The sequence below is a fragment of the Apodemus sylvaticus genome, chromosome 2 (assembly GCF_947179515.1).
Source record: "Apodemus sylvaticus chromosome 2, mApoSyl1.1, whole genome shotgun sequence".
In the NCBI taxonomy this organism is placed as follows: Eukaryota; Metazoa; Chordata; class Mammalia; order Rodentia; family Muridae; genus Apodemus; species Apodemus sylvaticus.
In genome coordinates, this window is record NC_067473.1 from 153,493,800 (window position 1) to 153,565,888 (window position 72,089).

General features: G+C 41.2%; 1 protein-coding gene across 1 annotated transcript; it reads left to right on the plus strand.

The window, feature by feature from the left end:
* Positions 1-9,672: 9,672 nt before the first annotated feature.
* LOC127679148 (alpha-2-macroglobulin-P) lies at positions 9,673-60,277 on the plus strand. The gene is made up of 36 exons (XM_052174768.1): positions 9,673-10,075; positions 11,975-12,158; positions 12,903-13,059; positions 13,207-13,259; positions 14,515-14,535; positions 14,796-14,964; positions 15,495-15,579; positions 17,401-17,521; positions 18,168-18,282; positions 18,426-18,535; positions 20,210-20,371; positions 22,900-23,127; positions 23,577-23,640; positions 24,791-24,933; positions 25,550-25,699; positions 26,945-27,112; positions 27,482-27,557; positions 28,805-28,934; positions 33,442-33,670; positions 34,782-34,908; positions 35,341-35,462; positions 36,103-36,154; positions 40,957-41,040; positions 41,714-41,890; positions 42,217-42,304; positions 43,081-43,237; positions 43,502-43,576; positions 44,384-44,564; positions 45,897-46,120; positions 49,015-49,230; positions 49,390-49,517; positions 56,174-56,264; positions 57,077-57,145; positions 59,227-59,329; positions 59,762-59,803; positions 60,147-60,277. The coding sequence occupies exons 1-36, from the start codon at positions 9,951-9,953 to the stop codon at positions 60,161-60,163; spliced, it is 4,443 nt and encodes a 1,480-aa protein (XP_052030728.1). The 5' UTR covers positions 9,673-9,950; the 3' UTR covers positions 60,164-60,277.
* Positions 60,278-72,089: the final 11,812 nt, after the last annotated feature.

The window sequence follows — 72,089 nt, forward strand, 5'->3', positions numbered from 1 at the left end:
AATCTGGGGGAATCAGTATCCCTGACCTCAAGCAATACTACAGAGCAATAGTGCTAAAAACTGCATGGTATTGGTACAGTGACAGGCAGGAGGATCAATGGAACAGGATTGAAGATCCAGAAATGAACCCACACACCTATGGCCACTTGATCCTCGACAAAGAGGCTGAAAACATCCAATGGAAAAAAGATAGCCTTTTCAACAAATGGTGCTGGTTCAACTGGAGGTCAGCATGCAGAAGAATGCGAATTGATCCATCCTTGTCTCCTTGTACTAAGCTCAAATCCAAATGGATCAAGGACCTCCACATAAAGCCAGACACTCTGAAGCTAATAGAAAAAAAACTGGGGAAGACCCTTGAGGACATCGGTACAGGGAGAAAGTTTCTGAACAGAACACCAATAGCGTATGCTCTAAGAGCAAGAATTGACAAATGGGACCTCATAAAATTACAAAGTTTCTGTAAGGCAAAGGACACCATCAAGAGGACAAATCGGCAACCAACAAATTGGGAAAAGATCTTCACCAATCCTACATCAGACAGAGGGCTAATATCCAATATATATAAAGAACTCAAGAAGTTAGACTCCAGAAAACCAAACAACCCTATTAAAAAATGGGGTACAGAGTTAAACAAAGAATTCTCACCTGAAGAACTTCGGATGGCAGAGAAGCATCTTAAAAAATGCTCAACTTCATTAGTCATTAGGGAAATGCAAATCAAAACAACCCTAAGATTTCATCTTACACCAGTCAGAATGGCTAAGATTAAAAATTCAGGAGACAGCAGGTGTTGGAGAGGGTGTGGAGAAAGAGGAACACTCCTCCACTGCTGGTGGGGTTGCAAATTGGTACAACCACTCTGGAAATCAGTCTGGCGGTTCCTCCGAAAACTGGGCACCTTACTTCCAGAAGATCCTGCTATACCACTCCTGGGCATATACCCAGAAGACTCCCCACCATGTAATAAGGATATATGTTCTACTATGTTCATAGCAGCCCTATTTGTAATTGCCAGATGCTGGAAAGAACCCAGGTATCCCTCAACAGAAGAGTGGATGCAAAAAATGTGGTATATCTACACAATGGAGTACTATTCATCCATTAGAAACAATGAATTCATGAAATTCTTAGGCAAATGGATGGAGCTAGAGAATATCATACTAAGTGAGGTAACCCAGACTCAAAAGGTGAATCATGGTATGCACTCACTAATAAGAGGATATTAACCTAGAAAACTGGAATACCCAAAACATAATCCACACATCAAATGAGGTACAAGAAGAAAGGAGGAGTGGCCCCTGGTTCTGGAAAGACTCAGTGAAACAGTATTCAGCAAAACCAGAACGGGGAAGTGGGAAGGGGTGGGTGGGAGGACAGGGGAAGAGAAGGGGGCTTTCGGGACTTTCGGGGAGTGGGGGGGCTAGAAGAGGGGAAATCATTTGAAATGTAAATAAATTATATCGAATAATAAAAAAAAAATTAAAAAAAAATCTGATTCACAACCATGTAAATATATGTAACACCACTAAGCCCTGTATTTAAAATCTATATGAATAAGAGAGAGAGAGAGAGAGAGAGAGAGAGAGAGAGAGAGAGAAAGGGAGAGAGGAAGGGAGAGAGGAGGGGAGAGAGAGGGAGAGATGGAGGGAGAGAAGGAGAGAGAGGATTTGGTGAGATACAGGTGTTCAGAGATAGGCAATACTTGAGGTAACTCATATCATACCACTCTCTGTATATTAGCTTAAGAATGACTTAGTTTTCTAATAAATATTTTAAAACTAAAAATGCATTCCTCTTGTCTCATCGCCATTCTTAGTAGAATTAGCCAGACACTTTCTAACAATTTTTTGCAAAGATGGCATGAATGAAAATGAGTAGCATATTCTATGAGGAAGGTAGTAGATGAGAAGAAGGGGCTGAGGGCAGGAGCTTACTGTGCCCACGGTGGCGTCCTGACAGTGCCCAGAGCTTACTGTGCCCATGGTGGTGTCCTGACAGTGCCCAGAGCTTTCTGTGCCCATGGTGGTGTCCTGACAGTGCCCAGAGCTTTCTGTGCCCGCAGAGGCTCCCTGACAGTGCCCAGAGCTTTCTGTGCCCGCAGAGGCTCCCTGACAGTGCCCAGAGCTTACTGTGCCCACAGAGGCTCCATGACAGTGCCCAGAGCTGCCATCCATGGCCACTGTTTTTACTCCAGAGCCTGCAGCTCTACTTGAACTGGTATGTTTTCCCAAATTACTTATTCTGATCTTTCAAACATCTGATGCCCTTGTCCAGCATGACATGGGGATGACTGGGAATGACTGTGCGAATGATCAGAGTAAATTAGCTCCACCTTGGAGCAGAAGCCAAACCACCCATGCAGACAGGTTTCAAGGATCTACCAGTTAATAGACAAAGTATAGGGCTGCATTGTATTCTGGGTTGGAGACATGAAGGTGGAGGGCGCTGGTACTGATGGGGAATCCCACATTTGAGACACTGGCGACTTTAACAGCCACCATTCCTTTGAATCAGGCTTTATGTGGGAGCTACCTTTAGGGATCTGAATTGCCATGTGGGATAAATCCATGCTTGGAAATCAGATGGCTAGGGGTAAGTTACACATTCGTCTGCAAAAATTAAGAAGCCTGTGCCAGGGCTACCACTTTGTTCAAAAAGTAGGAGCAATGGAGGAACCAGAAGAGAGACTTGAATGTCCTTCTCGGAATGTCCTGTCCCATGGGGCTGCTCCACAGGTTACATTCTCTCTTAAATGTCAAATCTAAAGTTGTTACTGCCCCACAAATAAAGCCTTAGGAGAACATCACAGTTTACATAACACTTAAAATATAGCAAGCACTTAAGTAGTCTGAACTTAAAGCACTCATGAAGTAAGATAATAGTCTCCATTCTTGAAACCGAAGCCAGTGGAATATTAGGAATGCGTGATTGTGTCAAAGAGCATCTCAACACTACTTACTTACACTAAACTCCCAGCCTCTCTCTAAACTATTGTGCTTGTTCCTAACTCGTATACCAACCGTATCGTTATAACTTTCAACTATGTTGGTAATGAAGGAACTGATAAAATGCAACCATGACAAAAGATATCTCTATATAAAAACAAAGTCAAAAGTCTTAGAAAGACTCAATAGAAAAGTTGCCCCTGAAAATACTCCTGGGGCCAGGGCCAGTGAAATGGCTCGGAGAGTAAAGGCTCTTCCACTGCATCTGATTCCCGCACCCACATGGTGGTAGAAGAGAACTGACTGCCACAACTTGTTCCTTAACCTCTACATGTGCACTGGCATATCACATGCGTATATACACAAGCACACACATATACACACACACACAGTGAAAATGTCATTTAAAATATTGAAGACATTTTACATTGTATACACATTTTTGAGTGATGTTTTAGACATACGTGTGTATATATATATAATGTCTGTTAAAAATAATTAAGACATTTTCAGTTAAAATACATTAAGGTGGTCTGGAGAGAGAGAGGTGGCTTAGTAGTTAGAGTTTCATGAGTTTAAACATACTGAATGCATCCAAGTGCACTGCATTTCTTCTTGCTGTTACGGTTTCAGTGTTCCATCTTTCCCTGATGTAAACCTCCAAAACTGTCAGTGCTGTCACATTGACACAATCCTAGTAACATTGGCAGCACACTCTGGCATCATCCCTTGGCGGCATCCTATAGAAGTATCCTCCAGCAGCATCCTTTAGCAGGATCCTCCAGCAGCATGCTATAGAAGTATCCTCCAGCAGCATCCTTTCAGAGCCCCCCCCCCCCCCGCAGCATCATCCTTTTGCAGCACCCATTCACAGCATCCTATAGAAGTACCCTCCAGCAGCATCCTTTAGAAGCTTTCCTTTGCATCATCCATTGGCAGTGCCATTTATCAATGTCCTTTAGCAACATCCTTTTTATTTGGTAGAGTGTGAGGTCCATCTTGCAGATCTTAAAAAAAAAAGATGCCATTGAATTACACCTAGAAGAACTAGTTACATATTTTAAGTGTAAAATATCTATGAAGAGCCTTCACTCCATTCTTCAGAAATAAGAAAAACTCAAGATCTAGAAAATGTCATTGTACTGAGCATATGCTTTATGGAAGAAAATGCTATACCAAACTAAATAAGAAAGTTTATAACCCTGTTATAAAGTTATAGGACATGCCAATGAGAAATATCTAAATTATTTCCCCAGAGGGAAATGAACATGTTTGCGCTTTGTAACAAAAATTAAAACATATTAATCTGGGAAAAGACATTATAATTCTTAACCAATGATAGAATTGTTATTCCAGTCAAAATATTCAGAGTATGATACATGACATATGCCTCATGTTTCTTCACTTTATAAATAACTTGTAATTTGCCTCCAAATGGCATCTTGCTATTTCGGGTTTTATGAGCATACTTAATTATAACTTTCCTTGAAAATACGTGAATGATATGGATTATCCCTTTTATTATTGGCAGCCTCATCTTAACACTTCCCTCTTCTCCTCTTCCTTCTCCCTGTTCCATTAAACCACATCCCCAGCCCTTCCTATCCTTAAAACCTCACTCCTGTCTTGGACTCCCTGTTAAATGCACTACTGACACCATGAACATCAGAGCTGCTGTGAACAAACCGTATATGTGTAACTGAGCCTGAAACAGCCTGTGAACAGCACTGCACACACAGGTGCCCATGGATGCACACAGGTGTGATGCACATTTTTCTTGTTTGACAAAAGAAAATTAACCTCAAAGATGTCCACCACATGGTTTAATGGTTAGGGGAGGTGATGAGATCGCAGCAACAAGAAACAGCTAGTCCCGACAGCCTCACTGTGGACATGCACAGACCCTCATTCCTGTAGTCCTGAGAGTCTCACTGTGGACATGCACAGACCCCCATTCCTGTAGTCCTGAGAGCCTCACTGTGGACATGCACAGACCCCCATTCCTGTAGTCCTGAGAGTCTCACTGTGGACATGCACAGACCCTCATTCCTGTAGTCCTGAGAGCCTCACTGTGGACATGCACAGACCCCCATTCCTGTAGTCCTGAGAGTCTCACTGTGGACATGCACAGACCCTCATTCCTGTAGTCCTGAGAGTCTCACTGTGGACACATGCTCCCTGCATTAACAAGACAAGGTTAGTCCCGAGAGCCACACTGCGCCCATTAGCTGACTCTCATTCCTGGCTCCAGGCCTGCAACTCTCTGACTTGGTGGGTGTGCCTATGTCGACAACTTACCTTTCTCATTTCGAAGGTGGTTAATATGTAAACAGCTGAAATGTCCTTATCATCACGAGGGACAGAAGATGTGTTTTCCCATGTTCTCTTGGCTTAGGCAACGTGAGCTAGTGCATACCAAGTACAGGCACAGAACTTTCTATTTCCTGTTTAAGTACTTTTGCAATGTGAGGGGGAAATGTTTTCTTCATACTAATTTTGATTAAGGCCTATCTGTCTCCTAATCTTTTTTTTCTCATCTCCCAAATATACCCCCTCTATTCTCATCGCCATATGCCCCTTCTGTGTTCTGCACCCGTACTGTCTGTTCTGTGAACTCCTTTCTTATCTTCTTATTTTCAGTTACCCTACCTCATGCTTATAACTGTAACTTTTGCTAAGCTCTTCAAAGCTGTATAAAGCCCATCCACGTCGCGTGCCTCCTTTCCCAAGAGGGGTGGCCTGTTCAGGTGAGGAAGTTCATGTTTTCTTTTCCTGGCAGTATTTTTGGACATGGTTCCTTTGGCAAAACCCACAGAAGAAAGCCGGGTGGTGGCGGCCCACGCCTTTAATCCCAGCACTTGGGTGGCAGAGGCAGGCGGATTTCTGAGTTTGAGGCCAGCCTGGTCTACAAAGTGAGTTCCAGGACAGCCAGGGTTACACAGAGAAACCCTGTCTCCGGGGAAAAAAAAAACCACAGAAGATACAAATAATAATCTCCAATCATTGATGTACAATATAAAGATTTATGTTCTCTAGTGTGATAAGGTTTATAGGTTAAAGGTCACTGCTGCAGCATCTGGCCCACGTTAACTCCACGAAGCCGATAGCGTAGATGTCAGACTAAAGACTTGTTAGCAGGACAGCTGAGGCCTGGAGCAGGTAGCTCAGCTGGGCAGGACCACATGGTCCAGTCAGAACTGAGGCTCTGGTGACCCAGCAACTGACTGTCCCACCCATTTATCAATTGTTTCTTCTCAAACTCCCCCATCTCAAGTGAAATAGGTTTGAAAAACTTTTTCTCCTTATGGCTATGTGGGGAATGGGATACATGAGGAGAGAGTGTCCCTCCACCGGGGGACGTTAATTAACCACTCCATATATAACATGATGATGATGATGATGTATTAAGCATTATTATTTCCACTCATGCACACAGTGTATGCAGATCAATTCCAACCTTCCTTTTTTTTCCCAGTTTCCCAGGCTCAAGTCATCATGATTATACTTTCAACTGACTTGTATTACTTTCCGCCTATGAAACAAAAGCTGAAGTAATTGCCTTTCTGTGTCTGGCTTGTTTCACTTAACACCGTGTTCTGCAGTTCCGCCATTTGTTGCATCTGACAGAATGTAACTGAATAACACTCCATCTCAATACGCATCTTAACAGGTCCGCTCATCATGTCCTCAGAGCCTCCCTCTGAAATGATTCCTCCACACCCGTTTTAAAGTCTTATCTGTGGCTCTGATAACATTCGGACGAGAGCAACATAAAGGCTCAAGGTTTAGGGTACATCATGCTGGGAAAGTCAACGCCACAGGACCATGAAGCACATGGATACATCACACCCACAGCCGCAAGAGACTGTGAGTGTGAACTTAGCATTCAGGCCAGTGTTCAGGTTACTACCTGCATTTCCACACTGTGTAAGGAATGGTCCCACCCAAGACAGATGGGTCTTCCAACATCAGAACCTCAGCGATGGTAGCCAAGATACCCGCAGCGATGTGCAGAGGCCCCCATCTCCTAGGTTAGTCTAGACTTTGCCAAGTTGACAGCTCACTGTAGACATCATGACAGTTCAGCCTTCCCCCTTACATTGGTTGTTCCTACACCCTAATAGTGGGTGCTATCCCCACTTTGGCTGCTCCCCCCTTACATTGGCTTGGCTGCTCCTCCCTTACATTGACTTCTCCCCCTTTATATTAGCTGCTCCCCCTTTCATTGGCTGCTCCTAACTCCTTATATTGGGTGCTTCTCCCCCCTTAAATGGCTGTTTCCTCCTTACATTCACTCCTACTACTCAGCGTTAATAGATGAAATATTTTATTTACGTGTGTTCTAGACTCTCTTGTGCTTTAGAAAACTTTCATTCATTCTGCATCTCTGGCAGATACACACTCCCATTTTCTCCTTTTCAGATCAACTAGAAAACTCTCTCCTGGTTGTCATGTTCCCCTGTGACCCGACGAAGCTTCTGTTCCGCGCAGACGGATGGATGCCAGTGCTCTGGTTCCTCATCTAGACGAATAGTTGCCATTCTATAACTGAATTTCACAGTGGCATTGGATGGAAACAGCCAGAAATCCGGAAGTGATGGTCTTCACTGTTCATCTTCCCAATTTATGATGAGGGAGCAAGTAAATTTTATTAAGTTTTATTCATCCTGTTTAAGAGATCATCCCTGAAAAATGCTTGCTTTTAGCTTGTAAAAGGAAAAAGAAACTAAAATTCTGTTACAGTTTGAACCAAGATGTTATAAAGTAAGTCCTTTGTATTTTTTTTTTCATTTTTAATACTACTGTTACTGATGTCTTGTCATGAGTTCACAATCACACTGATCTAGTAGAAAGGCCTTCTTGTTGGCCTGGTCCTTTTCTTGGGACTCAGAGACCCCCTGCACTCTCCTGGGCTTCCTCCATCCTGACTTCTGCTCTATCTGATTGCCTCTTCCTATCACAGTTGTTCCCCATGCCCTTGCCCTTAGTGTTTGTTGTTGTTGTTTTTTTCATCAACATCTTGTGAGTACCACCATTCTTTTCCCCAGCCTGTGCAAGCAGGCGAATCTAGGGACCTCACATATCCAGGCACCGTAACTTTAACCTACAAGAAATTGTGCATGTTTTCAAGATTCTGTCCACAAAGAAACAAGATAATCTCAATTTCTGAGTTATGACCCAGGACATTGATAGTCGAACTTGGCCACGACTCACAGAAGCGATGGCACACACAGTTAGGATACAGACTTCACTCCTAGAACAAGCAGACCAGGAACAGCATACTTGGATCGATCACAAGCACTTTCTAAAACTATGCGTTCTCTCTGCCCAGCCCTCTGACCTTGTCTCTGTTCCTGCCTGTCTGTTTCTTGGCTTACTCATGTGAATGGCAGCACAATTCACTTACTAACCAGCTGGGAAATGAAAACAAACAAGTTTTTACGCACTACCATCTTCTCTCTCAAAGCTGCTGCCACTCTGTAGCCGCCTTCCATTTCCATTGTAAATGTCCAGGAACTACCCACTCACCATCCATTCCTTCTCCTATCCTCTGGATGGTTTCCTTTGTCACCCTCTATATTTCAGCAAGACTGATCTCCTCAGGGACCAAATGTGACCTTTAATATGGCCAAAGTTCTTTTCTCATTTAAAGCCAATTCTTTTACTGTCCTCCTAAGTAGTTAGGCATTTCCTTTCAGGACAAAGAAATTTTATTTCATTAAGAGTATCATCAATAACTCCTGAATATGTATGTCATTCTAAAGCTTAGAATGCTCCTCGCCCTTCTCCTTCTCTGGCTAACCCCACTCGGACGGAATTCACAGCTTGCTTTAGATTTCTGCTTCTTTCCACGTTGTTTCTGGGAGCCCACAAACAGGCTGTGTCCCTCGCATCTGCCCTCGGGGACACTTCAACTTCTTGAGGATGATGGTTGGCTAGTGTACTGGTCTCGCTTGTAAAATCTGCCCTATCCCCTGCTCCGTATCTTAGAACTTCTATGGATTCTTACTTCCACTTATCTGACATTCTATCGCTAGGTTCTAGCCAAGGAGGATCAATAAATGGTTTGAAGTAACCAAGAAGCTGCAAGAACGAGCAGATGGATGCATGGATCAATGAAATTGTCTCCAGGACCTAGAGATTAGAGAGGGTTGCACACAACTGTTTGTAGAGTGGATGGCAAAGGCGGCTGGGATCTTTGCTAGGCACAGTAAAGTGGGGTTATCTGACAGTCTTTATTATTCACCTTCTTAGAACAGAAGTGCGTGTATGTGAAGGTTAAGGCCAATGCTTTGTTGTACTGGGATTTGGAAATTCACTGTTTAGTCTCAACTGGCTGGCCAGCAAGCCCAGGACACTCGTCTCCTGTCCTCCAGCACCTGAATTATAGCTAAGCACTAGGAAACTTTAAAAAGAATCATTATTCTCGGCCCTGACACTTCATTTCCAATCTAATGTATAATAATATCTCTAAAGTCAATACCTACTTCCTCGTTGGGTTCGAGATTCTTTCCATGGAAGGGTGCTGAACATGGGCCTCGTGTTAAGGACAGCCAGGCCTTATGTGGCCCAGAACTTGCTGGCTCGCTCCCTGGGAGTGAGCTATTCAAGCCACCCCAGTGCTGCTTGAGCTGCCGCCTCCTTGCCAACTCTCCAGACAGGAGCCCAGAGCATCACTCAGAGGCTGTGGGGGGAGGAGAAGCCGATTATCAACTTTATTGTACAAAAGAGAAAGAGTGAGCAGTAACTGGAAAAAGTGCTTAATCCTTCTGGGAATTCTGGCTAACCGTTCAGGAATTAACCTTGGCAGGAATTAGGCCATCAATGACCCTTTCACAGAATGTTCGAAAACTTTAGCTTTGTTTGGAGAACTCGTGTGGGTGGAACCTGCTGTTTGCACAAAGAACAGCATAAAGCCTAGAGGCTCCTCAGCACGTTCAGGACCAGATCTCTGGCGGGGAGCAGGGGAGCAGGGGAGCTCTCTCCAGTCCTTTCTGCAGCATGGGGAAGCACATTCTGGGGAGCCTGGCCCTGCTGCCCCTGCCGCCACCGCTGCTGCTGCTGCTGCTGCTGCTGCTGCCTCCGCTGCTGCCGCTGTCCACAGATGCCTCAGCCCCACAAAAACCGTGAGTCTACCGAACGCCAGAAGCTCGAATTCAGGGCTTGTGTTTACTCGCTTCTTTCCTATAAAACCATGAACTTCTTTCTCGTCTTCGAGGTTCTTTACAGTGCTGAGATTTTTCCATATCCTCCTCACTCAGCTGTAATCATTTCTCTTTAGCTCTCTAGATTTCAGAATATTCAAACTCCCCCGTGACACGCAGGACCTTCCAATTACATATAATAAGCATAGGTACCCGTGTCTTCAGAACCGCTTGTGGCTCTGTTGAGACTTCGCCCTTGTCTCCTTTACATTCCTCAGTCCTTTTGAAAAAAGAAAGACACGCCTCTCCACAGTGGTGCTTTGTCCCGGGGTTTAAAAATCCTTAGGAATGATTTCAAATGTTAATGTTGATGCTGAAAATGTAAACGATTTGCTGAGAAAAACCATTGTGTAAATCAGCTAGTGATGAATTCTGTGTTTCAAAAAAAACTAAAACCAGAAAACAAACACAAAATAACCCCAAACAAACCAAGAGGCGTAGACAGACAGACGGCTAGAACCATATTTGGGAGCACTACTGGCTCTGGGTGATTTAGAATAATAGGCCATACAAAATGATGTCTAAGAAACGGTGACAAATACATAGTTATTAGTGACTTTTTTAAGGCTTGTGTTTACACAAAAGACAAATGTTACTTGTTTTAATGAGGAATATTAGCTAAAATAAAGGTCAGCAATGTTAACAGTGGAAGAGGAACAGACACAATTCTCTGAGATGGGGGATGGGGGTGGGGGATAGAGATGTGCTTTGAAAGTATCTTAATTTTACATCTAATATGTATGAATCATGAATATATTTTTATTAAGTTATATACTGAAAATAATCCAATCATAAGAAAATATTTAACATTTACAAGTTTACGGTTACACATATAAAAGAAGAGTTACTGTGAAATGAATATACCCACAGGTAATATTTCATGTATACTTACATATACCTGTTAATGAAAAATGAGAATTGTTCATGAGATATTTTGAAGCATAAGGAAATCATAGCATAAACTTCTGGATAGTAAGTGGCACAGAGACTAGAATTTTTGAGCATTAAAATTGTATTTCTTTTTATTTTGTTGTTTTTGTTAATTTGTTTGTTTTGAGACAAGATTTTGCTAAGTATGCCTGATAGCATCAAACTTATGGAAATCCCCTTGTCTCAGCCTCCCAGGTCATGAGCCACATCTCTCAATATCTATTGTTAAGTAGGTGATACGACCTATAATATTTAAAATGCTATGGACAAGCTAAAATCTAACTTAAGTGAAATTAAGCCTTATTTTAGGGCATCAAAGGAATTTACTGTTTAAAATTGTAATAAAAGAAGAAGTTAGCTTGAGAGTATATAAGAGTTGGGTGGCATTTAAAGACATTCTTGAGAGTCGTTGTTTGACACTGGAGTGCTGGTCTTTAGTCATACATGATTGATAAACTATCTGCCCTGTTCCTGAGTTACCAGAGGATGGATTACTCTTGAGCTTTTCTGGCATTTGGAAAGGCAAATCCATATGATGCAAACATCTAGGTTGGGTAACCCACAGAGACATAGCTATCTGCAACTGCAATTGAGACTCTCAGTTACTGACTCTCTTTGAGGCTCAGCTTCCTTATTTGTAAAACAGAAGCAAATTCTTGATGGGCAAGTTTTACAGGCTTGCTGAAAACACACTTTATTTCCCCCTCCCCCACCAAAGATGTTCACTACGATGGCCTGGAGGGGGGAGGGTATTCCTAGGCCACCCTCAGCTGTGTCTTTCTTCTCCTTCTGAATAACTAAGGATGATGATGGTGGCACTGTGATGGGACATAGAGATGCTCATAGCAACAACCCCTTCCCACTCCTCTAACTGCCTTCCTCCTTCCTCAGAATCTACATGGTGATGGTTCCTTCTCTGCTCCACGCAGGCACCCCTGAGAAGGGCTGCCTCCTGCTCAGCCACCTAAATGAGACAGTGACAGTGAGAGTTTCCGTGGAGTCTGTCCGGGGGAACCAAAGCCTCTTGACCGACCTTGTGGTTGACAAGGACTTATTCCACTGTGTCTCTTTCACTGTGAGTTAGGGGTGGGGGCTTGGGAGATTGGGGGTTGTAGGGGTGTCAATAAAAAATGTAACAAGGCCAACCAAACATAGGGATTAAGGATCAACCCCCTTGTTTCCAACTACATATTATAAGCATATTGAGAATAAATCAAATAACCAAAGACAAGTTCTATTTGTCAAAACAACAACAGCATACAGCAGAGAAGGGGAGAAATGTGACTTTAAACATTAAAATTCATTTTTAAAATTCATAAAGAAAACTAGTTCAAGGTTAGCCATGAGCCACCACTGGTGATGGACAGGTAGGTATACCTCATACTCTCTTTCAAGAGTAAAAATTGTCAAAATCGCCCCAAGCATGAGTCCAATACATCTTTAGAGCTGGATGCATGGAGAGTACTTGCAAGCTAAAACTACCAAAATGCTTCCTTTTCCCGTAGCCTTAAGCCCCTGTAGCTCTGCTACCACAGTGTCCTGCTAGTGTCAAATACAGTGTGTAACCGAGTCAAGACTGCCCTGTGTTTTCTATACAAATCAAGATGAGATTTTAGTCACAGCTCTTCTTATTAATGTATTTCCTCACCTTATACTTGGGTCTTCCAATTCATAAAATATAAGAATATGAATTCCCCAGAAGAGAATGGAGGGGTGAAATCAAGAAAAAGAATGAGATCTCCATAGAGATGCAGCACAGGGAGAGGAAAAAGAGGCTACAGAGACTCTCTGGGTTTTCAGACTCTCTTCTGTAATTTAGGTCCCACAGTCTTTATCCGAGGAAGTGATGTTTTTCACTGTCCAAGTAAAAGGACCAACTCATGAGTTCCGGAGGCGGAGCCCGGTGCTGGTTAAGATCAAAGAGAGCCTGGTCTTTGTTCAGACTGACAAGCCCATCTACAAACCAGGGCAGACAGGTATGGTGAAGTTCACAATCAGGACAGCACATCAAAAAGGAAGCTCTTCCCTCCCTGCCTGTCCCTCCCAGTCCCTGGGATCCTGGTTCCTTAACATTGACTGGACCGGTCAAGGGCTAGGGCTCATCAAAAATATTTCTGTTTTAGTGAGATTTCGCGTTGTCTCGTTGGACGAAAATTTCCGCCCCCTTAACGAATTGGTAAGTCTCCTATTATTTACATAATATAATTGTTATTTGTATAAACTGGCCGGAACCCTGCCTGGATTGTAGAGGGAGGAGGGGCTGGAGAGTGGAGGAGTGATTTCTCACACTGCCATAGCCCAGGGTCTTCATTTAGAACATTCTCCCAGGTCAGACAGTAGGGAACACATGCTGTGAGATCTGGCACTCAGCTGCCTGTCATACATGCAAACTTACCCTCCAGTTTCTAACTAGGAAAAGTAAGAAAACAAACAGCTGTTTATTTCTTTGTGAGGATTCACAGATTTTCCTGCTACCGGGTGGGCGAGAGACCAACTCTCCATTCTCAGCTGAGGTTTCCACCACACCTTCCCATCTTACAAAGACTGGTCTTCTTTTAACTCCAAAGGCAAGAGGTAGTGCTGTGCCCTTGGCTTCTCTGTCTCTCACTCACACATCTACTCACACAAAATCATGTTGGCTTGGAAAAACAGCATTTCTTACTCCCTATATTGTTACTCCTTGCTCAACATCTGTAAACAAGACCATGGATATTTTCTCTCAGCTTTTGCTTATACTCTACCTGAAATCAAATATAATATTCACCATTCTATTAGATTAACATGTATGTGTAATATTAAGTCACACACACACACACACACACACACACCCCAAACCCTATATGTGATGCCAAACATATCATTACAGGTATTTTTTCTTTTTTTGTCCATCCTTTTAGAATGAGGACAGACAGACACATTGTTCTTTTCTATTGTTCTTTGTTTCTGTACTGCTCTGTTCTCAGCATCTAGAATGGCACACAAAATACAGCTAGATATGTAGTCAATATTAGGTTTATAAATGGACAAACTTTGGCAGTAGAGATGCTATTCTCATCCCTTCTCATTCTTAGAAGCACCCAGTAATACATAATCATGACTGAGTCCATGGCTAGTTACGTGCAGATCCGTGTGTTTATTTTTCAGTCTGTGAAGTTGCACAGCAAGGGAATGTGCTTGTCAGGATGCTACAAGCCCTCAGATGATATTAGCAAACCCTATTCCTGACAATAGTATACAATAAGGATCTATTACCCATGGCCTACTAAGTTCTTAACATGACCTATTCATTGTTTGAGATAAGTTAATTAAAACAAGTTAAAAAAAATCAATTTGTAGAATACATAGATAGATAGATGTAGAAATGTAGATATTCTATAGATGTTGAATTAGTCCATGTAAACTAGAATTGAGAATTCTTTCTTTTCTTTCAGATTCCTCTACTATACATTCAGGTGAGTAACACCAATAGTCCACAATTAGACAAAAAATGGTCATTTCAGAGGAAACCTTCTTTGAGGACTTCTTACAATATACCAGAGACTTTAGGGAAGGGAGCAGCTCCCGGCCTACTCAGGAATGGATGGCTGGAACTTACCTGCCCTCTGAGCCCTTCTCAATTACCCTCTTTATGGATAACATGGAAGTCCCCATAGATTTCTTTCATAATCTCTGATGTTCTTTTCACTTTTATGAGTTATGGTTATTATTACAGGACCCCCAAAAAAATCGCATTGCACAATGGCAGAATTTCAACTTAGAGGGTGGCCTCAAACAGCTGTCCTTCCCCCTCTCCTCAGAGCCCACTCAGGGCTCCTACAAGGTGGTGCTACGCACAGAATCGGGCAGGACCATCGAGCACCCCTTCTCTGTGGAGGAATTTGGTATGGATCATGGGAACATCATTTTTCATAACTGAGACCTCTAGAGCTCAGAGTTGGTGGTTGTTTAGATTCATTTGGTTTCCTGTGGATGATTTTGAGCTCAGAGTAGAACAAATTATATTAAAGTCCAGTGAGGCATGAATAATTTGTGAATAAATTTCATTTAGTTTGGTTGTTTGCAGCAATGCTGAATGACCAAAAGAAAAAATATGCTGTTTCAGTAGTGAGAAGGGGAAGGGAAGGGAAAGGAAATGAGAGTGGGGCAGGGGATAGAGAGAGAGGGGGAGGGGGAAGGGAGGGGAAAGGAGAGAAGGGGTATAGGAAGAGGGAGGGGGAGGTTATAATGAACTGTCATGGTTCCTTAATCAAAATGTTTACTTGAGACTGAAGTGAGCATGGATAAGTTGGAGAGTGGAGTTACCTTTACAAGACTCCAGAATATCATTAGAGAGCTGTTACAAAGCACGAGGAAATACTAAAGCCTTCAGATCTGAAGAGCAGCCACTAATCCCCTTTACTGTGGCCCACAGTGCTTCCCAAGTTTGAGGTGAGAGTTACAGTTCCAGAGACCATCACCATCCTGGACGAAGAGATGAATGTGTCCGTGTGTGGCATGTGAGTTGACAAGAACGGAAACAACTTTTTGAAGCAGATCCAGCATTTGAGATAGTTTGGTTGATTTCCCAGGAGCAGGGGCCACATGAGAACCTTGAGTGTTCCCAGCTACAGGCCATTCTTCTCCTGTTCCATTCTTGGGTTTCCTTCTTATTTTCTTTTATATCCTTATCAACATTTCTATAACTGTCAGTGAGGTGGGGACCATTTACAGGAAAGCCACGTGGCTTGGATTGACTTTACAAGTAAGTTACACACACATGCATACATAGACATACATGCACACATATACACATGTGTGCATACATGTGCATATGCATGCGTACATGCACAAACATACACACAAAGAGAGACTTTCACATATACACACATGCACACATGTACACACATGCATATATGTGTGCACCCCCCCACATACACATAAAAATGCACATGTACACACACTCACACAAGTGCACTGAAGGATGCTAGCTTTTCCTTAGCCATAAGTGACAGCAATACTCTAAGGAGGAGGATAAGGAATGCATGATTCTAGAGGAATTTCAGTCAGAAACAGGTCATGGATTTAACCTTGCAATCAGAGGGTAAAAAGGGCAGATTTGGAGTCTAAATCATACTTTAGTCTGCAGGCTGCTGCAGGCCTGTCACCTCCCTTTCTGCACACCATTTTCATTGAGAGGCTGAACGTGCTCTTTTGGGTTGATCCCTTTGAACTCAGAAGTGTCTGTAGGATCTTAGGGCCCCCATTCTTAGAGACCTGTAATGGCAGTAACAGGACAGGATGAAAAAAATACTAGTTCTGCCTTGACATCATACATGTGACACACATGTTATCAGCTGTTTCAGAGTCATGACCACCAAGTCCCCTGCACGTGTTAATCAGTTTTCTTGCAAACTGACACAGAAGATACTTCAAATAGGGAAGAAAGCAAAGTCTCTTGGAAACAAAGCAGTGACATGAGACATTTACCCCACAATAGTATTCGCTTCATAAAAAGTTGCAAAGCATACATAGAGATTTGTACTGGGGATACATCAAGCAGTAGTTTGAATTTTTAAAGTAGTTTTGAAAACATCTGTAGTTTCTACTAGGTTTCTTTTTGTGTGTATGTTACTTTTCTCTTAAGAATGGGAAATCATGCATTGTCTCCCACGTATGGATCCTAGCTTTTAATGCTCATACGAGTGCATGTAAGTGAGGAGAGTATCTGCATAGCTATGAGGCTAGGACCCTGTGAGAAGGCAAAGGAAAGAGAACATGTGGCAAGAAAGTGAAAGGGGGCTTTAAGGGGAGGGGATACAGAGAGGAAGGGAATCAATGAGAAGAGTTGGGGGAGAATCCAAAGATGCTGTTTAAAAATTTGATGACACCGCATGTGTGTCATAATTTAAAAATTTTAAATAAAAAACTTATCTAACCTTTGTAACAAAAAAACCCACCATTATTTACATTATACTGAAAACTTAAATGCAAGAACTGAATATGGTGGTATATGCGTAATCTCAACACAATGGAAGCTGAGGCAGGAAGATGATGAGTTCAAGGCTCCTCTAGGCTATAGAACTGTCCCCAAATAAATTCAATTATAATTTTAAAAAAATTTAAAAATACCAGACAATAGGAGAGTGCCGTGAGCTCCAGCATGTGGTGTGGAGGTTTTCTGAGTCCAAGTCTGCCTCTGGTGTGTAATTCGTGGCCCCCGCACAGGGCAGAACAGAACCCTGAGAACGGATGTGCTGTAGCTGAAGAGGACTTACAGAAGGAAGAGACAGGCATGCCCGGTGCTTGCTTTGAGTCATTTGGCAATATTCTAATGACAGATACACCTATGGGAAACCTGTTCCAGGACATGTGACTGTGAACATTTGCAGAAAGTACAGTAATCCTTCTGACTGCTTCGGTGAAGAATCCCTGGCTTTCTGTGAGAAACTCAGTCAACAGGTAGGCTTGTAGATAGCCATGTTGTGCTAAGGCAGGAGGAGAATTTTATAAATCTCTAGGAAATTAAAAATAAATAAATGACTTAGCTGAGAAATCATTACTGGCCTTTTTGATCACCCAATGTATGTGTTCCAGAATAATAGAGCTTGACCCATGCATAGCTTTCCTGGGTATCTTCTGTAAAAGGAGGAAAGTCAAAGGCCATGGATCTTTCAAATCACCTTGACCCTGAAGAGTGTCAGCTCTATTCTATTTCTATAATCAAGAACCTATTACAGTTCCCCATCTAGATGCCAAGGAGATGGCCCAGGGAAGGTCATCAGACAGGTGACCAATCACCAGCTGTCTGCTGTGAGAGGTAACCCAGCATTTGGTGAAATGTTAGTTCTCAGTTGCAGTAAGATTACCCAAAACCATTAGTGTATTTCTCAATCAAGCAATGTCAGGCAGTGAGAAATTATATCTGTCCATTATTCATAAGATACTGTTATACAATTATCCATAATTAGTCCCTAGGCAGTGCACATTATGCCCTAATATAATAGAAAGCACCTGGATTATTTTATCATTGCCCCTAAATTCTACAAGATTAACCAACGACTGATCTATACGGTTTAATACACACCATTATTTTCTCCCTTATTAGCTAAATGGCCGTGGCTGCTTCTCACAGCTGGTGAAAACCAAGTCTTTCCAGCTAAAGAGGCAGGAGTATGAGATGCAGCTTGATGTCAATGCCAAGATCCAAGAAGAAGGAACAGGTTGTGTGCTGCAGGAGTGTGGGGGAAGAATGTGATATTGATTGTGCTTGGCCTAAATTATGGAATGTAAAGAAGAAGATAATGATTTAAGAAATTCGCTGATATCAGCCTTCAACAAAAGAACATCTTACCTTCTGTTTTAGGTGTGGAAGAAATGGGAAACGGGTTCACTAAGATCACAAGAATCATAACGAAACTATCGTTTGTGAACGTGGATACACATTTCAGACAAGGAATTCCTTTCGTTGGACAGGTGGAGTATCTTTCAATTCATCAAGCCATGTGCTATCAAAACTCAGATCACAGGTACAAGGTCTGCTAAAATTATACCTGGTTAGCCAAAGGAAAAAATTGTGTGTGTGTGTGTGTGTGTAACCTCACTAGCTATTCCAAGACTATCTCAGCAGAAGACAAAAAATTGGAGTTGTGTATCCATTCTTGGGTTTGCCTGTGCAGCTGACATCTTCTTGATAGATTTTATTAATATTTAAGAATGCTCATCTATATCAGCCTGTCCTCCCTCTCTCTCTCTCTCTCTCTCTCTCTCCCTCTCTCTCTCTCTCTCTCTCTCTCATTATATATACATAACCAAATGTCTATGATCTAACCAAAAGTTAAAGTTAACAAAAAAATGAATGCATTTGGCTTAAAGTTGTATATGAAGTCTATAAAATCACTTGAAAGATGTATCAAGTTGAGGTTTCTAGCCTTTGCAATGACCTTTCTCACAGACCTGTGACAACATTCTATTGTGATTTCTTTTTTTATTGTTAGAGATGTTCAAATGAGCTTTGTGACTCTACAAGTCAGGTGAGGACTGTATCTATGCCAGTGTGTAATTGCTGTGCATCACGGTTTCTAATGTAAAGGTTGCTTCACTGTGGAGGCTGTAGTAGACAGCCCTAGACATAAAAGAAACAGTGCATTGTGGATGGCTCAGTTACATGGCAGGGCATATTCAGAAACTAAAATTCTAAAATTTCCTAAAATCAAAGTGTAGTACATTTAAAAATTCTCAGAAGTCTTTATAACTTAACACTGCGAAATAAATTCACTACCTACTCCAAGACTGTCTCAGCAGAAGACAAAAAAATGGAGTTGTGTACCCATTTTGGGGTTTGCATGTGCAGCTGACATCTTGACAGATTTCAATGATATTTAATAATGCTCATCTATATCAGCCTGTTTTTTCCTCCTACTAAATATATGAGAGAGATTCACCTCATCATTATACATATTTGCATATTATTGAAATTGCACATCCAACTTTATAAGTATGTATTATGTGTTAGTTAAAAAATTTTCAAAGTAGCATATGGTAAAAAAGTCACCAACTTCACAATATGTACTGGGTTATTTCGATTTTGTTTGTTTGACTGAATTCATTATTAACAACAGTTTGGTTTAAAACCTGATATAATGCTGACTGTGCCTCCTCAATTTTACCCTTGTTATATGGGAAGCACATCATAAAATCTGACTACTCTCCAGAAGACTGACCATCTAGGATGAGAAACATCAATCGGAGAAGCAAATGGCACCTGTATCAGAACTCTGCTTGCATACAGAATGCTGTGCCATAATATTAAGCCATAGGAAATTATCTTGTCTACCACAAGTTAAGTGTTTGAATCTCTAATCAATTTGACTACTGAATTACATTTTCTATCATTATATAATTGTTATATAACTGTGAGTCTTTGCAAACTACCACAATGCAACTGTTAGGTCACTCCTATGTATTCTTGTTGCTTTATATGTCTTCAAACTCATTTCTCTGCCTAGGGCTGGCTGCTGCTCACCAAGTTTATATATTTAGTTAGCATCTGTACACTTTTACCACACTGTAGACTCCTGATGATATCCACAATGCCTGGGACTGTGTGCGTGCAAAGCCCAGGGATAGACCTTTGCTTTTATTCTTCAGGTGCTCTTGGAAGATGGGAGAGGCACCCCTATTCCATATGAGATGATCCTCATTGGAGCTGAAGAAGCAAACCAGTACATAAATACCACCACTGATAAGAATGGACTGGCACGGTTCTCTATCAACACTGACAATGTCATGGCCACATCCCTAACTGTCAGGGTGAGTGTAGAGAGAGACCACCTGAAGAGATGAAATCTCCAAATTGTGTTTAGTCCTACGGAGATAAAACAGCCCCATAATCTAGAAACAATTTAAGGTCAACTTCTAATAGTTTTAGTAAGAAAGTAATGTTATGACTAAATATAAGTGTTCTGTTATATAAGATGGTACACACACTGTGGAAAATACTGTACCAATGCAACTACCCACAGTTACATCAAATGGATTAACTGGAAGGGAAGCTGGGGATGTATGGGAAGGTAGCAGAAAGAGATGAAGACCAAGACAACATTACTGCTCAAGGTCTCAAAGTTTAATGAAGCACTCCAAATATATAGGCAGGGGAAAACCCTTTCCCCAAAGGCTGGAATCTTCTCAGCAGAGCAGTTCAGTTGCTCCACAGGTGGCTAGTGTTTCTCAGGAAACCACAGGTGCTTGAAGAACAATAGGCTTCACCTTGGTCTGAGCACTCCACCCTAGGTGGAGGGGATTATGGCACAGGAGTTCCGGCTCAAAGGCTGGGAGAGGAACTTCATATTGGTCAATGTCAAGTTTCTACCAGGTGGCATGGCATCTCAATAAGGCTCTCTACATCTCCTCCCTTTTTACTAGTTTTAAGATGAGAAGGTAACAGCCAAGTGGACAGTCATCTGTCAAAGGACAGTGGGCATTAACCGGGGACGGGGAGTTTGGGGGGAGCAGCATTGACCTGGTCCTCCTAAATACTTTATGGTGTCTTTTTATGGAGGAGAGGGTTTAGGCTTCCTTGTCATTTGCAGTGCTTTGCCTCGCATCTTCCACTGGTGCCCATGTCTGCTCGTAAGCAGACATACATAGATCTGGGTTCTATGTAGCTCTCGTAAGAGAGCTATTTGTATAGGTTTTGATGTCAGGGAGTTGATTTATTGCCAAACACCCTGCAAGTGTCTTTAACAGACATGCCAGTTTTCAATCCAGGTGAGTGGAAATAATCAAGAGTTGGAAGCAAAACAGAATTAACTTGCAAATTAGCAACCTTCAGACAGAAAGTCTAAGGTGTGCTAGGAGGCCAATCCTCACCATAATATTTGGCAGCTCCTTCGTCTGAATGAGCTTTCTCCTCTAATGTTAGCTCATCAGTTGTATATCTATATCTTTCTAATTTAGGGTTGAGAGGAACCTTTTTTGAGAAAGTCCTCTCTGGCAGGCTTCCTTCTTGAGATTCCTCAAGTTCTCCCTGTGTGCTTGCTGTCTGATGCCTGTGAGTTCTTTTCATCAATAACATCTTTTATAAGTGTCCAGCGGCAGAGGGTAATATTATCTGCCTTGGTGGCTCTTAACACTTTTCCAAGTTTTTCCCAGGTTCTCTTATCTAAAGTTCTTCTTTTCTTGGAACCATGGGCAACAAGAATCTATCTGATTTAAAAAACCTTCTAACCATTGATTTTCAAACCCTTCTCCTTTTGCCTGAATCAGCTCTTGAAGGCTGCGGACAAACACCTATTTAGAAGTTCCTGTGCCATTTTCCACTGTCAACCCCTAAGCGAGTTCAACACTGGGTCAACGCTGTCCCACATAGCCCATATCCTTCTGCACCTAGAGCAACAGCTTAAAAAGATGAAATTTTAGACTAGCGGTAGTATTTAACTCCTGTAGTTGCTCACTGTGCAAGATACCAGCTGGAGTTGGCACAGCTTGGCACACTACTAACTTCTGCATTTTTTGCGAAGCTTCACCAAGACAGGGTCCCCTCAGGAGACCTTCCCATGTCTAGCCACACGTTTGGGTGCCTATCTGTAACTGCCCACAGTTATATACCAATTTCCCAAAAAGCTAAAAACAACTAATGTTTCTATAAAATTTAGCAGCCTTACTCATATGTAAATATTGTTCACCCTAATGCCCAGTTGCAAGAGCCTAGCTAATGGTAATGTATATTTCAAAAGAGCTAGAAAGAGTATTTTTAAATGTTACCATAAAATAATAAATGTTTATCTTAGTAAATAGTATGCTTAGTCTGATTAAAATATTATGAAATTCAGAATTACAGAAATCATTCACTCACACACCTAAGAGAGGCCTAAAAAGGACATTAGGTAATTCTCCCACTTGGCTCTCGCCAGTGCTTTTTTGCAACCATTTTCTCAAGTCAATGAGGTTATACTGCTTCATCATTCATAAAAGAAGGCCAGTGGGAACTAATCACCAGTTGCAGTCTTTGCTCTCCCTGCCAAAGTTCCATAGCCCCAGTGTCTATGTGCACTGGCAAAGGAGCAGAGACATCTTCAAACCAACTAGCTAGCGAGACACATGGCTCAAGTCATTCTCTTCTGATCCACAAATACCAAACTCAGGATGTTAGGTGGGGAAAAGCCACGAACCAAGCCTATATTTAAGACAGAGAAACAGAATATGGCCCTCTCTTAGTGTTGACGAAAAGACTTGTAACTACTAGTGAGGGAGAAGGAGGAAGAAATCCGTAGAACTTTGTGAGGACAGGGGTTCCTCACACATGATCTAGTAGAATAACAGTTTTTCTAATTCCTTAGGCCAAATACAAGGACAGCGATGTCTGCTATGGGTTCAGGTGGTTAACAGGAGAGCATGCAGAGGCATGGCACACTGCCAACGCCGTTTTCTCACCGAGCAGAAGCTTTGTGTACCTGGAATCCTTGCCCGACAAACTACACTGTGACAAAACCCTGGAGGTCCAGGCACATTATATTCTAAATGAAGAGGTTGTGCTGGAGCTGAAGGAGCTGGTCTTCTATTACGTGGTGAGAAGGGCGGTCACCCCAGTACTGCCTACACACAAAGCTCTCTGGGGGTAAGGGGTGAAGAAACTATGCACATCACCACTTTGACCTCCTTCCAAACTTACTCTTTTTACGTAGTACGTGTGTGTGTGTGCGCGCGTGTGCGCGCGCGCGCGTGTGTACGTGTGCGTGTGCGTGTGTGTGTGTGTGTGTGTGTGTGTGTGAATGTTTGCCATGCATGTGAGAGCCCAAGGAGGCCAGCTGGAGTTCCAGATGACTGTGAGCTGCCCAGCACGGGTGCTGGGAACTGAATTTAGTCCTTTGGAAGAACAGTTTCACTCTTGTTTGTTTCTAGAGCTCAGCTTCTCCTGGGGCTAATCATTTCCAGCAGTGGCTCAAAAAGCCAAGCATGTAGAATGGAAGACAGTAGAAGATGTCTGCTGGAAATCTTTTAATTTCCTGTTTTGCAGATGATGGCAAAGGGAGGCATTGCACGGGCGGGGACTCATGTTCTGCCTGTAAAGCAGGGACACAGTGAGTATGGTGTTATCTCCAGAGTTCTGCTCCATGCGGACCACCTGACCTCAGTGCCTGTCAGGATGCTTCCACAAGGGCTCTTCTGCATCTCGTCACAATGAAGAGGGAGCGGGGAGAGATGCATGCTTCTTTTGTCATCCGTTATCAAATAGTTTCTTTTTTTATTATATTTTAGTTAGGTTATCTCAAATATTGATAGGGTCACGAGGATACTGTAGCTATTTCACATTTTCCAGCTAGAAATATTTGTGTACTCTCTTCTCAACATGAAAGACATTTTAGAATTGTGTAAATGGAGAGGGGGAAAACCTTGGGTGCTTTCTACTTACCAGGTTCTGTGATAACGTCTCTCTCTCTCTGTCTCTCTGTCTGTGTGTGTGTGTGTGTGTGTGTGTGTCTGTGCTCTGTGTGTGTCTGTGTGTGTCTGTGCTCTATGTGTGTCTGTGCTCTGTGTGTTTGTGTTTGTGTGTTTCTCTTTTTAAGTTAATGATTTACAAAGGTTCTGCCTGCTATTTCTACCATGGAATGGGACTCTGCCCTTGATTAACAGGATAATAAACATCTAAAGGTTTCCCCCATTCTAAAAACTGACTTACTAAGAAAGGTATGAATGGGCACTCCTTTTTCTCTTGGTGCCGCAGACTCAAGAATGGTTAAAGAAAACACTACAGTGTCTACAGGCATCAAGGCTGGCTTCCATGGGGGTGTGGATCTCTTCCAGAGAAAAGGATAGGGCCATGTTCACAGAGGGTAAACTGGACAGAAGCGTAAATGCAGTATGGTAACCACCACAGTCAGGCCTCACAGCTTCCTCTCCTCCTAATGTGAGGATTAGGAATGATTGACAGTGAAGTCAACACCTCCACTCCCTTAGCTTTTGAGGCTAGTGTCAGCCAGAGAAAGCTTAAAAGGGATGAGAAAACATATATATGATTTATATAGGAGATAGGATTTTGTGTAACTGTCTTTCCCAGAGCCAGAATTCTGCAAGGTAGACAAGCATCTGTTGTGTGCATTATGTCCACTAACAGCACAGCGATTGGCTTGGCTAGGTGCCCAGCTTGGCTCTGTGTCATAAAGTAACTCTCATTTTTCACTCTGAGTGTGTCTAACCTATGGTTGCTGTCTCTCCTTCTCCCTGCTCCAGTGAAAGGTCACTTCTCCATCTATATCTCCATGGAGACAGACCTGGCCCCCATGGCTCGACTGGTCCTTTATACCATTCTGCCCAATGGAGAAGTGATTGGAGATACTGTTAAATATGAGATAGAAAACTGCCTGGCCAACAAGGTGGGTCCTTCAAAGAGTAAAAATCCAGCACTTATAGTGAGTAGTCCCTGTTGTTACCTATTCCCTGATACGTGTGTGGATTGAAGGAATAAATGTCTGTCCTGGGAAAGGTCTGCAAGGCCACTGCAGACTTGCATCAAGGAGTTATTGCCTCAGTTTCAAAATCCTCTGTGCACCATTGACTCTTATCATGTAACACCACTCCCAATGCCTTCTCCTTCTCCTAATGTGGTGGAGCATTAGGAAGGTACACACCAAGTTGAAAGCCCACACGAAGCCCAAACAGAAGTGCTTAGACCTTTGTTTGCATTCCTTAAATCCAGAGTTTAACGAGCACACTGTATATGTATATCAGAGGTAAAAGACTGAAACTTCCCAATGGCCAGTTTAGAAACATCTTTTGAGCCCACGACAGACAATTGTCTGACAGAATCTTGAGACTAGGAGCAAAGTTCAAGAGGGGAAAAGGCCTCCTCACTCAAGTAGCACAACACCAGCCACTGTGAGAGCTACCAACGTTGTTCTGTGTGGACAGTGAGAAATACCTGGGAATTATAAGAGACGCACGACGGGATTCAGAAGTTGAGTTTTCTGGCCTTTCTCTTCTATCCATCAGGTGGATTTGGTCTTCCGCCCAAGTAGCGGTCTTCCTGCCACACGTGCCCTCCTCAGCATTATAGCTTCTCCTCAGTCCCTCTGTGGCCTTCGAGCTGTGGACAAAAGCGTGCTACTCGCAAAGCCTGAGGCTGAGCTCTCCGCATCCCTGGTAAGTTCCTGTCCGCCTTGGAGATGACAAGCATGGGAGGGCCTTGAAGCAAGGAGAAATGCTTGAGTAATGCAAGACCTGGGGATCGAACTCAGGTCCTCAGGCTTGTATGGCAGACATAACTGCTGAACCACCTCCTCGGTTTGTGGTGCTTGCTCTTTTCAAGCGCTATTTTAATAGAAATGTCAAAATATGTATTTAAAGGACATGTTAAGAACATTTATAATAGCTTAATAAGGAGAAAAACTTCAATAAGGAGAAAATAGTGTTGTTGTTTTGTGTATGCATAATGTGATTCTTTTTTGTACTTGTCAGAGCTTTAGATTGATGCCAACTCTAATGGACATGGAGTAGACAGTCTAGTAATTCTGTAGTGGTAAAGGAGGGCATCCGGGCATTGTAACAGTACATGAATCCCTCTCCATTCTTTGTTAGTATTTTACTAATAAAGCCACTTTGCCTGGCAGTGTGAGTCATTCACCAAACTTGAACTTAACACCCACTGTGTTCTCGGGGCTGTACTAAGTGCTGGGCAGCTGGTTATGAGCTATGGAAAGTCAGATGTCAGATGTTAGTGTCTTGTAAGATTTACACTTTTGTAATTGAAACGGATGATATATGTTTTAGAGAAAGACAAAGCAGGGGAGGGAGGTTGTGGGGGAGGAGCTAAGGAGGAGTCTCTTGTGGATCATTACAGGCTCCAAGTCCTGTCTATTCAGGCCACAGTCACTCTCCTGTGTGTCAGTACCCGTCTGCTTTACTTCTTCCCCAAAATGGGCTTGAATGCTTCATCTCCAGTATTTCAGAGTTCAGCCCTTAGGAACTGAATGACAGCCTGGAGCATGTTGTTTCTGTGAATAAAACCTTAGAAGTGCTGTTTCCTCCCACTAGGAGGGTGTTTGCAGTTCTTGTTCTCTCTGGGGCACAGGTCCTTCTTTCTTTGCAGAGTTAGTGGTCAACTCCAAGGTGGCGACAGAATTACCCTTTCATTCTCTCTCCCCAAAACATCAAATCCCCCATGGCACAGCTCACTTTCTCAATTATTAAGGTCTTTTTTCATTTTAATGTTGAGTAGATCATGTCTGCAACCAAATAGTGTAAACAAGAATCAAGACCCTCAATTAATTAAATGGGAAGTACATTAGGCTTTAGTTCTGTTGTTCTTGTTTTTTATTTTTTTTTCTCCTAGTTACTTAATAAAAAGCCACAGAGAGGTTAGCTCTTATGCGCTTTGTGTTCCTGCAGGTTTACGATCTGCTACCAGTGAAAGACCTCACTGGCTTCCCTATGGGAGTGAATCAACAGGAAGAAGACACTAATGGCTGCATTAAGCATAATGATACATACATTAATGGAATCCTGTACTCCCCAGTACAGAATACAAATGAAGAGGATATGTATGGCTTCCTAAAGGTAAACATCTTATCTTAGAGACAGGTCTAAAGGTTCTTAAAGTACCCTGTGTGGAAAAAGCTATGTTTCAAATGCCTTCTTAACACGGTTGAAACTAACAGAATAAAGGAAAGAAGTGACTTCTCCAGGTCACCAGCCCGAAGAGATCTGCCTAACATAGCAGAATCAGGACTAGAAGTTTTAATGACTAATGAAGTTTTCTTTTTATGGAAAGTCATTGCTTTGTGGTATTTATAAGTAGTGTGTATAAAATTATCACAGTCAGGTGAGTTTAAGGGACAATGTGGCATAACGCCCCTGTTTCATATGCAAACATGGAAAGTTTAATTCAGATGGGTCGCACTAATCAGACGGTCATTTCCTTTGTAGGATATGGGCTTAAAGGTATTAACCAATGTGAACATCCATAAACCCAAAGTCTGTGAACACCTCGGAGTCAACAGAAGTGAGTGTCTAAAACACTAACCTGAATAATTTTATTTAAAAATGAAATGTGGTCAAAATTAACCCAAACCTTGATTCAGATATAATAGGGCTGTGACATAATGTTCTTAACACTCAAAGCTCAAATCTGATACTGGCACCCCTCCACCAAATGTAAGCCTGTGGAGCACAGAAGACGGGTTGTGGCCTACAAGAAATGCAGAGCCAACAACACAGACACAGTAAAGAAAGGATGGACTCTGAGTGGTCAGAACTTCAGCCATCAAGAACATATATCTGCCGACAGACATGGGGCTGGAAGGAAAGGGAGGTTCCCAGGAGTCTATGAAAACCGAGTTAGAAACGCTCACAACACAGGGCTGCATTCTCTCAGGCGGGGAAAGATCTCCCACAATGGCCCTAAACTGAAGTAAACATGCTTCACTGTTTTCAGTGATGGAAGCTGCTTCTTTGCCAAATCATAGTAGGCAGTGTGGGTTTATTATTATATTGTTGACTAGTGATTGGATGTGTCGAATGTGGGGAAAAGGAAACACCTAGGAAAAGGTTCCATGACAATATATATTCTATTGAAATTTGCTACAGAGAATCAGATCTTTTCATTTATAAATTACATAATTTAATCCTTTATTACCAGGATTTATAGGAAAGTTATTTATCATTTGCCCATGTAGCTACTGTCTGTCCATGTTTCTGTTGCTGTACATTTCCCTAGTAGGTGGCTGCCAAAAGTTTACCGAACTTTGCAAATAGAAAGTGACAGTATGGGACAGCTGACTGACTGACTCTCACTCAGCATGGAATACATAGTTTTTCCATTCTCGATTCCTCTATTGCTGTAAACTGTTTCTTAAAACCACTACCATTTTTTCTATGCTACCATAGATGAACATGCATTGGCAGGCTAGCCTACTGCCCTCCTCCCTACCCAACACCCTAGGTCTCTCCATTTGGCACAATGGGCAGTAGCTTCCTGGGACTCCACAAAGTCATCTCTTCTGCATACAGTCCAAGGCTTTCTGCCACGTGTCTGCCAGTCTGTGCTTGGCATTTTCTTCCCCTGGCTCAGCTGATTCCAATACCTCAGAATTCAGTTGCAATGTCACGTCCTCAGAGAAGCCTTCCTGGTTGCCTCTCCTTTCCTGGTTCCCATATCACAGCCCCAAGCTTTCTGTGGTCATTCTTGGCAGCAGAACGGCCCCTGAGCTCTGTCTTTGTGCTCATTGCCCTGTCTTCTCTTGCCTACAGTAGTACCAGCTGCATACCACATCGTAGGCCAAAGCCACATGGATGCCTTTCTAGAGTCTTCAGAATCTTCCACAGAGACTACACGAAGCTACTTCCCTGAGACATGGATCTGGGACTTGGTGATCGTGGAGTAAGTAGCTTATTTTTATATAAGATGCAGAAATATAGATCTATCACAAGTTTGAACTTCTGCAAGTTTCCATTTTTTAGTGTATATATTTAGAATACCTGAGCACAGCGTTTCTCTGTCACTGGGAAAGTATTACTAAGGTTGAGCAACGTGGAAGCCCCCTAAGTTAAGTTGGCTTCTAAGTATCTATTCCATCATAAATGGGATTGTTGTCTTTATTGCTGTTTCAGATAGCAGATTTTCATTTTTGCATCTAACAGCATCACTGAGTTCATTTATTCATTCAATCAGTCTTTTAAAGTAACTTTTGGGATTTTCTTCATTTGGGATCAGATAATCTGTAAACAGGGATAATCTTAGTCCTTTCCAATTTGGATACTCTTTTCTTTTATTTTGACAGTATTTCTAGTATTATTTTGAATAAGCCTGAGGATGTGATCTTTACCTTGTGCTGGCAAAGCTTTTGGGTCTTCTCCATTGGTTAGAATTTTAGGGGTTCTTGTGAGCAGTTTCTATTGTATAGATAATATAATATATTACATAATATATAATACAGATGCAGACATATAGATCATTCAAAGTTTTTTAATTTCAGTGAGTTATAGAGAAAATTTCCCTCTATACCTACTTTATTGAGAGTTCATATCATGAAAAGATGGCTTTTTTTGTCCTGTATCAGAATATCTATTAAGATAATCAATGAACAAACTGGGCAGTGGTGGCACATGCCTTTAATCCCAGCACTTGGGAGGTAGAGACAGGCAGATTTCTAAGTTCGAGGCCAGCCTGGTCTACAGAGTGAGTTCCAGGACAGCCAGGGCTGTTCAGAGAAACCCTGTCTTGAAAAACCAAAAAAAAAAAAAAAAAAAAAAAAAAAAAAAAAAGAAAAAAGAAAAAAGAAAAAAGAAAAAAAGAAAAAAAGAAAAAAAAAGATAATCAATGAACTTTACCTTCCGGATGGGTCATGTGGTATGTTTGATTGAACTGTTTTGCATTCAATGGTCCCTGTTTAATCTTTTGAATGTTCTGTTGGACTCAGTAGCTATTGTTCTATTAAGAAATGTGGCTCTCTATTGATTTAAGATATTGGTTTATAGTTTGATTTTCTTTTGAGCTTCTCATCTGACTTTGATATCTCAGTGAGGTTGGTCTCTCCTTCCATTTTTGGATGTCTTTGAAAGGCTGATGTTTAATTCTTCCTTAAATTAGGGCAATTGATCAATCAAGCAATCTAGCCAGAAGAGATACACAAAATAATTTTGTGCCTTCTAAAGCTGTTGAGACTTGTCTCTTGACCCAACATTGAATCTAATCTGGAGAGTACCCCATTTGTGCCTAAGGCTGGAGAGTACCCCATTTGTGCCTGAGGCTGGAGAGTTCCCCACTTGTGCCTAGTCTGCTGTTTTCTCTCAAGGTTCCGTTAGCATCTGTTTGGTTGATTTTTTAGTTTATTATTTATTAATGGGATTTGTATGCACATTGTGTTCATGGTTGAACATAAGCTATTGATACCTTTTAGTATTTGAAAGACACTTCACCAACCAGCCATAACAGAGAGATTCTAGATCAATGATTCTCAGCCTTCCAAATAAAGTGACCCTTTAATACAGTTCTTCATGTTGTGGTGACCCCCAACCATAAAATTATTTTCATTGCCAATTCATAAGTGTAATTTTGCTACTGTTATGAATTGTAATGCAAATATCTGTGTTTTCTGATAGTCTTAGGCAACAACTGTGAACGAGTCATTCAACCCCCAAAGGGAGCATCACCCACAAGTTGAGAACCTCTACTGAGATGCTTCTCTGGTCTTTGCGCTGGTTTGAATACCCTGTTTGTCATTGTGGCCACCAGGAGCTTGGCATTTACCAGGCCCTGTCAGTGCTTTGAGACAGACGAGATGGAGACTGATCCGCTGAGACAGGGCTGCAAGCGTTTGCATTTAAAGTGTTCCAGGCCCTTCCTTTCTCCCAGAGAGCCCAGGAACTGGGTTCACATTGTGCAAAGCCAAGGAGTTTGGCTGTGGCATTGTTTCTGCTCTTCTTCACACTGTACATATTCCCCTTTCTTTCAGCCCCCTATCCCCAGGAGCCAAGCAAATATCTTGTCCTTTTGCTTGCAGAGACAGGCTGTCTGTCTGGACAATATGCCGATCTGACTCTGAGTTATCAGTAGAAGGAGCATGCAGGATGAAAGGCTCATGCAGCTCTTCAGGTTCCCAGAGAACAATGAACTCATTTAAGGCCTGGTCCTCTGGGGAAACCACTGTCCCTGAGTGTTGTTGCAGGAATGGTTAAAAAAGAGTGCAGGCACATTCCTGCCCAACCAGCAAGTCCACAGAGCCCACAGGGCCCTTGCCTGCTGTGCCTCACTCAGCAGTCCCTCTGCCCTCTGGTGGGGGACCCCCCCTCCCCCGAGTTCCTCTCGCTACCATGCAATGCCCCACACACCCCACGATCTGCCACCTCATCACCTAATTACCAGGTAGAATCAAGACTCTTAACGCTTAATTAACTAATCAGATTTATGTATAAATAATATCACAATTTACAAGATGTCAATACAATAATTTTAGAGCCAGTTGATAGTGACAAAAGTGTTATCCCCACATTTCTAACCTTATAAAATCATAGCTTCTTGTGGCTGGTAAATGCCACACAGATACATGTCTGAAGCCATCTCTGTTCTTGCTCCCCTCTGCTTCTCTCTCTCTCTCTCTCTCTCTCTCTCTCTCTCTCTCTCTCTCTCTCTCTCTCTCTCTCTCTCTCTCTCTCCTCTCCTGCTGCTACTCTTCGCTCCACCCCCTTTTCCTTGTCCAATTACAGACCTTCTCTACACTAATGTAATTGGTCAGGGAAAATCCTGGGACATATTACCCTTTCTGTTTAATAAAATAAAAAAAAACTTTCTCTCAAAATAAAAATTGAGCAGAACTATTACCATTTTTTTAAATCATATAAGATAGAGCTAACGCCCAGTCCAACATTTTTGCCAATAAAATTGAACATTGTCCTCTATCCTAACTTAAAAGACTGTAGTTCTGCACCTGGCTATGTCTTGGCTTTAGATTGAAAGTCATCTGAAAATCATCCTCTTAAATCTGTTCCTCTCAAAGTGAAAAGCCTGGGTTGGCTAGGAGACTACATAGTTTTTCCACCTCATCAGAAATCTAAGAATGTGATGTTTAATGTTATTTATTCACTTGTTGTTGAGACTAGTCTGCTCCTGACAGCTTTCCCTGTCTTGGATTTGAAGAAAACATGGAGCATCTTTGAGTTACTCCAGTCATGCTGAGACAGACACTAGGCAAGAACTGTCTCTTTTCATCTACAGATATAATAATGTCCAAAGAAAGGTCACAATTACAGATTTAGGACAGCTTGGTTTTGCTGAGACAGAGTAGGCTAGTCCTTAATATTCCTATTTCTCTAGTGTCTGTCAGATATTCATGCTCCAGAAGGCTGAAGACCGATGCTACAGCATTTTGATGTGAGGGAGCTTTCTGTGGCTATCAGAAGTAGGAGCCCAATGTCTCCCCGTGACCCTGACCTCAGACCCCACTTCTGTCTGTGCTGAGCCCTGGGAGAAATCCACTGGGCATGTGCATCGTCTATTGCACATTTTCTCGTGTTCTCCCTGGTTTCAGAGATCTCAGACTGTGAGTACCACTCAGTCCCTGAGATAGATGGCTTAGGAGGCAGACCAGACCCTTGGACAGAACTACAAAAGTTGAGGTGCTTAATACATTCACAAATTCCTTCCGAGGAGAAGCCTGAAGCTGCTTTGGTCACTGAAGGAGACCCCTGGGGTAGAATAGTAGAAAGCATCTACCTGTGTATTCAGGCTCCTAGTGGTCTGCTGTGTACCCTCCTCTAATGTGGGCTAGGAAAGAGTCCAACTCCCAGAGAACCAAGGAGGCTCCAGGAGCCTCTTCTAGGAGAAACTGAAAACTCTTATCTAATTAATCAGTTTCCAATCCCATTACTGTTTTCAGGAGAAGTTATCATGTTATTTATATCCTTTGAGTCAGAAGAAAAAGCTTTTAGAAAAAAATTAATTATAAGATTCTAGAAAATGGGCATAAGAACCAAGCAAACACTTAACGTATCAATCAAGATCTGCTCCTTTACTGATATGCAAACACAGGTTAAACTTAAAATAATTTCGGTCAAATAGACACAGTAATAGCAAAAGTAAAAATGATACAACTGGGATCATATTTTGTAGCAAAAATTGGTATCAGTATCAATTGCATGCACAGTACCTAACTATGTTTTGGGGTGAGACTTAGCTCTAATTGTCGGGAGATGATTTTGATATAGGCTTAATTGGAAACAGAAGACAAGCCCACCATTTCCTCACGTAAAGTCTTGGCTTTGCTCTTCCATTACTGGAATTTCTACTGAGTGCATTTAAGTTCTGGCCATAGAATCATTTACAGGGTTTTCTCCTAAAGGAGATTGATTTAGCTAATCACTTTCTCTACTTCACATCCTACCCCCTGCAGCTCAACGGGAGTGGCTGAAATGGAAGTGACAATCCCTGACACCATCACTGAATGGAAGGCTGGGACCTTCTGCCTGTCCAATGACACTGGACTGGGCCTGTCTCCCGTGGTCGATTTCCAAGCCTTCCAGCCCTTCTTTGTGGAGCTCACGATGCCCTACTCCGTAATTCGTGGAGAAGCCTTCATGCTCAAGGCCACTGTGCTGAACTACCTCCAAACATGCATCCGGGTAGAGACTCATTTCTTTTTTTTTCATTAATTTTTTATTAATAAATTAATTAATTTACATCCCAATACCAGCCCCCTCTCCTCCCAGGCCCCCATTAGCTCCTCCCCATATTTCTCCCTCCCATTCTCCTCTGAGAAGGGCAGAATCCCTGGGTATTACCCCATCCTGGCACATCAAGTTACTGCAGAACTAGGTGCATCTTTTCTCACTGAGGTCAGACAAGGGGGCTCAGTTAGCTGACAAATAGGCAACAGATTCAGGGACAGCCTCCTGCTCCAGTTGTTGGAGGACTCACATGAAGACCAAGCTGTATATGTGCAGCTTGGTTGGTAGTTCAGTCACTGGGAGCCTCCAAGGGTCCAGGTTAGTTGATTCTGTTAATCTTCCCATGGAGTCTCTATCCTCTTCACGTTTCTCAGTCCTTCTCTCATTTCTTTAATTAAACACACACAGATTGAAAGTCATATTCATAGTAATACCAAGAAGGAAATTAAAAAAATAAGTAAAACCCACCTCTTGTCTACTACAGAGGATGAAGCTATCATACATAGATTTATATGTTAGGAAAGTGGATTATCTCTAAGAATCAACCTACAAAGATGAATGGAATTGATCATAATCCTTTAAAGTTAGGTCATTTGTGCAATAGAAAAATGTCTTACGCAAGCAAGCATGACCTTCCCCATCTCATGTTTTAGCATTTGTAGATCCAACTTCTATGTTTCTATATATGTATTTTTTTCTCAGTGTGTTCATTATACAATGCTTCATTTTAAGTGTTGTTTATGTGCATCTCTCCTTGGACAAAACCATAACTATTTATAGACTTTGAGTAGTAACTGAGGCAGGGAAGAGTCACCCTTCCAGGTCCCAGAAGGGGTGCTTACCCAGGCAACACTCCCTCATTGTCATTCTTCTGGTTCCAGCGCTTGCAAGGCCAAGCACCACTCCAAGTGCTGAGGTTTATCTGTGAGGTGCTAATAAATGAATCACAGTACTGGGGCCTTATTTGTCTCGTTGAAGTTAGGTAACTGAAGTCTAACCATCTCCAAGTAGGCTTCTGTTTAAACCTGGTCTTCTACCTTTAACCCTGCTTCTTGTGTGGTCACAGGTTACTGTGCAACTGGAGGACTCTATTGATTTCCTAGCTGTCCCAGAGGAGAAGGAACTAAAGTCTCACTGCATCTGTATGAATGAGAGGCACACCGCGTCTTGGGCAGTGGTCCCCAAGTCATTAGGTGAGCAGCAGAGTCCAGAGGCACAGGAGTCCTGGCTGGGCCCTCATAAACAGTGCTTCTTTCCCCAGGCAAGGAGGCCCAGGCAGTAGGATCGCACTTCTTTGACTTCCGGTCCAGAATGGCACTGCCAGGTTTACTGGTGCACATCTGCAGTTCAGTACTTAGAAGGCTGACACAAGGGCAATCAAGAGTTCAAGGCCAGTCTTGCCCACATAATCAAGCCCCATCTCAAATAAAACAAAATACCAGTCACAGCAAAAGGGTCTAATGGAGCCTCACTTCCTTCCCTCCACCTCTAGTGACATGGACCTCTAGTGGATGTCGCTTCCATTTTTGATCCAGTGTTTTTTTTTAATCTAAAGTCTTGTAAATTCTGAGTTTGCAAGCTTGGGGGAAGAGGGAATGTCTACCTGGCTTTTCTTTTTCTACTAGGAAATGTGAATTTCACAGTGAGTGCAGAGGCAGTGAACTCTAAGGAGCTATGTATGAATGAGGTACCTGTGGTCCCTGAACATGGAAAGAAAGACACGGTCATCAAGTCCCTGGTGGTTGAAGTAAGTGAACCTGCCTACCTGATGGGACACACCAAGTCACAAGAGCGAACTCAGTTAAGGGTCTAATTATTTTTAGGATTTCAACTCTTCTAATGTTGAATAATGCACAGCCCATAATAAGATTCACAATAACATAAATATGTAGGTACTGTAATAATAGTAGTTGTATATTTCACAAATTTTTCATCCACCTATCATCTATCTATCCATCTATCTGTTTGTCTGGCTATCATCTATCTCACTATTATCTGTCTGTCTATCATCTATCATCTATCATTTATCTATCATTTATCTATTATCTATCAAACATCTATTATCTATCTACCATCTATCTTTTATCTATCATCTATCTATCTATCTATCTATCTATCTATCTATCTATCTATCTATCTATCTATCTATCTATTGTTCCCCATCCTTCTCTATCTCTGTCTACTCTTGCTATTTATTTTCATTAATCTTCACTCATTTTATTTTCTATTAATCCATCTTTTCCATATACTTACAATGAATAGAATTCATTTATATAGTACAACAAATCCTTCTTTTCACTGTGGGACTCCGTGGTTCCCAAATCAACACCACCCATATCCTGAAGGTCAATGCATACCATCTTAACTTTTCTTTCTTTTACCTAAAGCCTGAAGGTCTAGAGAATGAAGTGACATTCAACAGTTTGCTTTGTCCAATGGGTAAGCCTCAACCATTATAATTAAACTCTCTTTGACTAGGGTTTTATACCATTTGAAGTTCGAAGATTGTTTATATGTTCCTGTGTGATGAAACCCGAAGTGTCATCAATACAATAGAGTTAGAAAGTAGTTCCCAAGGAGGCTAGGGTATGGTGGTGCATGCCTATGATGCTAGCTCTTGGAATGCTGAGCTGGGGGATCAAAAAAACAAACAACCTATCACAACCAAGTGAGGTTTCTTCCTAAGTCAAGGCTCTAACTCCTAACGGGTTCTCTCGGCAGCCATTTTTGAAGCGACTCTTCTTTGTTCACTGTATACTTTATTCTTCATTGAAAATTAATCATCTGTACCTATGTGGATTCATCTCTATGATCTCTATACTTTTATAGTGTTCTGTGTATATTTTAATGTAAATGTCATGTGATTATAATTATGTTTGTTTTGCAACATACTTAGATACAATGTAACACCTTCAGTTCTGATCTTTTTGCTTTTTATTACCTTTGTTATTTGTTCTGATCTTTTTGCTTTCTATTACCTTTGTTATTTGTTTTTCTTCTCCCAATTTTGTAATAGTATTTGGGGGGTCCTTGCCCCTTTTGCTCCGGAATAACTTCAGGGCATTTCTGTGCCAGCTCTAGTCTGTTTTAGCTCCTGAATAACTGATGCAGAGACCTGGTATTTTATTAACTAGCTGCTGGCACCATGCTGAGCATGTGCTGAGCTCTTCTGACCCTCTTCAGCTGCCTGTTTCCCAGCTATGTGGTCCTTTACCTTCAGTCAATCATTCACTGGCTCATTGCTCCATGTTGTGTGCTTTGCAAGAATGGATGGTCAGGAAGAGGTGGTTTGGGTCTCCCTAGAACAGAGCCCTAGAGTCTTCCTCCTCCAGCTACCAAGGCTCCTGAAGGTGGTAGGCTTTCCCTGTGTGCTGCTTACTGAAGTGATCCCTGGAAATGGTCTTTTCCAAAATGTCTTTAGTGTTACTTATCCTTTCTCATACTTCCTACTCTACCCTACTCTACGCCCCACTCCCACCCCAGCTTAACCCTCCCTATTCCGTTATTTCCATCATTTTTTATATCAGTGCAGTCTATCTCTCTTCCTTTGAAAAATCCCTTCTCATGGCCCCTTAGTCATTTCCTGGTGTTTGTGGCTATTCCAAATAAAACACGCATTGCAGAGATTCAAAGCTTATACCCACAGGTGAAAGAAAACATGTGACATTTGTCTTTCTGGATCTGGATGACCTTGCTCAGAGTGATTATTTCCAAATGCATGCATTTCACCTCAGAATGCCATCCTTTCATTTTAAATAGTTCAATAATATTGCATGTGTAAATGGACATTTCATTATCCATGCATTAGTTGATGGATATCTACGCCATTCCATTTCCTGGGTATTGTGACTAGAGCAGCAATGAACATGGATGTTCAGGTATCTCTACCGTAGGACTCTATGGAGTCCTTTATGTGTATATCCAAGAGTGGTACAGCTGGGTCCTGTGGAAGATCTATCTATTTTTACCTTTTTGAGGAACCTCCACAATGATTTCTATAGTGGTTGAACCAATTTGCATTTCTCCCAGGGACGAATAAGTATCATTCCTTCTTCACCATTCTCAGCATATGTCATCATTTGTGTATTTTATTTAAGTATTCAGAATGAAGTAAGATGACATCTCAGTGTAGACTTCCGGTTATAACCACAGACCAATGTATCACTCAGCCGTCATCAGAGAAGCTTCTATTTGCAATAGATGGTGTTTAGCACAGAGACCCAAACTGCCCAAAGTACAGAGAACCAGAGATGGTAGAATGCTCAGTCCTAAAGGGAACATACATACTGCACGTACCCCCAAATCTGTCATTATTGTGTAAGAGAGGACAGAATGTGTAAGTGCCACGGGCGGTGAATAGCTACAGGGAATCAGTGTCACAGTAGAGCAAAGCTGTATGTATGAGCTCCTGGCACTCGCAACAGCATGCACATACCCAGTAGCCCATGCTAGACCAAATCATAGCATGGAAAAGGGTGTTGGGTATACAACCCCAATCTCTAGCTGTTATGTGAATGGCAGATTTTAGCTGGTGGGTGAGGAAAGACAGTTTTCCTTAAGAGTGTAGCCCCTGGAGCATCAACCACACTCTAGCAGAAGACTACACATCCAAGAATATTTGGACAGAACAAATTGGTATTGAAAGGAGAAAAAAAAAAGACAGCATTAGGTGTTAGGAAGATGGATTTGGGGAGACTTGAGGGTATGTGACTATGATTAAAACATGTGTGAAACTCTCAAAGAACAATTTTTTTAAAAAAAAATAGCAAATGTTAGCAATGTGTTTATTGATGTTGTTATTGTTGTTGTTATTATTATTATTTTATGGAGGGAATCTGAGCCAGGAAAATGGAGACAGCAAGGAATAAAGAAAAGTTTAGTACCCAAGAAGATCTGAGAAAGATATTCCACTTGGTAATCAGAGCCTACTTCTCTTGGCCACACAAATATAATTTATAAGCATTGCTTCCACCCCATAAAGAACAGTGGTGTTGTGTTGTCCTCTGTAGAGTGCTCTGCAATCATCTGTTAGGCCTGTCTGAGGTAGAAGATTGCTTAAATGAGTGCTTAATTCATTTTCTCCCTGGATGATCTGTCTATACTTTGAAGTGTGGTATTGAAATTCCCCTCCATTATTGCAATATAGTCTGTATTACTTCGTATCCTCGAATATTTGCTTTGTCTATGTACTCTGATTTGGAGGTACATGCATTTTTACAATTGTTATTTTCTCTTAAAGAATGAGTCTCTATAAATATCTCTAATTTTTCACATATGTTTAATTTATTTTACATGATAGAAGTTCCATTATCTCATTCTTTTTGTTCCCATATGGCTCCTGAGAAGGTGATTATGTTGCAGCGCTGCATTAGTTAGTTAGATCTTGTTTTCATTCATTCATTCATTCATTCATTCATTCTCAGTCCTTATATTGGAGACTCTTAACCTTTTGCATCTGAGGTGGTTATTGGCAGGCAAGGTCTGCTCCACGTGCTAACCATTCCTGGTTGTGTAGATCTTCCATTTCTTCCACTCTCAGTGTCTCCTTTTGTGGACTGACGTTTTTCTGTATGTTATTTTTAATCCTTTTTAGATTTGATTTGTGTTTCTACTAACCAGGTTTTCTCTCTAGTTATCTTTAGGCTTATATATAGGATCTTTCTTATAGAGATCTTCGTCTGAATATGTGTAATCTAACTGTGACATTGCCCTCAGGTTTTCTTTGAGTTGGACCATAGTAGGCTCCCCGGGAAGTAACTCAGAATGCCGTCTAGGGTGGATGACTCTTGGTTGTCTTTTTCCCCTGTATAAACTGGGCTTGGGGAGATCTCTGCCAAGTGTTGTGCTGACTGGAGAAAGCAGACATGAAGTGGTTAAAATGGCACCATCTTTAACCCTTCTTGTTTGGGTTTTCTCCCATTGTGGTACACCCCCTCCAGGCACCTAAGACTTGTTTCTGTGTAATTAATTTCCAAAGATGCTCTAGTCCCTGTAGAGATGCTGGCTGGGCCTTGCATAGGAAATGCTGGGGCTTAAGATTTCCTGTCTCATCACATCCTCTTTAGTCTTGGTTTTAGTAGAACAAGCACCTCCTTGCATTTGTGCTTCTATAAGTATACATTTCCAGAACATATGCTCAGCATCTTTATCTACCTCCATTGTTTACAAATGTTGCCAAAATTTTGGATTGAGAGATATTGTGATCCTGTCTTGAGTCATTACAAGAGGAGCTGAACTTTGCTATTGTTTGTTTGTTTGAGGCATTTTTATGGGATGCTGTCATGTCATTTGACCATAGATGTTTGAATATTTTGTTTCTTTTGACCTGAGTTGAATGGTATTGGCTGTTTAATGAGCACATTGTGTTTTCTTTCACCCTGAACTATGGTATCTGACTTCTTCCGTAACTCAACATTAATTTTATGAGAATGAGATGATAAACACCACAATTCCTTCATTTTCCTCTTCATATATTCCACAAAGATTTAAATGGCACATGTATTTATTTACCAATTGTTAGTACTTTATTTTCAGCAAGCCAGAATATTTTCTTCCACCTGTTTATTTTTATTTTAGCTTTACTTAGAGCATTTTTTTCTTGCAAAATGATTGATATTAACTGTGTGAAAAGGGTATATAGGAATAAGTTTATGAAAGGAAAATAACTATTATACTTTTCCATTTCATCTTTATATACAGAAATTATTTTCTTTTTAATGAGTTGGGTAGTATTCACTTGTTCATTCCTATTTTAGAGACCTCCCATTAAGTTATACCATATTCACATCAGAAAGAAAAAATGGGACATTTTTGTAGAGTTTAGAACTCTTGAGGGAGGTTTTCTTTGCTTATTTATACACATGAATTTTTGTTGGATTTTTCCCCTTTCATGACTTTTGAGAGAGAAGCTGTGAGTGAGTACTAAAATGGTTCATCTTGTCCTGCACACACTGTGCAGACCCTGGGGTGACTGCCACGGACCCCCAGCTCTGGACTCTCGCTGATTTGTCCCCTTGTTCGGAAATTCTACTTCACATCAAGGAGGTTTGAGATGAAATTCTGAAGATCTTTGATGCTCAGTAACCCCTAAGATCAGGGGGAAAAAGTTTTATTTTTTAAAAGGAACAACTTTTCAGAAGTAGCTTGTGGTTAAGGCACAATTCTAGTTTCTGGGCCACCAACATCTCTAAAGATCCAGTGTAGAATGGCCTTTCCTGTGACTGATACGCTTCTTGCCCTAGGGGCTGAGGTATCTGAGCAGATATCGCTGAAGCTGTCATTGGATGTGGTAAAGGACTCCGCCAGAGCCTCTGTCATGGTTTTGGGTGAGTTCATTCCCTAGAGAATTTGGGCATTAACTTTTGCTGTATTTCTTTTTTTGTTCATATATTTGTGCATGTGTGTATACATACATACATACACACACATTTATCTGTAGTTTCTATTTATACAACAAAAGACTGTTTTTACTTTATAATTTTCATTTTCTTAATTAAAATATAATGACATCATTTCCCCCTTCCCTTTCTTCCCTCAACCCCTCCTGTGTATCCCCTTGTACTTTCCCTTAAATTATTACCTCTTTTATACAAATTGTTTTGACATATACAACACACACTCTTAAATATAATAATACAGCTTCTCAGTCCATACGGTGTTACTTTTCTATAAATATTTATTCAAAACAAAAGTCAACAACAACAAAATGTGGAAGTACACACCTACAATCCCAACATTGGAAGCCTGAGGCAGAAGGGTACATGGTTTGTGGCCAGCGTAGGTTGCAGAGCAAAACCCTGTCTTAGATACATACACAAATTTATTCAATGATAATTTTAACTTCTCTTCTTTGAATTATTGTTTCCAATAATTTATAAATTCCAAAAATTTTGTTGTCCAGTCTGCACCCTTTGTAAAAGTACTCAATTTTTTTTAACATGGCTAATTATTTCGGATATAATCTTACATGTCATTATTTCCCACTCTCCCATTTTCTAGGAGATATATTGGGTTCTGCCATGCAGAACACACAGGATCTCCTCAAGATGCCCTACGGCTGTGGAGAACAGAACATGGTTCTGTTTGCTCCTAATATCTATGTCCTGGACTATCTGAATGAAACAGAGCAGCTGACGCAAGAGATCAAGACCAAGGCCATTGCCTATCTCAATACGGGTGAGTACTGAACGAGGGTTGAAGGTTGACAGTATTGTCTCAGTTGGCTTGTTCAACGAGGTCATTTATTCATTCAGCGAGTTATTTATCACTGCTATTGCATATTATCCCATTACCCTAATAGAAAACACTAGTATGGTATATTTCATAGAAAGTATTGACTCTCCAACTTTCAATAATGCATTATGAACCCAGAGCACACTTTGGATGTGGAACTGCTTAAAACAGTTTTAAAGTTTTATGAGAGATGTCAAGCATTTTGATAAATTTTCTGGCTGCCACTGATATTGAACCTGCCATATTGTTTTGCTAACCTTCCCTCCCAGGCTACCAAAGACAATTAAACTACAAGCACAGGGATGGCTCCTACAGCACCTTTGGGGAGAAACCTGGCAGGAGTCATGCTAATACCTGGTAAGGGAAAACCTTATTAAGAGCTTGAGCTCTTAATTTGAACAAGCTCTTTACATGCAGTACCTTAGTTATGTCAATAACAACTCTGTTGAGACATATGTTATTGGAATTAGAGTGAGTTATATTAAGTGAATGTACTAATATTGGAGAATTAATAAGCAGACAATCTGATATTCAGATATATGTGTGTTAATGGTGTTCCTAAAAGCCATCCTGGCCATATTGTGGCAACGTTTTCTTTTCTAAAACAGTTTTAGAGGGATATAGTGAGCATATCACATGACTTCTAGATAAGCCATATCAGCTTCAGTTGATATTATCTTGCTTGGATTGTACTTACCTTGATAGAGAAAGAATTCATTTAGAGGGGAAAGAATTTAGGATAGAATGATGCAAAATCTTATTATTACATTCCTAAGTAAAAGCAAACACAAAGTTACTACATAGAAGAATTGGTCATGTGAGGATACTGTAATCTGTACATAGCAAGAAACATTCCAAGAAGAGGTTCAAGAACCATCCCATGCTGTTTTATCTTCTCAAAGAGCTAAGAAAAACAAGTGTGTCAGAAAGCTATATATTCTCTATTATGGTTAAGGCAAATTCTACATCTAGAATACTTCTCCCAGAGACTAGGTGAGAGGGCATCTCCAGTGCACACCAATTCCTGTTAGATTCTTCTTCAGTGTTATGAAGGGACTCGCAAAGCAGTTTGGTGTGAGGTGGCTCTAAAATCACTGTAACAGCAAATGTATGATCATTCCCACATCACCCAGGCTCACAGCCTTTGTACTGAAGAGTTTTGCTCAGGCTCGAAAATATATCTTCATCGATGAGGCACACATCACCCAAGCCCTCCTCTGGCTCTCCCAGCAGCAGAAGGACAATGGCTGCTTCCGGAGCTCCGGGTCACTGCTCAACAATGCCATGAAAGTGAGTATTGCAGAGCTAGTCTTGGTTTATCCATTATGAGATCTGTGAGCACAGAGATTATAGGGTAGAAGTCACCGACAGAGCCACCAAAGAACAAGACCTAGACATCACCAAGAAAGAGAGGATAGAGTTCATATTGACTGTGATGTATTGTCTGGGGAAGGGTGGGGTATTTAAAAATGAGAAGTGCCACAGCAGGTAGAATAAGAATAGTTAATAGAATTCTTAGAACTACTCAGATCACTTCCTCTTGCCCGTTCACAGGGAGGAGTAGAAGATGAAGTCACCTTGTCTGCCTACATCACCATCGCTCTCCTGGAGATGTCTCTTCCTGTCACTGTAGGTATCACCTCCATATCTATTAAAAGATGGTTCTGGATGCAACAAAACTCTGGCCTGTTGTCTGAGACTTGAGCTTCCCAAACAGCATGTGTAGCATGTGTCTGCTTTCCTTCTATGCAGTGCAAATGCTTCTCAAATCCATTTGCACTGAGTCTTTCCAGAACCATTCCAGAACAGGGAAGCAAGAAGGGGTAGATGGAGGAACAGGGGGAGGGAAGAGGGCTTATGGGACTTGCGGGGAGTGGGCACCCAGAAAAGGGGAAATCATTTGAAATGTAAATAAAAATATATCAATAAAAAAATCCATTTGCTCCAGCAAAGAGGAAAGGGGTTACATTTTTCGAGGGAGGTATCTATGCTGTTTCTCTCTTATAACCATCTCCACTCCCTCTGATCAGAGGCTACACACTTGAAAAATAATGATTCTCTCTTCTCCAGAAACTACCAAATACCACAAGATCCAAAGTAGTGGATAGGATCTTGAGAGCACCCATCCCTCTATGCCAGAAGATTGGCTGGCTAGATCGTGTGTCTCATGCAGGTAGCCCCAGCTACTGCGAGCTCATGAATGTGATGGCCATGCCACATTCAGAAGAGAGCATGTCACAACACTCCTCCCCATCCTGTGACGTTTACATTCTTTCTGCCTCTTCTGTGATACTTCTTGGGCCTTGGTTAGGTGCTGCTTCTTCAATGTATAAGAATGAATTGGGAAACCTTCTTATCTCCAGGTCTACTCTGTTCACCTGGGAATTCCAGCACCTTGCTTCACATGGCCGTCTCCCTTCTGCTCCCTGTTCGCAGCATCCTGTTGTCCGCAACGCCCTCTTTTGTCTGGACACAGCCTGGAAGTCAGTAAGGAGAGGAGTCGGTGGCTGCCATGTCTACACTAAGGCGCTCTTGGCATATGCATTCGCCCTTGCTGGTAACCAGGACACCAAGAATGAGATACTGAAATCACTCGATGAGGAGGCTGTAAAAGAAGGTGAGAGCTTCTGAGCTCGTTCTGCCAACATCCTGTGGAGCATATTGCAGACTTTCCCTACTCTGCTTTTTGTGATCTGTCCTCTCTGCTATCCACCATCCATCATCTAGACATGCCTGTCTATTCCATGTAGAATCTATTTTTAAAATCTAGGACTTTAAACATGAAATCACGTATCAAAAAAATAAGAAGCATCAGGTGTCACAGTGAGAAGCTCAGTCTTGGAGATTTGCTCCAAAATGAACTGTTCGTGTGAAGCCAGGCAAGCTACCCAGTTACTGATGGTTCTATTCCTTCATCAGGAAACAGGGACACTGTTTGCCCCTAGGGTTGCCCATTGAATGTCAAGACTTAGTGGAGTCTGTGGCACATGATGAATGTTGTATATTTTAATGAATGTTAATATGTATTTAATACATATGTATCCATAAACAATATTTTTAATTTTGTAAAGTGTCCATCTTTACATATGCACTTTCATATCCAGTGATATTTCAGGAGCTTGCTTTCCTTTTGATTTTTAGGTGTACGATTAGGCAAATAAACCTCCCTAGTAGCAGTTGATTGATTTTCATTCTTCGTTTTGTTAGACAAGGTCTTGCTAGGTAGCTTAAACTAGCCTCAAAGTCACTATTCTCCTGCCTCAGTACAATCCCAAGTACTGGGATTATAGATATGTACCACTATGTTAGAATTCTTGTTTGCTGACACAGGTGCCCATCCCTCTGTGCACGAGCCAGCTTCTCCAAGTTAGACTTCTAGAAGCGTAAGCACTCACTGTAGACAGCACATTTTTTTCCTTTGCTGAATATTGCCAAATTGCTCTCAAATTGCTCTCAAACTGGCTTTACATGACAGTCCTTTTCATTTCCAATCCTTAACAGCCATGTCAGCTATTTTGAAGACAACAGTCATTTTTTTTCACAATCTAATAAGTATAAACTGTTTATCATTTCATGTGCTTGGTGATATTCGCAAGAGCCTCCTAGGGAAGGGCTTTACAAGAAATCTAACAATGCTGGCTAGACTCTTGAAGCAGAGAATACCTACAGCCTATGATATATAGGGAGAGAATACCTACTTTCTCCCACCACACAACTGTAGTAACTGTCTTCAGTCATAAGTTAAAGGGCCCATCTTTCTACCAACACTACCCTGCCTTGCCTGGATTGAAATGTCGAATTCACATTTACACCATAGGGACTGTTATCTCTTTAAGGATTGAAGGATGACCTTTGAAAATCAATCTTTGCTTTAGCTCTGTCTTGGATGCTTTTGAACAGTTAAGTGCAAATATTTAGTTGCTCATAAGCTTTCTTTTCCCATCTCTAGACAATTCTGTCCACTGGACCAGACCTCAGAAACCCAGCGCGCCAACGGATCTCTGGTACCAAGCCCAGGCTCCCTCGGCTGAGGTAGAGATGACCGCTTATGTGCTCCTGGCTTATCTTACCACTGAGCTGGTTCCAACCCAAGAGGACCTGATAGCTGCAACGCTCATCGTGAAGTGGCTCATGAAGCAACAGAATTCCCATGGCGGCTTCTCTTCCACCCAGGTCAGTGATTGGCTAAAACATTTTACTTCACCTTTAGTTAGTGAGGGGTTTGCTGACGAAAAACACACATGAGAAGAAAAACAATGAAGGTGACTTAGAGGACCATTAATATACAGAGATAATAAAAAGAAATTCAAAAACAGCTAAAAAGAGTTCTCAAACAATGGCACCCCACACCACAGCCCTGCATTATCATGGTCTCTTCATTTCAACAACAAATATATGTGCCCACAGCAGTAGTAGAACACCAGAAGAAGGAAGAAAAAAATTAACTATCATTCCTCTTGAAGGCGAAGATTCTCTTTTGAGCTGTTAATAGGTACCCTAACTCAACTTTCTCTCCTTAAAGATGTGTCCATTTGTAGGCCCATGTTTAAACTAGACCCTTTTGATGGTCTCTAGACACCTCTTAGTATACAAAAATATGTTTATTAGGAACATAATGTGATGTCTTTGCTCAACCAATCTCTCAAGCTCAACTCCATATTCATACACCTAAGCAATTCATCAGTATGTGCCAGGAAGAGGCTTTATTTTCAGAGACAGTCGATGTGAACATACATCTTGTGTAAGTGAAAGGAGTGTATAGAGAAATACAACCTTGTCTTTTTCTATTGTGTTAAAAAGTAAGATTACCTTTCCCACATGAGAAAAAATGAGTTATTTTATTTAAAATATTTTTATTTCTTTTTTAGAAATCTGTTCTTTAAGTATTCTCTTGCGGCTCAGTGCCAGTGGCTTTGAGAATGTGCATAGCAGGGGGAGGTGAGCACACGTGGTCTTTTGATGAAATGGGAGAGTCATGTCAAAACAGCAGTGCGTCAGGAGGACATTTATAATGAGCCCCTTCACTTCTGGTGGAGAAAGTCTGGCTCTGAGCACAGTTATAAAAGTCCTTGGCTTCTTGTCAGCAGAAAAGAGTTTAATTTGGAAAGGGGGCCAGACCAAGCTCTGGCTGGGAAACAGCAGATAGGATCACAGTGATCAAAGGGACATCACAAATAAATACCCGATGCCAATTAAGTACTCCATTCCCACTTACAGATAGTTTCTACATTCCATGTCACAAACCTTTATAGAGGGGGAGATCAAAATCAATTTACTGATGTATTTGTAGGATATACAACCCAGAGCATATATGTGATGTCATGATCCTGTTATACACCTGTAGGTTATAATCAATCTTTAAAGGAGGAAGATAACCAAAAATAGGGAACTAAAACCCTTGTGACCACTAACACAGCTTTGGAAAATGAAGGTTTTCATACCTATGTTGGTGTCTTTCATTCCATAACAAAATTTCTGAGAGTAAATCTACAAAGCAAGGAGGCTGATTTAGCTTACAGGTTTTGATACCCAGAGTCCAGAGAACATGTGAACATTTGAAATAAGGCTCTGGTGCAGGTTGCCTTGTCTGAAGGCTTTCTTACCTTATAGTGGATAGCCATGAAGGGAATGGATGTGGGAACGTGATATCCTATTTGAAAGCAGGAAGCCAGAGATCTGGGTAGGGTGAGGGTTGTGCTTTTTGTAACAACCTATTCACAAGAATGAGCTGGGGTTCCCATCAGAACTGAATCTCACCTCTGTATTAGTTACTTTCCTGTTGCTGTGATAAAACTCCACAAACAAGGCAACTTATGGAAGGCAAGGGTTTTTTGACTTATGGTTTCAAACAGGTAAGAGTCATTCTTGGTGAGGAAGAGGAAGAGGAAGAGTGGTGGCACAGGGCAGATATAGTGGCAGGAGCTAGATATTAAGAACTCAAATTTTGAAGTATGGAGCAATAATCAAGCATGGAGCAGAAAGCTAAATGGCAATAATGCAAGGTTTTTACTCTTGAAACCCACCTCCAGTGGCATACTTTCCCTCCAGCGAGGCCACACCATCTAAAATTCCCCACATAGTGCCACCAACATGGAAATGGACAAGTGTTCAAATATATTAGGTTACGTTTTCTCTTTTTTAATTAATTAATTAATTAATTAATTAATTTTTTTTGTTCTTTAATCCTTTTTTACAGTCCAGACTTCATCCTGGTCTGCCCCTCTACCACTCCTCATCCTATACCTCCTCCCCACATCTCCAAGAGGATGTCCCCATTCTCCACCCTCACCCCACCAGGCCTCCCCACTCCCTGGAGCCTCAGGTCTCTCGAGGGTTAGGTGCATCTTCTCCTACTGAGGCCAGACTAGGCAGTCCTCTGCTATATATGTGTTGGAAGCCTCATATTAGCTGGTGTATGCTGCCTGGTTGGTGGCTCAGTGTCTGAGAGATCTCTGGGGTCCAGGTCAGTTGAGACTGCTGGTCTTCCCATGGTGGCATCCTCCTCTTCAGCTTCTTCCAGCTTTTCCCCAATTCAACCACAAGGGATCCTGGCTCCCATCCATTGGCTGGATGCTAATATCTTCATCTGACTCTTTCAGCTGCTTGCTGGGCCTCTCAGAGAGCAGCCATGCTAGGCTCCTGTCTGCAAGAACACCACAGCATCTGGAACAGTGTCAGGACCCCAGATCTCCCCTTGAGCTGAATCCCACTTTGGGTTACTGGACTTTTATGCTCATCTCCATTTTTGTCCTGTAGTTCCTTCAGATGGGAACAATTCTGGGTCAGAGCTTTTGACTGTGGTACGGCTTCCCTCCACTTGATGTCCTGTCCCTCCACTGGAAGTGGACTCTAAAAGTTCCCTGTCCTCACTGTGGAGTACTTCAACCAAAGTCCCTCCCTTTGAGTCCTGAGAGTCTCTCATATTTTCATTGAAACTGGAACAGCCTCCTACTAGCTTTGATTCGCTGTCCAAAACCACCACCATAGGGCCTAAGCCTCAGACTTCTGGGCAACTGATCACTTCAGGATGTAGCAATATCTGAGTGAGACACCCTGTTCTCTTTCAGGACACGGTAGTGGCTCTCCATGCTCTATCCAGATACGGGGCAGCTACTTTCACAAGAGCTAAGAAAGCTGCACAGGTGACCATTTCTTCAGGCTCATTTTCTACAAAATTCCAAATGAACAATGACAACCAATTATTACTACAGAGAGTCACATTGCCAACTGTGCCTGGGGATTACACTGCGAAGGTGACAGGAGAAGGGTGTGTCTACCTCCAGGTGAGAATTGGGCAGAGGAGGGAGGGTCCCAGGATTGTTCTCCCTGTAAAAAGTCAGAACTCAGGCAAGCAAATGGACAAGTCAGAGAAAGAGATGAGGGAGTTGAGGGGAATCTCCAGGAAAGGGAAAAAACAGTCGCCTGTCTTTAACGTGCCACAGACATCCTTGAAATACAGTGTTCTCCCAAGAGAGGAGGAGTTCCCATTTGCCTTGGTGGTGCAGACTCTGCCTGGGACGTGTGAGGATCACAAAGCTCACACCAGCTTCCAGATCTCACTCAATATCAGGTAAGACCAACTTTCATAATCTGGGGAAAACAAACCATCTTTTTACCAGCACTTATCACTAAACAAAGCTGTTTGGTAGCAAATATCTAGATCGATTTTAAAAATAAGGTATTCTTTTAAGTTGGTAAAATTGAGTTTCCCGATGATGGAGCTAAATTGCCAGCCCTTTGCCTTCAGAAGTTAATTCCTTCGAATGATTACTTACTCCTGATAGTAAATAAATAAGCAACACCATCTTTGTCTATTACTTGAATTCCTCCTATGTAATGAAATGCTTTAGTAACCTTGATTTTTACAGAAAAAGATTCTTGGAAGGTTTAAATAAAAGAAAGTAGTGTCTTTTCCATTATATAACTCTGCTGTCAATAAGTCAATGTAGTCATGAATGGTATAATGGAAAACCACATGCATGTACATACAGGGGTCAAGTGGCCACAGAATTCACAAACATGTACCTATAAGGCTTTGGTGACTTGGCTTGCTGCTCTACCTAGGAAAACTGGTGATAAAGTAAGAGTAACAGGAAACCCAGAACAGATTAGAACCCTCCAGGGCTTTTCACCTGCCAAGCTTCCTTAAGACACAGACCTGAGACCACAGGCTTGAATTACAGTTCTAGATCTGGTTTCTGTGGATTTACTCAGTTCTATCCAAATTCTAATACATGCCAATTTTTCAGGATCCTTGAAAAGCCTTTTTCTCTCTCTCTTTTTTATTGGCTATTTGCTTTCTTTACATTTCAAATGGTTGGTATCCCCTTTCCTCATTACCCCTTCAAAAACCCCCTATAACATCCCCCTCCCCTTGCTCACCAACCCCTTCTCCCCACTTTCCTGACTGGCATTCCCCTATCCTGGGGCATCAGGCCTTCACAGGGACAATGGCCTCTCCTCTCATTGATGTCTGAAATGGCCATCCTCTGCTACATATGTAGCTGGAGCCATGGGCCCCTCCATGTGTATTCTTTGGTTGGTGGTTTAGTCCCTGGGAGATCTGGGGGTACTGGTTGGTACATATTATTGTTACCCCTGCAGGGCTACAAACATCTTCAGCTCCTTGGATCCTTTCTCTAGCTTCTCCTTTGGGGACCCTATACTCAGTCTATTGGTTGGCTATGAGCCATGGGTATTTTCATCCGCCTTCCAGTAAGGATCAAAGTATCCACACTTTGGTCTTCCTTCTTCTTGAGCTTCATGTGATCTGTGAGTTGTATCTTGGCTATTCCAAGCTTGGATAATATCCACTTATCAGTGAATACATACTGTGTGTGTTATTTTGTGATTGGGTTACCTCATTCAGGATATTTTCTAGCTCCATCTATTTGCCTAAGAATTTCATGAATTCATTGTTTTTAATAGCTGAGTAACTCTCCATTGTGTAAATGTACCACATTTTCTGTATCCATTCCTCTGTTGAGGGACATCTGAGTTCTTTCCAGCTTCTGGCTATTATAAATAAGGCTGCTATGAACATAGTGGAACATGTGTCCTTGTTACATGTTGGAGCATCTTCTGGGTATATGCCCAGGAGTGGTATAGTTGGGTCCTCAGGTAGTGCTATATCCAATTTTCTAAGGAACGGCCAAACTGATTTTCAAATTGGTTGTACCAACTTGCAATCCCACCAGCAATGGAGGATTGTTCCTCTTTCTCCACATCCTCTCCAGCATCTGCTGTCCCCCGAGTTTTTGATCTTGGCCATTTTGACTGGTGTTAGGTGGAATCTCAGGGCTGTTTTTATTTTCATTTCCCTGATGATTAAGGATGTTGAACATTGCTTTAGGTGTTTCTCAGCCATCCAGTATTCCTCAGTTGAGAATTCTTTGTTTAGCTCTGTACCCCATTTTAATAGGATTATTTGGTTCTCTAGAGTCTAACTTCTTTATTTTTGTTGTTGTTTTTCTTTCTCTTTTTCTTTTTTTTCTTGTGACAGGGTTTCTCTGTGTATCCCTGGCTGTCCTGGAACTCACTTTGTAGACCAGGCTGGCCTCGAACTCAGAAATCTGCCTGCCTCTCCCTCCCAAGTGCTGGAATTAAAGGCATGCGCCACCACCACCCGGTTGGAGTCTAACTTCTTGAGTTCTTTGTTTATATATTGGATATTAGCCCTGTATCAGATATAGGATTGGTAAAGATCTTTTCTCAATCACTTGGTTGCCATTTTGTCCTATTGATAGTGTTCTTTGCTTTACAGAGGCTTTGCAATTTTATGAGGTCCCATTTGTCAATTCATGATCTTAGAGCATAAGCTATGGGTGTTCTATTCAGGAAAATTTGCCCTGTGCCCATGTGCTCCAGGTTCTTCCCCCACTTTCTTTTCTATTAGATTCATTATATTTGGTTTTATATGGAGGTCCCTGATACACTTGGACTTGAGCTTTGTACAGACAGGGAGATAAGAATGGATCAATTTGCATCCTTCTACATTTTAACTGCCAGTTGACCCAGCACCATTTGTTGAAAATGCTGTCTTTTTTCCACAGGATGGTTTTAGCTCCTTTGTCAAAGATCAAGTGACCATAGGTGTGTAGGTTCATTTCTGGGTCTTCAATTCTACTCCCTTGATCTACCTGCCTGTCATCATACCAATACCATGCAGTTTTTATCACTATTGCTCTGTAGTAGAGCTTGAGGTCAGGGATGGTGATTCTGCCAGTGGTTGTTTTATTGTTGAGAATAGTTTTCACTATCCTGGTTTTTTTTGTCATTCCAGATAAATTTGGAAATTGAACTTTCTAAGTCTATGAAGAATTGAGTTGGAATTCTCAAGGGGATTGCATTGAATCTGTAGATTGCTATAGGCAAGATGACCATTTTTATTATATTAACCCTGACAATGCATGAGCATGGGAGATCTTTCCATCTTCTGAGATCTTCTTCAATTCCTTTCTTCAGAGACTTGAAGAAATCATTTCCCTAATTTCTTTCTCTGATTGTTTATCCTTTGAGTAGAGGAAGGCTACTGATTTGTTTGAGTTAACTTTATATCTAGCCAATTTGCTGAGTTGTTTATCAGGTTTAGGAACTTTCTGATGGAATTTTTGGGTCACTTAAGTATACTATCATATCATCTGCAAATAGTGATCCTTTGACTTCTTCCTTTCCAATTTGTATTCCTTTGACCTCCTTTTGTTGTCTAATTGCTCTGGCTAGGACTTCAAGTACTATATTGAACAGGTAGGGAGAGAGTGGACAGCCTTGTCTAGTCCCTGATTTCAGTGGGATTGCTTCAAGTTTTTCTCAATTTAGTCTGATGTTGGGTACTGTTTTGCTGCATATTGTTTTTACTATGTTTAGGTATGGGCCTTGAATTCCTGATCTTTCTGGAGATTTTAATCATGAAGAAGTGCTGGATTTTGTCAAATGTTTTTTCAGCATCTAATGAAATGATCGTGTGGGTTTTTTCTTTGAGTTTGTTTATACAGTGAATTACATTTATGGATTTCCATATATTGAACCATCCCTGCATCCCTGGGACAAAGCCTACTTGATCATGGTAGATGATCATTTTGATGTGTTCTTGGATTTGGCTTGCAAGAATTTGATTGAGTATTTTTGCATCAATATTCATAAGGGAAATTGGTTTAAGTTTTCTTTCTTTGTCGGGCCTTTGTGTGGTTTAGGTATCAGAAGGTATCAGAGTAATTGTGGCGTCACAGAATGAATTGGGTAGTGTTCTTTCTGTTTCTGTTTTGTGGAATAGTTTGAAGAGTATTTGTATTAAGTCTTCTTTGAAGGTCTGATAGAACTCTGCACTAAATCCATCTGGTCCTGGGCTTTTTTTGGTTGGGAGACTATTAATGACTGCTTCTATTATTTTAGGGGTTGTGGAACTATTTAGATCATTTATCTGATCCTAATTTAACAATGGCACTTGGTATTGTCTAGAAAATTGTCCATTTCATCTAGATTTTCAAGTTTTGTTGAGTATAGGCTTTTGGAGTAGGATCTGATGATTTTTTGGATTTCTTCAGTATCTGCTGTTATGTTTCCCTTTTCATTTCTGACTTTGCTGATTTGAATACTGTCTCTGTGTCTTCTGGTAGTTTGGCTAAGCGTTTATCCATCTTGTTTTTTTTCAAAGAACCAGCTCCTGGTTTGGTTGATTCTTTGTATAGTTCTTTTTGTTTCTACTTGGTTGATTTCAGCCCTGAGTTTGATGATTTCCTGCCATCTACTATTCTTGGGTGTATTTGCTTCTTTTTGTTCTAGAGCCTTCAGATGTGCTCTCAAACTATTAGTGTATGCTCTTTCCATTTTCTATTTTGGAGGCACTCAGAGCTATGAGTTTTCTTCTCATACTGCACTGCTTTCATTGTATCCCATAAGTTTGGATATGTTTTGCCCTTGTTTTCATTATATTCTAAAATGTCTTTAATTTCTTTCTTTATTTCTTTCTTGACCAAGTTATTGTTGAATAGAAAGTTGTTCAGTTTCCATGTGTATGTGGGCTTTCTGTTGTTTTTGTTGTTATTGAAGACAAACCTTAATCTATGGTGATCTGATAGGGTGCATGGAATTATTTCAATCTTCTTATAACTGTTGAGGTCTGTTTTGTGACTGAGTATTTGGTCACTTTTGGAGGAATTACCATGAGGTGCAGAGAAGAAGGTATATTCTTTTGTTTTAGGATAAAATGTTCTATAGCTATCTGTTAAATCCATTTGGTTCACAAGTTCTATTAGTTTCACTGTTTCTCTGTTTAGTTTGTGTTTCCCTGATCTGTCCATTGATGAGAGTGGGGTGTTGAAGTCTCCTACTATTATTGTGTGAGGTGCAATGTGTGCTTTGAGCTTTAGTAAAGTTTCTTTTATGAATATGGGTGCCCTTGTATTTGAAGCATATATGTTCAGAATTAAGAATTCATCTTGGTAGATTTTTTTCCTTTGCTGAGTAAGTGTCCTTCCTTATCTTTTTTGATTACTTTAGGTTGACAGTTGATTTTATTCGATATTAGAATGGCTATATCATCTTGTTTCCTGGGGCCATTTGCTCAGAAAGTTGTTTTACAGCCTTTTCCTCTGAAGTAGTATCTGTCTTTGTGCCTGAGGCGAGTTTCCTGTATGCAGCAAAATGTTGGGTCCTGTTTATGCATCAAGTCTGTTAGTCTATGTCTTTTTATCGAAGAATTGAGTCTATTGATATTAAGATATATTAAGGAGAAGTGATTGTTGCTTCCTGTTATTTTTGTTATAAGAGGTGGAGTTATGTTTATGTGGCTCTCTTTTTTTTGTTAAAAGAAGAGTAATTCCTTGCATGTTCTAGTGTGCAGTTTCCCTCCTTTTGTTGGTGTTTTTCATTCATTATCCTTTGAAGGGATGGATTTGTGGAAATATATTGTGTAAATTTGTCTTTGTCATGGAATACCTTCGTTTCTCTATCTACAGTAATTGAGAGGTTTGCTGGGTATAGTAGCTTGGGTTGGCATTTATGTTCCCTTGGGGACTATATGACATCTGCCCAGGATCTTCTGGCTTTCATAGTCTCTGGCGAGAAGGCTGGTGTAATTCTGGTAGGTCTACCTTTATATGTTACTTGACCTTTTCCCCCTTACTGCTTTTAATATTCTTTCTTTGTTAAGTGCATTTAGTGTTTTAATTATTATGTGACAGGAGCAATATCTTTTCTGGTCCAATATATTTGGAGTTCTGTAGGCTTCTTGTATGTTCATGGGCATCTCTTTCTTTAGGTTAGGGAAGTTTTTTTTCTATAATTTTGTTGAAGACATTTACTGTCCCTTTACGCTGAAAATCTTCACTCTCTTCTATTCCTATATTCCTTAAGTTTGGTCTTCTCATTTTGTCCTGGTTTTCCTGGATGTTTTGGGTTAGGAGATTTTTGCATTTTTCATTTTCTTTGACTGATGTGTCAACTCTTTCTATGGCATCTTCTGCACCTGAGATTCTCTCTTCTATCTATTGTATTCTGTTACTGATGCTTGCATCTATGATTCCTGATCTCATCCTTAGGTTTTCTATCTCCAGAGTTGTCTCCCTTTGTGATTTCTTTATTGTTTCTACTTCCATTTTTAGATCCTGGATGGTTTTGTTCAATTCCTTCACCTGTTTGGTTGTGCTTTCCTGTAATTCTTTAAGGGTTTCTACTTGTTTACCTGTGTTCTCCTGTATTTTTTAAAGGGAATTATTTATGTTCTTCTTGAAGCTCTCTATCAGCATCATGAGCTGTGATTTTAAATCCAAATCTTGCTTTTCTGGTCTGTTGAAGTATCCAGGACTTGCTGTTGTGGAAGAACTGGGTCGGATGATACCACATTGTCTTGATTTCTGTTGGTAATGTTTCTGCGTTTGCCTTTTGCCATCTGGTTATCTCTGGAGTTAGTTGGTCCCGCTGTCTCTGGCTGGTGCTAGTTCCTCCTGTGGGCCTGCAAGACTGTCTCAGCACCCCTGGGTGGCCAGCTGTCCCCTGTGCTGTGGCTCAGCCCAGCTCCTGGGTGCAGATGGAGACTGGAAGGGAACACAGCTGCCACTCCTGTGTTCCCTGCACTCTTGGCCTTACCCACCTGCTCAGTCGTCAGAGAGAAATATCGGAAAGCCTTATGTGAACTTTGTAGAACCATAGGGTATACAATATACAGACATAGAAATTCATTATTTACTAGTTTGGGAAAACATAACTCTTCCTTTCCTGAACCTTCAGTTACATTGGAAACCGTTCTGACTCCAACATGGCAATTGCTGATGTGAAGATGGTGTCTGGCTTCATCCCCTTGAAACCAACAGTGAAAATGGTATGTTCAATGTAAGCCCAGGATAGCACATTAAGATGGTTTGTTCCCTATGAGCCCAGGATGGCACATTAACAGGGTATGTTCATTGTAAGCCCAGGATGGCACATTAATAGAGAATGTTCACTGTAAGCCCAGGATAGTACATTTCATTTTATATATTATTTATTAAAATAATGTTACATTAAGTCTTAAAAGAGTTATGCCTTGTCCAAACAAAGTGTGATTGTGCTTGTGTGTATATTATTGTTTAGACATCATGGCTACTGGGGAAACTAGTAAATCATTTTCTTTATGTTAATTAAAATATAGTTACATCATTTTCTCCCATTCCTTTCTTTCTTCCAACCCCTCCCATGTCCCCTTCTTACTCACTCTATGGCCTCTTTTTCTTAATTATCATTACATATGTGTGTGTACATACATATATATGTATATATATATGTGTGTGTGTGTGTGTACATATATATGTATATATATATGTACATATATGTATATACAAACATAAATATAAAACACAACCTGCTACGTCCATTTCTTATTGCCTGTAAACATATAATTCAGAATCGACCATTCAGTGATGGATAACCCCTTTCTTTAGGAAAAGTCAACCTTACATGTGTGTTCATATGACATAGTAATAGTATTATTATATCATTCAAATTATCTTTCATTTTTACTTTTTTCTTTATAAGGGACCTTTGAAGAAATTTTAACCTAAGGATATTTTGATAATAAAGTAATCTCATTTTTTCCTGGATTCTCCAGGAGTTTCATCTGTTTGTTAACATTTGTGATGTATCCATTTTCTTCAGCTTGAAAGATCTGTGCATGTGAGCCGGACAGAAGTCAGCAATAACCACATCTTTATTTACTTGGATAAGGTGAGACCCAGCCCACCTATGTGCACATATGTAATAGTCCTCTAGGAACTATATGGGAAGTGCATGTCTGTGTTTTAGAGTCCTCACATTCATGCTAGAGACATGAGAATCTAATATCACTGTAGCTCTCTTCTCTTTGGAGATATTTCACCTGAGCCTGTGAATAGACAAGCCACACTATACTCCTGGGATATGAATACTTCCATGGACCTATAAGACATTATTATAATGGCTTTCATTGTATCAACCATTTAGCTCAGAGCTACTGAATAATGCAGGGAACTGATTGTTATGATCAGTCAGTCACTATATCATCATCTTCATCAACAGTATAAGAGAGGAAAAGACCATGAATCTCAGCTGGCACTTGGGCCATGTGATATCAAAACAGCAGTCCATCCATGAACCAATAATTGAAAAGAAAGTGTAATTGTTCAAGCCTCTATTGCTAGGAATTTCTGTTGACAAAGCGGCAGTGGTTTGTCTTTTATAGAATTCTTTGGGTCTGTATCGGCATTTTTACAAGTCAGAAAGTGAAAACTGTACTAAGCCTTTGAAATTTAAATGAAGATGTACTAGATAGTAAAACTGAAATCATGTTTATATTCCTCCTCATGAACAGAGCCATGTGCTGGTGTTGACTTAGGCAGTAGGTCCTAAGTCTACTTGGGTCATAACCCCGTTGTGGGAGGGCATCTATATTGATTATCCTGGATACCAGATATTTACATTACAATCATAGCAGTAACAAAATCACAGTTAAGTAGCAATGAAATAATGAGGAACCCTACTAAAGGTTCGAAACATTAAGAAGGATTTGAACCCTGAATTAAGGTATATGGACTTGCCAAGGTATGTTAAACATTTAAGAAGTCATTTGGGGCAATTTCCCATTTACTCTGGGGGTTTTCTAAACCATGCAAGGTACTGTCGGCTGATAAAATCCTCACCCCATAAAACCACAAGTGATTTCAACTTGATGGTATTGGTACAGTGACAGGTAGGCTGATCAATGGAACAGAATTGAAGATCCAGAAATGAACTCACACACCTATGGCCACTTGATCCTCGACAAAGCCACCTTGATGGCTGAAACATCCAGTGGAAAAAAGATAGCCTTTTAACAAATGGTACTGGTTCAACTGGAGGTCAGCATGCAAAAGAATGCAAATTGATCCATCCTTATCTCCTTGTACTAAGCTCAACTCCAAATGGATCAAGGACCTCCACATAAAGCCAGACATTCTGAAGCCAATAGAAAAGAAACTGGGGAAGACCCTTGAGGATATTGGTACATGTGGAAAAGTTCCTGAACAGAACACCGATAGCTTATGTTCTAAGATCAAGAATTGACAAATGGGACCTCATAAAATTACAAAGTTTCTGTAAGGTAAAGGACACCATCAAAAGGACAAATCGGCAACCAACAAATTGGGAAAAGATCTTCACCAACCCTACATCTGACAAAGGGCTAATATTCAATATATATACAAAGAACTCAAGAAATTAGACCCCAGAAAACCAAATAACCCTATTTAAAATGGGGTACAGAGCTAAACAAAGAATTTCTACCTGAAGAACTTTGGATGGCTGAGAAGCATCTTAAAAAATGCTCAACATCATTAGTCATTAGGGAAATGCAAATCAAAACAATCCTGAGATTTCACCTTACACCAGTCAGAATGGCTAAGATTAAAAACTCAGGAGACTGGAGGTGTTGGCCAGGATGTGAAGAAAGAGAACACTCCTCCACTGCTGGTGGGGTTGCAAATTGGTACAACCACTCTGGAAATCAGTCTGGTGGTTCCTCAGAAAACTGGGCACATCACTTCCGGAGGACCCTGCTATACCACTCCTGGGCATATACCCAGAGGATTCCCCAGCATGTAATAAGGACACATGCTCCACTATGTTCAAAGCAGCCCTATTTATAATAGCCAGAAGTTGGAAAGAACCCAGGTGTCCCTCAGCGGAGGAATGGATACAAAAAATGTGGTATATATACACAGTGGAGTACTATTCAGCCAATCAACTTGAAAAGAAAGGTTCCAAGAAGTCATTTAGCTCCTTTTGATTTCCAGGTGTCAAATCAGACGTTGACCTTGACCTTCACGGTTCAGCAAGATATCCCGGTAAGAGACCTGAAGCCAGCTGTAGTGAAAGTCTACGATTACTACGAGAAAGGTAAGCGAGTGCAGCCTGAACAGAGACATTCAATTCTGAACACAGAAACTAAGACATAGGAACGTGCCAGGCTGCCAAGTCACCCTGGCTTCTCATCACTTCCTGTTGTCTCCTTCAGGTTTGAGCCCTGCTCCTTTTATCTCCTTGCTTCTGTGGAAGAAAGCACATTTTAAACCCATCAGCCAGAAAAAAACCAAAGTAGTTGCAGAGTTAACTTTTTGTCAGATGAGCCAGTTGTAGGACAGTATGAGATTTAAGGATGTACCACTACTGACTGTCAGGAGTCAGGTGAAATGTGGCTCACAGTAGCTGGAAGGTGCCCACAGCAGCAAGCAGTGGATTAGGGGAATGATGTGGGCATGTCTGGTGCAAACGTAGGTGCCCATAGTGACATCATTTGATGCGATTATTTCTGTTTTCTTTTTTACTCAGATGAGTTTGCAGTTGCAAAATACAGTGCCCCCTGCAGTGCAGGTAAGCAGTTCGCATTCTTTTAAAGGGCAACCAAAATTCCTCTAGCTTGTCTCCCAAATTTCCTCCTCTATAAAATTTCAGGAAGATATTCTTCTTAGGAATCATTTTGCTTAGATTACATATTACTATAGAAAATGTATCCTTTGGAGAGGCGAGATGCCTCTTGAACCCTCAGTTAGTTTGCCACACAGCTTATTGGGTGATTAGCAGCAGTTGGTCTCAGCTCCTCCTGTATTCATTGGGTTGTCTTGGACACCATGCTGTTCAGACTTAGAGGAAGGGATATCATTTGTTCATGGAAACCCAAGCCTGTCTTAATTTTCTCTTCTTTCTACTACTACAGATTATGGAAATGCCTGAGGACACTGTGAATAGGAAGTGTTTCGCCAGAGCTCTGTTCTTAAGACTTCATAAGAAAAACAGTGGTTTTTGTATTTCCAGACATTTGATAAATAAACCATTTTTTCATATCTATCCATCAACATTACCTCATTAATTCAGCCATAATTTTTTTTCACATTTTCATGCTTCCACATCTAATACCCAATACAAACTGATAAAAATCAGGAATGGAAGTAATTCAGAATACCAAAAGGTGATACAGTGATAATGGTTTAAATGGGATTTATCAGATGGGGGACAGGCAAAAGGTATTGGATCATAGCTCAGAGAGAGAGAAGTATGTTCAGTTATAAAGATGCCTTAAGGAAGAGCCAAAGAGTAAATGTTTTTTAAGCTAGTTAGAGACTGACTTGACCAGAAATACAAAGTTGGGTATGTTGATATTGGAAAATAGCCTTACTGCTTGGGATTTACATGTTCCCTGCAAGGATAAAATCTCCCGAGGAGTAGTAAGAGTGACCCACCCCTCACCCTTGACTCTCAGATTCCATGGTGGATGGCAGACTAAAGTTGTGAAACATGTAGATGCAAGTCTTCTCAGAAGGAAGACTATCTAGGAGTCAAGCCCAATTGGGTGGGCTGACAGACGTCTGCATCTCATCGAGTCAGGGTGAAAGGATGTCGACAAACTTGAGAGGCATCAGACACAGCTCTCATGCTTGCAAGTCTCTTATGTCCTGCCCTTTTCCATCCTTATTTTATTGTTCTTGCATTCAATATTCAAATTATTCACTAAGGGAAACAATACATGGAAGCTTCCAGAGATTTGTAGCAAAAGAGCAGAAAGGAAATGAAGACAGAAGAATTTAGAAGACAGTCTGAAGGCAATACTGCCTACCTGGCCTTAATTTGCCACCGAAAGATGACAGTGTTCACTTTGGTAGAAGACAAGTGGAGGTGGGATAAATTGACACCATAACCAGACTTTGAAATTTAATCAGTCCTTAAACACAACCAACCATGCTTTGTGGTTGATTGTGCTGTAAGTATCTCACAGCCCTAGGGCCTTTCTCTCTGTGGGTGTGGGATTCATAATTTAGAGTGTTTTCAGAGAGCAAATCATTCAGCTGTCAAGCCTAGTTCAAAAAAGGTCACTTGCGAAATACCAACTATTTGCCTCTTATCTGTAAAGCACAGGACTATTTGATATAACATTGAATAAAACAGTGCTGCAGTAAACATAGCTGTAATGTTTCTCTAAGCTGGACTCAGGCAGACAATATCACACAGGGGAGGGGGGCAGTCTTCTCCACCCATGATTTGCTTTGATGGCCTGTCTTCCATTTAAGCCATTGTATTGGTGAAGCTTAATGCTAAGATTTCTTTTTGTCTAATTGCCCTCCTCTTCTGTATACTAGAGTGTCTTGCTTATTTATCTGTCATTGCACTCAGAAGGCAGGAGGAAGGGAGACCACCAGCCTCAGGCCAATCTGTGCCATAGGACAAGAACTTGGAGAAAGAGAAGAAAGGAGGCAGGAAGGGTGAGTAAATGAGTGAGAAAACAAATAGCTTGCAGCTAGTCTCAAGGAACAAATGCAGCAAGACAGAAGAGGGCAGACGCTCATCACTGAGCTGATCTGTATACAAGCAGCGATGCTGGGCTACCCCTAGCATGCAGCTGTGGTAACATCCTTCCCTCTCTTATCTTCTACCAGACAGCTGCAGAAAGCTATTTTGAAGCTGCTTGATTACCCTACATTTCTAGAGTTAAAGGGACTTCTCCTTTCCCAGTACTGCCTGCTTTGGAGAGCTAGGGCACAGACAGGCTTTGAACTTGTGTGCAAAAGATTAACAATCCTGCAGGATGGGAAACTAGTCCTGTTTTATATTGTTACATTTTTATTAATGCTTTTATTGATCCTTTGACAGTTTCATGCATGTATACAATGCTTCTGTTCTATTCACTTACAACTCCCTTTCTCCTGTCTCTTCCCATCTTTCTAACAAATCTATACCCAATCTTCATGTTCTCTACCCTAATTCCAATTAATGCCTATGTGTACTTAGATATGGAATCTTCTTCATGAACAAAGGCAATGTACCTTAGACTTCTACCTAAACAAAAGAAAGCTACATCCCCAGAGAAAGCTGACTACTCCTCCCCAGTAACCATTAACTATGAATAGCACCTCATCTAGAGCAGAGCCTTGTAAGCCCCTCCCACATCTGCACTGGGATGTTGCCTAGCTCCATCCTTTGAAGTTCTTATGTAGATAACCACAACTACTGTAAGTTCGTGAGTGCACTGTGCATGTTATGTGTAGAAGACAGTATTTCCCAGTACTCCTCATCCCCTCACTCTTACATTCTCTCTACTTTTACTGCCCTTTTCCATGATGTTTCCCAAGCTTTGGAGGTAGAGAGTCCATAAGCAGTCGACTGTCATTTATTCTGTACGCATTGCCCACTCATGGGTATCTTGCAATAACCACTGATTACTTTGAAGAAGAAGGAGGAGGAGGAGAAGAGGGGGAGGGGAAGAAGGTGAAGAAGAAGAAGGAGAAGAAAGAGAAGGAGAAGAAAGAGGCAGAGAAGAAGGTGAAGGAGGAGAAGGAAGAGAAGATGGAGAAGAAGGAGAAAAAGGAGGAGGAAGAGAAGGAGGAGGAGGAGAAGGAGAAGGAGGAAAAGAAAGAGAAGAAGAAGGAAGAGGAGGAAAAGGAGAAGCTTCTCCAGAAAGGGTTGACAGGAACAATAATATGTGGGCATTAACATTAATATTTAGAAGATAGTTTGACAACAATGTCCATCAAAAATAAAACAAACAAACAAGCAAACAAAAATCAGTAGTAGTAGGTTCCCCTCTAGGGCCCATGCTCTTCCCAGCCACATCAAACATGTCAAACATGAGTTTCCTCCTGCTGAGCAATTAACTACAGCCAGAAAAAAATCAGTAACCTCCATAATACTCAAGTATAATTGCACCAGTGGGTACATCTTACCTGGAAGATCAATATTATAGCTTGTCTGACCCATAACTAGGTAGGACTACCGATCACTTTCTCCTGAAGAGACCTGCATAGTTTTCTGGCACTATGAAGGGTGACCCTGAGTCCTGCTGCCGCCCTGTGGGCAGTCAATTCATTCCAGGGGAAGAGGGAAGCATGATGCCCACCTGTACACAAGGAGAGCACATAAGGTTCTGGTGATTATTTCCAAACTCAGAACTATACAAGCAGTTCTGATTAAACTCCATGAGACATGATAAGGAAGAAAAAAACTAATAGGTAAAGAGGAGAGATTTATAGGGATGGGTGTCATTTTGGGTGGAAAGGATATGAGAAGCCAAATTACAGAGCACACAAATTGTGAAAGAACAACGTTTACTAGGGAAGAAAAAAGGAAAACTATATACAAAAATGTTACTATTGAAGTGTCACTATGAACACAGAACAAAAGTCAAATAGCAATCACCACTTAAAATCTAATCCTGTCAGAAATTACAAGAACACTGATATGATATAGACAACACGTGCATAAATGGAAAGGAAAAGAGATGAATGTCGATTATTGGAGAGAGAAGTAAATAGAATATAGGGACACATGAGGTGAGACAATTTTGATAAAGATATAATAAAAGGAGAGAGAAGAAATAAAATCAAAAACTGTGAAAAGAGTCCCCGGCCTCAGGAAGTATTAACTCCCAGTGTCCTTACAACCTCTGGCCATGGCCAGTGAAATCACATGTGCTCCATTATTTTTTCTTATTACACACACACACACACACACACACACACACACACACACACACACACACACACACACAGGTAGAAGTTACAATTTTGACCTGAAATGCCTCTCAAATTCTATGATTCCACATGCTCAAGGTTTGGCCACCAGCTGGTGATGCAAATGAGAAGAGGTGGAACCTAATGGAGGGAGGGAAGTGACATGTTGAAGCTGTTATGCCCAAGTCAAAGGGACTGAAATATTACCAAGGAGCCAATTCTGATGCAAACACATAAGGGCTTTATTATGAGCTCTTGAGCAAGGTCTCTCACCATCCCCTATCACAGCATGTCATAGTAAGAGTCCAGAGTCTAGGGGTGCAGGGTATTTACTGTGGTTACAGCAAGCTTGGAGAATTTCCATATGGGTCACCAAGTTAATATTTTAAAAACTGCATTTCCGGCATAATCCGCAGGGACCAAAAACAGGGCCAAAATGATCTGACACACAGGATGACCAAGCTGCTTACTCTCTGCAGGATGTCTTCAGTTACCTATAGGTACCTGGATCCTGCTATTGTAACCTGACTGGCCTTTGCTGGGGGAGGCTGGGGGAGGGGGCTGTCATACGATGTTTGCTCAGGTGGACTTTGTGATTTTATTTCTTGGAATTGGAGTTTAGCCCCTGGTCTCGGAAAAAAAAAAGGGAGTTTCTTCAAATAATGGAGTTGGCTGGGCTTTACAAAGCCAAGTCATTGAACAGGGATAATGGAAACCCTCCTTCATCCCTCCTACAATCCAAACTCTCCCATCAAAGCTTCTATCCTGTTTCAAAGTCTCATTCCAAACCGCAAAGCAACCAAACTTTCTCTTCTTGCAAGCTGTTCCTTGCTAAATCATTTCTCTGCAGGTGAAATGAACCAACTTAAGCCAGATTAAACTATGTAAAGGCAAATTCATTGCCATGAGGAGAAAGAAAGTGGGGAGGGAAGAGAAAAAGAGGGAAAGAGCATGCTTGGTGTAAGGGGACAGGGAAGGAGAGAAAGAAGACAAAATGTCTGGATTATATAGGGAGGAGCCTCTGCGGGAAGGGCAGTCCAGCCCCTGGGCAGGAACTAAGGAATGCTGGGAGAACCTAGAGGCCAAATCTGCATCTATTTGTAAAATATGCACCTCAGCTGCTTGTCCCAGGGTCTGAGACCAAACATCTCTCAGGTCTTTTGTTACAGAAACTAAATGCTAACTAGCACAGTAGGGCCTGCTGTCACCTCACATCCAAATGGCCCCTGTAATTTTACACATGGCACACATGCTCACACATTCTTTGCTTTCAAAGTCAACAAACACATCACAATCTATAAAAATGAAGCAGATTTTCTCCTCCCTTTTTATCTGGAACATATAATGGGTCACCAGATGGTCGCCATAGTTTCTTCTAATTATACAATAGGTTATTTATCTTCTTAGCCTTCCAAACACTTTATCCATTAAAGTTTTAATACAGTCTATGGGTCTTTATCAGGTTCATTTTCTCTGCCAATTAAAGAATTAAAAGGCAGGAAATACCTTGAGCACAACAGGGAGCGGCAGAGAAATCTCAAACACCTCAGACAGCAGCAGACAATCAGCAGTCAAGGAAGTTGTTTATTTGTTGTGAGGAAACACACACATATAACAGACACACCGAAAATAATATGCTACAAAGGATTTTAAAGTGTCTGAAGTCTAAAGTCTAAAGCTAAAGTCTCTAATTTAGGATTGCTTGGTTTGAAGAAAAATAGGAAGGTTGATTGGTTCACAATCGTTGTATCACATGACGGGATCTGATCCACCTCTGAGCTTGCGGATCCAGTCCATTAGCAGGAGCCCTGCTGGTGGGAGACAAAAGCCCACAAGGCTTTTGCTTTTCATTGCCAGGCTTTTGTTTCAGATCAGGAGGGTAAATGTCATTGTTCTATAGCTATGAAAAGACATGACGACCAGTGTCTTAGTGGGTTTCATTGCTGTGAAGAGACACCATGACCACAGCAACTCTTATAAAGGACAACGTTTAATTGGGGTTTGCTCAGGCTTAGAGGTTCAGTCCATTATCGTTATGGCAGGAAGCATGACAGTGTCTAGGCTGCCATGGAGCTGGAGGAGCTTAGAGTTCTATATCTTCAACTGAAGGCCTCTAAGAGAAGACTAGCACTCATGTGGTTGGGAGGAAAATCTCATTGTCCACCCCCAAGGTGACACACTTCCTCCAACAAGGCCATACCCACTTCAACACGGCCACACCTCCAAATAGTGCCACTCTCTGAGCCAAGCATATTCAACCAACACAACCAGGCAACTCTTATAAAAGAAAGCTCTTAACTGGGCCTTGTTTAAAGTTTCAGATTTAGTTCTTTATTATCCTGGCAAGGACCATGGCAGCTTGCAGACAGACATGGTGTTGGAGAAGTAGCTGAGAGCTACATCATAATCCACTGGGAAGTGGGACATGCAGAGAGGAGAGAGAGAGAGAGAGAGAGAGAGAGAGAGAGAGAGAGAGAGAGAGAGAGAGAGAGAGAGAGAGAGAGACTGGGGCCTCTGGGGCCTCTTCCAGAGATCCAAGGAGATACAGTAGGAACTCCATAGCATTTCTGGAGACTATAACTATTAATCTATTAATACATTAAGGAAATGACGAAGAAGACACAATTGGCAAGTGGAGGCATCATGTCTAAAGCTAGGCTGTCTGGATCCAGCCTCTGCCCATAGTTCTGAAGTGCAAATGCAGACTTCTCGAGTGCATTCAGTGCAGCTGCAAATGAAGGAAAGCAGCACTGATAACACCTCTCTGGAAGGTTCTGTGTCAAACAAACCATAGTTTATAAATCTTGGTGGTTTCATTGCCTGTGAGGTTTTACAGATTTTAACAGAGAAAAGTATTTTTCTTTGTCCCAGAAACATGTTATATGCTGAAGGAGCAATCAAATGTTTGTATGATGCTCCCGCATCTCTCCACTTCATTGATTTACTCATTAATTCATGACTGGCTGTCAGCTGCCACGGATGGTCCCAGCTGGGAAGATTTAGATCTGAGGGGGAACTTTTGGATTTCAGGAAAAGGTACAGGTTCGGCAAGATGACAGATAGACACAATCACACACAGAGGTGGTTTGAATCTGAATGTAATTTTCTGTTTTGAGGCATGAGCCTTTAAGCATGAGGGATTGACATGTACATATCAAAAGATGTATCCAGTAAAGCAGGCATAAGAAACAATTAGCATAACCATTTGGCACAAGGAAGTATAAAATTGACCAGGTAAAACGTTTTCCCGTGTAACAAATTTAGAAGCTCGAACACAGACAACATCAATCTTCTTGATATAAGCTTTTAAAGAGACTTTAAAGGACGTTTTGTCAAACTCCCTGAGTCTAAATGAGTCTCCGTGAGTTGTAAGTATGAACTGTATCCTAAATCACACCTGGATAAGTTAAGAATGTTGTTTTGGCCAAAAAAATCCCTAGGTGGGGTCTGCAAGACAAAAGCAGTTCCTCACAAGCTTCCATTGAGGCAACTCTGAGCTTTGCACCAACTCAAATGTAAATTCTTTCTAATTTGCCCAACACCCACCTGTTCCGCAAGGACATTGTATAAGGTTCTTCAGATGTAAGTATCTTCTAGTCTGGGGCTATTGTTTCAAATACACCTGTCCTGCAAGGGTGACCATGAGGGTCAAAAAACAAAAGAAACTTGTACTTTTCATGTGTCTCTGGTTAAACTAACCTCTTCTTAATAACATTATATCTTTTAAATTATGTACAATGACTTATAAGCCAATATTCAGTCAAGACACATGAAATACATTTATACCACTGTGCTAATTAATGTTTTTCATACCATAGTGTCAGAACCATACTTCATTTATATACTGTTGGGAAGTAAATGTAATTATGTAAACAACTGGAGCAAAGTGTTGCAGAATTTTCTGACTAGTGACTTACCTCAAGATGGATTCTTTTACATGTTAATTTGCTTGGCTTTTCTTAGTCCCAGCTACTAAGAAGGGGGAGAGTTTAGGAGCAAAGCAAATTGCCAAGTGAGGTTTTTGGCTTCTGAATAGAGGTGTTCCGGCGGGCGCCAGGAGACATTTCTCATCTCAGTGTGTGAATTCTTGTCTCACAGAATCTACTGAAGCCACTGCGGCAGTCAGCCTCCTTAATTCACTATATCCTGTAGGAACATCATACCATCCCACTATATGCCTCCATATATGCAGCCGCCTATCACACTTGTGTAAATCTCAAGTGAACAGCAAGATAAAGCTTATGTTTTCAGTGTGAATATTTGAAAGGAAATTGTAGGAAATCATTCCTGAGAATTGAGAATACACAATTGATATTCACTTTTTGTCTGCAGGCAGTCAGGCTGATTGAGAAGATTCCAAGGTGTTTTTCCTCTGCCTTGAATGTCTAGAGGCTTTGTCTTGTGCTTTTTTTTCCCTTCCTGTTCACTTCAAAGAGAGATTGATTAAATAGAGAAGTAAAATAGGGGTATATTGAAGAGCCAGAGTGACCAGTTATTATGTGGTAGGCATGGCTTCAAACTCTAGACTCCCACTTTTTAAAGTATACCCTAGTCTGAATCATTAGCATTCAGATGGGTAGAAGAGGAGGGATAGAGTGACCATGGAGCCTTACCAATGTCTCCAACTGCTTTCTGTGCTCAAAAAAGTTCTACTGACCATGTTCAGAAGGCAGCCTTACACTACAAGCCTGCTGAAATGGAGCGCGTATGGAGGGTGCACCCTGGACTTTCCAAGATCTTGTGGAAGGAACTGGAAAGGGACATGAGGATAGTGGAGAGAAGCAGGAAGATTCTAACAAGAAAGAGGCTTGCAAGCAAAAAGTTGGTCATGGCTGTGAGAAAAGCTTAGAAGGCCATAGGTTCAGATGTGGCTCAATTGATGTCATAGTTACTTTTTAATGGCTGTGACAAGATACCATGATGGAGGCAACTTATAGAAGAAAAAGGTTTTCCAGAGAGCAAGTCCTTCATCACCATTACAGGGAACATGGCAGCATGAGTGCACCTTAAGAGACAGATTCTAGACTTTTAGACTGTTGTTTATTTTTTGGCAATCCATCTATTTACCAGGTCAGGGTGCAGCCTGCCCTGAACCCAGAAAGTCGTTTTGGAAGTTGAGGCCCAACTTCAGACCTAACAGTGAGATGGTGTTTGCTGGCGAATCAGATGACCCCAAGCTAAGTCTCTGACATCCACATTACTGGGGACACAAAGCTCCTTGCATCCAAACATCACTAGGGAAACCAAGAATGTTAATCATGCTTGAGTGTCTCCTCAAAGGAAGAAATACTTGTTTTTTACTCAGAAGGCTAAAAGTGAATGTTGTTAATGATGTGGTAACCTTTGCTGTCTGCAGAGGCAGATTTCACCTAAATCCCCAGAATGTTTATTCTCTCTACCTCTCTAAACCTTTATCTTATGTTATGACTCTACCTCTCTAAACCTTTATCTTTAGTTCTCAGTTAATAGAACCCCTCTTCAGGGGAAATGTACTTGATAGCCAGCTAACCTCTGCTATTGCAGTGAGAGACTATATAAGACCCTAGGCCTTCAGCTTTAGAATACACCTTCATGGTCTACTTTGAAAAGGTTTCTATGTAGTGTCCTTACACTTTATTGTGCCCTTGGAATTGTAATGATTATTATCTGGAAACCTGGGATGGGAATGATTGTCGCCTGGAAACTTGGCTCCAGATTGTACTGTTTAAATATGCTGGCAATAAACCATCTGGCATCAGACTCCTGGAGTTTGATCTGGCCTAATGAAGTCAAGGTGAACCAAGTTTCATCCTAACCTTGTCACCATAGTTCATTTCCCTGCCTACAATGACACTTGCAGAAACTCTTATAACACATGAAAAGAGAAAACTGTCTCCTGCAAGCTTACCTCTGGTTTCTCCCCCCCCCCCTCTCTCTCTCCTTCCCTCTCCCTCTCCCTCTCCCCTCCCCTCTCTCTCTCCCTCTCTCTCCATATATATCATAGTGTGATTTCACAAGTAAATGTCAACCACAAACACAAATCAAAAGGGAAGAAAACCGCAATTGGTCAAAGCTGCATTTTCTGCATGAAATAGCTCTTGGCATGCCACTGTGGCTCAGCTGTGGTCAGGAATATCCTTCCTGCTTTATCTCTCACTAGGACATGCATCAAGGATTGTTTCCTGGTGAGAAGCAGTGGGAGATATGTCCTGTGTAGCCTGTATACATCTCAAGAATCACATCATTAAACACAAATCTAGGTGGTATTGTAAAGGGAACTTGCAAAGTAAATTTACTAATCATTTCCCTAAAGAATGACCCAAAGAGACACAGTCTGGGTGGGCCTGAGTCTATCACTTAGAAAGTCCATAAATTAAAGAAAAGTGGGTTTTTTTTCTGATTCAAAACGATGAAGTCTGAAGCTGCCCTTTCCTTTTGTATTCTCCTTGAATTTTTGTGGCCATGTTAAGTTCATGCCTGTTGGTAACAGTCCTTCTCTAACCTCATTGCTGCTTAGCACAGCCTTACAGGCACAGAGATCAATGCCTGTAACAAGTGTGACTATTCAAAGCATTCATTTCCATTTTATCTTATGTGTGTCCACAAATGAACATATAGTACACATTGTTTCTTCATGTAGAGAAGTCATGCATGCCTTTACTCTCTGTTTCCTGACTGTCATTTGACCCATCCTAAATTTCTAAAAGATCAGCTCCTGGAAACTGATTCCTTGCTGTCCTCACCAAACTTGCAAAACTGCTGAGATAATTAACCAATTGTTTTTTTTTTTAAACCCACATATTGTTGTGTATCAGAGAGTGAGACAACCACTCGATCAGTGGTACGAGGGGAGAGAGAGATCCTCACAGCTGAGAGGAATAAAAGCAGTTTCTCACCCAGCTTCTCATCTCACACAAATGAGATACCTGCCTTTAAAAATTTTTCCTCTAACTAGTTCTACATAACACACTTTCTATGTGAGTTTAAGGATGTCTGCCTGCTAGCAGTAACTAATAAATTCTTTTAATGGTAATTTGAATTAAATCTGTGGTCTTTTCCCAGTAGATTTGATTTCTGTAACAAGTGACTCTAGAAATCCAGGCTTTATCTTCATAGCTTTCATGCAATGGTCTCTCTGAGCCTCCATGCAGGGTCACCCCTTACACATGCCTAAGTGCAGAGAGTTTTCTTAGCTGGAGCAGAAGATTCTACAAAACCCTTTCTTGTATCCTTGATTCTAAAGGCAAAGAAAGCCATGTGCTGATGGTACCAAATCATGCTGCTTAATAGGGCTGGAACTCGACCCCCTTTTAAATTACATTTGCATTAACTTTCTGTTGTTGATATTTTCCTTCACTGCTTAAACTTGTCTAAATTACCTTTCATATATTGGAAGCTTTGCTTGGTAGGGTCTTGCCCTGAAGTCACTATTCCATTTAGCATTGGGATCTTCTTGACACTTCTTAATTCCCTTGAATTAGTTCCATTACATTTACTATTTCCTTTTCCCCTCAAACTCTGCATCTTGTATTTCTCCCTGCCCTACTTGTCTCTGTTTATTGTATATCTATATGAGAGTATCAGCTAGTAGGCATGTGAAAGTCAAAACTATGCTCTCTTGAAATCTCCTCAGCCAAGGCCATTAATCCAAAATTCTTCTATTCAACCTCAGGAAAATTTTTAGGACAAGAGCAGCAGCCATATTCTTCACTAAAGTATTGCAAGGACAGTCTCTAGGGCTCTTACTAATAGTTTCCATTCTGAAACTCCATGCCCTGGGCTACCATAGGTCAAATCACACTCATCACTCTCTCCCTTGTTCTTCTAGGATGGCTGGGTTAGCCCCACTTAAAGTATCTGACTGCTTTTCCAGTTCAGAGTCCTTAAATCTTTCATATTTGTCCAACAAACAGCATGGTCAGGCTTGTAACAATAATATCCCAGTCTCTGGTAGCAATTTCTGTCTTAGTCAATGTTCATCCACTATGAAGAGACACCATATAAAAGATAACCCTTATAAAGGAAGGCTTTTGACTAGGGGCTTGCTTATAGCTTCAGAGACTATTGGTAGGGATTATGAAAGGATTCAGGCAAGTTCTGGAGCAGTAGTAGAGAGCTATGTCCTGATTCACAGGCAAAAAGAGGGAAAATCTTAACCTGGAATGGTCTTTTAACCTCAA

Coding starts and splice junctions, on each gene's coding strand:
- LOC127679148 (XM_052174768.1), top strand. CDS start 9,951: ATGGGGAAGCACATTCTGGGGAGCCTGGCCCTGCTGCCCCTGCCGCCA. Junction 42,305..43,080: donor AGGAGTCATGCTAATACCTG/GTAAGGGAAAAC, acceptor CACATCACCCAG/GCTCACAGCCTTTGTACTGA. Junction 57,146..59,226: donor TCTTTATTTACTTGGATAAG/GTGAGACCCAGC, acceptor TTTGATTTCCAG/GTGTCAAATCAGACGTTGAC.